The 72089-nt window shown below is 42.8% G+C and overlaps 1 pseudogene; it reads right to left on the bottom strand.

Annotated features, from left to right (window-relative positions):
- Positions 1-44681: 44681 nt before the first annotated feature.
- On the bottom strand, positions 44682-45014 carry LOC143975888 (cytochrome c oxidase subunit 7A2-like, mitochondrial pseudogene; annotated as a pseudogene).
- Between the last annotated feature and the right edge of the window lie 27075 nt (positions 45015-72089).

The raw sequence follows: 72089 nt of genomic DNA, 5'->3' as shown, positions 1-72089 counted from the left end.
AGTTCTTTGGTGTGGGCCTTTTTTGAGATGAGTGCATCAGATTGCACCGCTGCTATTTGCAACATATGTCTCAAGCGTATCTCGCATGGCCAAAACATCAGCCACTTGGGCACCACATGCTTGACCAGACATATGTTGACCTGCCATGCAGCTCGTTGGCAAGCGTACCTCAAAGACCCACACCAAAGAACAAAGCGGACCTCTCCTTGCTCCTCATCAGCTGGGATCTCCAACCCCACTAGACCTTCAGTCCTCTCTGAAACCTGCTCTGAGAGGAATGAAGGTGTAGAATTAGGTGTGTCACAGCCAAGTGCTTCCGGGCACTCTGCTAGCAGTACACCCACATCCGATTATAGCAGGCAAATGTCCCTGCCCCAGCTGCTGGACCGGCGAAAGAAGTTCACTCCCAGCCATCCACATGCCCAGCAGTTGAATGCTAGCTTGGCTAAATTGCTAGCACTTCAACTGCTGCCTTTTCAGTTGGTAGACTCGGCCCCCTTCCGTGAGTTTGTACAATGTGCGGTTCCTCAGTGGCAGGTCCCCAAACGCCACTTTTTCTCACGGAAGGCGATTCCGGCTCTCTACTGGCATGTGGAAGGCAATGTCCATGCATCGGTACAAAAGGTAAACCGCGCTACTCAAACAACAAAAAAAAAAAAAAAAAAAAAAAAAAAAAAAAAAAAAAAAAAAGCAACCTATAAGCAGCAACCCTAATCGTAATACTCCGATATCAAACTAAATAGGTGAACAAAATGAGCTGCGCTAAAAACAATGAAACTAGAAAATAATCAAACACCAAAAAACCTAATCAACCTATACCAATAGACGTAAAAACAATATTAAATTGACAGAAAAATGTGATTAGTGAATAGTATACATGAATACTAACGTATCGTCATAAAGTGAATAAAATGTATACTAGACCTAAAATGACATTAATGTGAATATTACAAAGAAAACCCCCACAATAATTAATGTAGATTGACACAAAAAAAGGGTTATAATGTGTACTAGATTTAAACGAATAGTATTAACTAAAATAATATTCAAATAACCATAAAAAGTTCATATGTGATGAAAAGAATATTTTTATATAGTCCCAAGATTAATATTGGTTCTTCAAACTTGACATAAAGGTGCAAAAATATCCACAAATGCGTGTATATAAAAACAAAAAAATTTTTTCAAAACAATCCTCCACCAGTGAGAAGAGGGGCCGCTTACCAGAGCTTTAGATCCCAGTGTTAGTGAGATCAGTAAGGCAACAGCACAGAGGTTTCTGGGTGAACCGTCACAGGCATCCCACCATCTCCATCTCCAATATGAAGCCTCCAATCAAGAAACGAAGGTGTCGTAGATTGCTGACACCACGCTGTCTCTATCTCCAATACGAAGCCTCCAGTCCGGGAACGAAGGTATCGTGGATCATATAAAAAATCAAAGACACTCGCATAGCGTAAAACCACTTGGTTTAATAAAGTAAAGTTTAAAAGATTTACACTCACATGCGTAAAGAAAAAACGATCATATAAAAACGAGCCGGCCGGACTCGTGTGCCGCCCGCACTTCCTGGTTGGGCGTAGAACGCGGAGACGCTGGCTGGTAAACGCTGTGCCCTGATGTTCCCCAATGTGCCCTGATGTTCCCCAATATGTCCGAATGTGCTCCAATATGCCCTGATGTGCTCCAATATGCCCTGATGTGCCCCAATGTGCCCTGATGTTCCCCAATGTGCCCCAATGTGCCCCAATATGCCCTGATGTGCCCCAATGTGCTCCAATATGCCCTGATGTGCCCCAATGTGCCCTGATGTGCCCTGATGTGCTCCAATATGCCCTGATGTGCCCCAATGTGCCCTGATGTGCCTTAATGTGCCCTGATGTGTCCCCACCATTCTTCTCATTTACACATATGACTGCTAGAACAGATAAAAATACATTTAGGGAAATCTAAATTGGAGCGAACAGAATCTGGAGCAGTTGCCTATGGCAGCCAATCAGCTTCTCTTCAGTTTGTTCCATTAAGGGCACACAGAGGGTCATGGGGCACACAGAAGGGCACTGGACAGACATCAGGACATGGGGCAAACAGCAGGGCATGGGACACCTAATGGGGCACACAGCAGGGCATGGGGCACACAGTAGGGCACACATCAGGGCACAGGGTACATCCCTGGGCACACAGCAGGGCATATGTCACAGACCAGGGCATGGGGCACACAGCAGGGCACAGGGCCCACAATGGGGCATGGGGCACACAGCGGAACATTGGGCACACATCAGGGCATGGGGCACACAACAGGGCATGAGGCACACTTATATAGTGTTGGGCACACAGCAGGGCATGGGGCACACATCAGGGTACAGAGTACAGTGTAGGGCATACATCAGGACACGGGCCACACAGCAGGGCATGGGGCACACAATTGGGCATACAGCAGGAGATGGGGTGCAGGGCACTATGCACACGGCAGGGCATGGGGAAAATAATGGGGCACACAGCAGAGCATGGGGCACACAGTAGGGCACACATCATGACACTGGACACATCATGAGACACGCAGTAAGGCACTGGGCACACCATGGGGCATGTTGCAAGGCATGAGGCACGCAGAAAGGCACTGGGCACACCATGGGACATGCAGCAAGGCATGGGATATGCAGCAAGGCATGAGACACGCAGCAAGGCCCTGGGCACACCATGGAACATGCAGCAACGCACTGGGCACACCATGAGACATGCAGCAAGGCACTGGGCACACCATGGGACACACAATGAGTAGGGATGAGCAGGATGCCTGTGGCCAATTATAGCTCAGGGGGTTTAGTAAACGCCCAACACTATATAAGGCCGCCAGCGCGGCGGCCTGGTGTAGTGTGTTCTGTCGTGCAGGGAGAGAGCAGCATAGGCATGGACAGTGTGTTCTTTTCTTGTGAATCTGCAGCAGTTAAAGTGGGTGTTGTGTGCCTCCAGCACAGTATACACCTGTAGCTACCCTTTATTTCTGGCGTTCTCTAATACAGGCATCTGCAGCATTTACAGTGGGTGTTGTTCTGTTTCTGTAACACAGGCAGGCAGCTGCAGTAATTACAGTCGGTGTACTGTGTCATCTGTTCAGTGTGTACCTAAAGCTACCCAATTGCTGATTTTCCCATCTCCCTGCAGGCCATTACTATGTCTGGAAGGCCAGCAAGGAGAGGGAGACAGTCACAAGCCAATAAAAGAGGGCAAGCAGGCTCTGTGTCTAGAGACAACAGTGCTGGTTGTGGACACGGTGCATCGTCATCAGCACGTGGCCATGGGACAGGCTTGTCCTTATTTTCGGCAGCTGGACATGTTGAGCCGCATCATGCCGAAGACTTGGTAGAGTGGATGACCAAGCCCTCCTCATCCTCCTCATCCTCTCTCACTCAGGGTACTAGCAAAGCAGCTGCCAACACGTCCTCTTCCCTCATCTAAATGTCATCAGTCACTCTTTCCCTAGACCCACCATGTCCTCCTGAGGAGTCCCCCGAACTGTTTGAACACAGTGTTGGGTACATGCTCCAGGAGGATGCCCAACGTTTTGAAGGCTCTGATGATGATACCCAGCCAGAGGAAGGCAGTAGCATGAGCACAGAGAGAGGAGATGCTCAAGAAGGACAGCAATCTGGCAGTCATGTTCCACCAGCTGCAGCATACTGCCAGGTTTGCTCCAGTGATGAAGAGGGAGGGGATGATGAGGTCACTGACTCCACGTGGGTGTCTGATAGAAGAGAGGAGGAGGAGGCACATCTCCAACGAGGCAGGATGCCCTCTGGGGGGCAGCTTAGGGGCAGCACACTGACTGAATCACACCGCAGAGCTCTGCCTTATTCCAAAAGTTCTTTGGTGTGGGCCTTTTTTGAGATGAGTGCATCAGATTGCACCGCTGCTATTTGCAACATATGTCTCAAGCGTATCTCGCATGGCCAAAACATCAGCCACTTGGGCACCACATGCTTGACCAGACATATGTTGACCTGCCATGCAGCTCGTTGGCAAGCGTACCTCAAAGACCCACACCAAAGAACAAAGCGGACCTCTCCTTGCTCCTCATCAGCTGGGATCTCCAACCCCACTAGACCTTCAGTCCTCTCTGAAACCTGCTCTGAGAGGAATGAAGGTGTAGAATTAGGTGTGTCACAGCCAAGTGCTTCCGGGCACTCTGCTAGCAGTACACCCACATCCGATTATAGCAGGCAAATGTCCCTGCCCCAGCTGCTGGACCGGCGAAAGAAGTTCACTCCCAGCCATCCACATGCCCAGCAGTTGAATGCTAGCTTGGCTAAATTGCTAGCACTTCAACTGCTGCCTTTTCAGTTGGTAGACTCGGCCCCCTTCCGTGAGTTTGTACAATGTGCGGTTCCTCAGTGGCAGGTCCCCAAACGCCACTTTTTCTCACGGAAGGCGATTCCGGCTCTCTACTGGCATGTGGAAGGCAATGTCCATGCATCGCTGGACAGGGCGGTCAGTGGCAAGGTGCATATTACTGCTGACTCATGGTCCAGCAGGCATGGACAGGGACGTTACCTATCTTCCACGGCCCATTGAGTCACTCTTCTGGCAACTGGGAAGGATGCAGGACAAGGTGCAATAGTGTTAGAGGTTGTTCCACCACCATGCCTCCAAAATTCTACTACTGGTTGTGACACACCTCTCTCCTCCACCCCTTCTCTTCTTCTTGCTCCATGGCCTCTTCCAGTGCTTTGCCCTCGGAACCAGCGGTGTTCCGTAGGCGTTCAAGGGGCTATGCAAGTACGCAGGCAAAAATATGCAATGCCCCGCTTGCGCTAGTTTGTTTGGGGACAGGAGCCACACTGGGGCAGATATTTTGTCAGCTCTGCAGGGGCAGGCCGAGAGGTGGTTGACGCCATGCCAGCTTAAGCCAGGAATGGTGGTTTGCAACAATGGCACCAACCTCCTCTCTGCCCTCCGACAGGGACAACTGACCCATGTGCCCTGTGTGGCTCACGTCCTTAACCTGGTGGTGCAGCGGTCCTTGTGCAGGTACCCGGGCTTATAGGATGTCCTGAGGCAGGCCAGGAAAGTCTGTGTGCATTTCCACTGATCATTTAATGCCAGTGCTCGGCTGGCTGAGCTCCAAAAGGAGTTGAACATGCCCAAGAACCGCCTTATATGTGACATGCCCACCAGGTGGAACTCAACGTTGGCCATGCTGCAGCGGCTGCACATGCAGCAGAGGGCCATCAATGAGTACCTATGCGACTACGGCACCAGGACAGGGTCAGGGGAGCTTGTTTTTTTTTCACCACGCCAGTGGGGCATGATCAGGGAGGCATGCACTGTCCTATCACCATTTGAGGAGGCCCCGAGAAAAAAGGCAGTTTAAAAAAAAATTAGGCATTGACCCATGTCCCCTGGGGCAGAAGCCGGGTCCCCAAACCCTTTTTAAGACAATATCTTGCATATTAGCCATTAAAATGAGCACTTTTTATTTCGAACGTTCAAGTCCCATAGACTTCAATGGGGTTCCTGCAAAGGGCTGTCATTAGACTTCTCGTGGCACGCTCCTCCCCGCCGGCCCCTCCTTCCATCCAGTCCAATCCAGAAGCACCTTCTGAGGTGGACGGGAGGAAAGGAAAGACCAGCGGGGAGGAGCAGGCCACAAGAGATCTAATGACAGCCGCTTTGCAGGGACCAGATCTACCTGTCAGCTAGCCATGATTGATGGGTGGATTACAGTCATGGGGCCCCCTATTGGCCCCTGGCCATCGGGCACTGCCTGAATGGTCAGTCCACCCCTGGTGCCACCTGATCAGTGCCTACCAGTGCAGCCCATCAGTGTCCACCAGTGCGCCCCCAGCTCTGTTCTGCCCCTTCCCTTGGCCACAGATAAAAGACAGAGCAGCCTGAGCAGCTGCTGTGGCTGTACTCCAAATGGCTGCTCAGGCTGCTCTGTCTGTGGCTGAGTGACAGGCCCAGCCGGGAGATCACCTGGCACTCCTGCAGTCAAATGCGGGAGACTCCTGCAACTATTGGCAGACTTGGGATGTCTGCATTGCAGCTGTGTTCCAGCAGAGAACACAGGGGTTGATTTACTAAAACTGGAGAGTGGAAAATCTGGTGCAGCTCTGCATAGAAACCAATCAGCCTCCAGCTTATTTTGTCAAAGCTCAATTGAACAAGCTAAAGTTAGAAGCTGATTGGCTACCATGCTCTTCTGCACCAGATTTTGCACTCTCCGGTCAAAGACAGGTCAAACACAGACTGTAAACTGCCATATGTACAGATTCATTAAAGTCAATAGGATTTTGCTGACCTATATTTGCATTGTGCATAGGGTTGCCACCTTTTCTTCAAGCCAAACCTGAACACTTTAGCGGCGCATGGCATGGCAGCCCAACCGCATCATGATTTTGCCGATTGTAACAGCGTCACAGGCTATCTGACAGTTCACTGGAGTTTCCCCGTGGCACTCTGTATCATACAGACTTCCTGCAGCGATTCAGTGATCACAGCAGTGTGGATCGGGAGAATGCTGACACTGGACTTAACAGACTGACATGCCTACCCCTCTGACTTGTGTGAGTGGATTGTTTTTAAATATTTCATTTATTAAAAACTACCACACCAGTGGCTACCTAGCTACCTCTCCCTTCCTTCTCTTTTGTCTCCTCTGTAATTGCCCCCCTGTCCGCCCGCCTCTCTGATCCCCCTGCGCGCTAGGGCCCCTACAGCAGGCCCCATGGTACCCCCTGTCGGCGGCCCTGGTGTCCGGGTCTCAGGCAGAGGGAACCCGGGCACACACAGGAAAAAAATTACCATCAACATGAACTCTTAAATATGCTCCATACCTCAATAAAACATTTATGAAAACAAAACTATTTGTTTAGAATTACATTTTATGTTGTGAACCATTGCACTGCTTTATTTTACTTATTCACATATGAAATGTATTGCTTTTATTTTTGCTAGTTTTTCACATGGTTGAGTAGAAATAAGCTTGGCCACTGAATGAGGAACAAGTCTTCATTATTGCACTGCCTTCTAGAGTAGCCAGAGGAGTAAAGTATAGATGGATGCTTTGCTTTAAGTAGAATCATTGCTCTTTAAACATGGTGGTACTTATAGGCACTTATCATATTTACTTCTCATTACTGCTATTATTCCTAGCTTCAAAAATAACATCAGACTGTTGTTGATTGAAGTAATTGAAGAAAATTGACCTTCTCTGTTCTCGGATGGCATGATATGCTTTACTTGTTTCAACAGATATTAAACCAATGTATCTCAATCTGGAGACCAGATACTGAGACTAAAACTTTACAAATGAATGAAACATATGATACCAGCAAATCATTTGTGAGAAGAGATGTTTAGTGTCTAAATAAGAGGCTGACTGAACTTACAAATTGCATTTTCTTGGACAGCGGCTAATATAGTAGAATTGTAATACCCTTTCCCAGCTGAAATCTGTATAACCCACATTGCTTCTCACTCAGTATGATCATTTTACCTAACCATTGGTTGCGTGTTAACATCCCTTACACAGAAGGCAGAGTAGGGCTCAGCAATAAATTATCTGACAATAGCTCTCCATTATAATCAAAATTACAGGGATGCTAGGAAAGCTGGAAGTTGAAACAAGCATTCCTTTATATATTTGTATATATATATACTGTAAAGATGACATGGCAGCGATTTGTGTATGTTTTAAATAAATCTGTTTTCTTTGCTGATATGTTGCTGATGTTGGCTTTTAGTTGTGTTCTGGTGAGTAATGGTGATGACATTAACAGTACTATTGCTACTACTTTTAACATAATACATTAATAGCAAAATCAGTAAACAATCAATTTTTTGGGATCACTTACATTCTATCTGGGTAGTGGATGCTGTGCTCCAAACCTTTAATCAGGTTGGCTACACCAAACCTCAAATCAGGTGTACAGCACACATTGACAGCCAGTGGGCACCTGGCTGTTAGTTCTTAGGCTTCCACTTCCACCAGAAAGCACTCCAAAAGCGGGTTTAGTAGCAAAGCACTGTACCTACAGAGAAAGTTATGTGACATCACAGCATTTCCCATGAATCCGATGGTTAGAGCAGGATTTTGTCCTTTCTTTGTCCTTTCTCCTTCTGCAGCAATCGATCTAGAACATAGTGATTGGTTGCTGGCTAATTACATTACTATTATAAAGAATTTCTTTCAGAATCTTAAAAAAGGCAAACTTGTGAAAATGTTGCCTTCATGCAAATTTTTTCCAATTTAAACCTTACTTGATCTTATCTTAACAGTACAATAATATTTTACATAAACATATATTTTCTCTGTGTGTTGTAATTAGGGATGAGCCGAACACCTCCCGCTTCGGTTCACAGCTGAATATGTGAACAGGCAAAAAATATGTTTGAAAATGCAAACACCGTTAAAGTCTATGGGACACGAATGTGAGAAATCAAAAGTTCTCATTTTAAAGGTTTATATGCAATTTATTGCCAAAAAAGTGCTTGGGGACCCGGGTCCTGCCCCCCGGGACATTTATCAATGCAAAAAAAAAAGATTTCAAAATGGAAGTTTTTTCGGGAGTAGTGATTTTAACCACTTTCAGACCGGACCAATTTGCTGGTCAAAGACCAGACCACTTTTTGCGATTCGGCACTGCGTCGCTTTAACTGACAATTGCGCGGTCGTGCGACGTGGCTCCCAAACAAAATTGACGTCCTTTTTTTCCCACAAATAGAGCTTTCTTTTGGTGGTATTTGATCACCCCTGCGGTTTGAATTTTTTGCGCTATAAACAAAAATAGAGCGACAATTTTGAAAAAAACGCATTATTTTTTACTTTTTGTTATAATAAATATCCCCCAAAAATATATAAAAAAACATTTTTTTCCCTAAGTTTAGGCCGATACATATTCTTCTACATATTTTTGGTAAAAAAAATCGCAATAAGCGATTATTGATTGGTTTGCGCAAAAGTTATAACGTTTACAAAATAGGGATAGTTTTATAGCATTTTTATTAATAATTTTTTTTTTATTTTTTTACTAGTAATGGCGGCGATCAGTGATTTTTATTGTGACTGCGACATTGTGGGGGACCCATCGGACATTTTTGACACATTTTTGGGACCATTGTCATTTATACAGTAACCACTGCTATATAAATGCAGTGATTCCTGTGTAACTGACACTGGCAGTGAAGGGGTTAACCAGTGGGTGGCAGTGTAGGGGTTAAGTGTTCCTATGGGTGTGTTACTAACTGTGGGGGGGTTGGGCTTTCATTTAGTGAACACTGATCTCTGCTCCAATCACATGGAGCAGAGATCAGCGTCACTAGTTGCTAGGCAGAATGGAGAAATGTTGTTTACAACGGCACTTCTCCATTCGGCCGCTCCGTGAGACGATCGCGGGGATGCCCGCGGCGATCGAGTCCGCGGGTCCCGCGACCGGACTCACGGGGGTCCCGATGGCAGGGCAGCAAATTTAAAGGGACGTACATGTACGCCCATTTGCCTGCCCGTGCCATTCTGTCGACGTACATCGTCGTGCGCTGGTCGGCAAGTGGTTAATAATGCTTAAAGTGAAACAATAAAAATGAAATATTCCTTTAAATATCATGCCTGGGGGGTATCCCAATTATGCTTGTAAAATAGTGCATCTTTCCATATTTATAACAGTGCCACAGCAAAATTACATTTCTAAAGGGAAAGTTTTAATTTAAAACTGCTTGCGGCTGTAATGTATTGTTGGATCACGATCACGATATATAGATAAAAATACCAAAAATACCAAAAAATGGCATGGATGTCACCCCCAAAATCCGTACCAGGCACTTCAAGTCCGGTATGGATATTAAGGGAAACTCCCCACCCAAATGTGCATTCAGAAAGCACCCTGGATGCAGGACAGGCCAGTAGCTCAATTGCATATTGAGCAAGTTCTGCCCAGTGGTCCATCCTCAAGACCCAGTAACCCAGTGGATGCTCTGTTGGACAGGTCTCCAAGTCTGCTCTTGCCCCTAGATATTCCTGCAACATGTAATGCAGACACTGGTGATGGGTTGCTTGAACAATCAGACCTTGGCGCTGAGGACTGAAAAATAGTTTAAAGGCATTGGTCAGCCGGCACCCTTCTTCACCACTCTTCCTCTGACTGAACGAAGCCTCAGCAACACGTTGTCCAGCACTAGGAAATTTTAACCTCCCCAGGTCTGTAAATATACTGCACAAACCTTTTCTCAAGGCCTCCTGAAGATTTTTCATCCTCTGCTACCCCTGCGAACGCAGGGTGAGTTCTGCATCCTTACCCTTGTAACGTGGATCAAGAAGGGTTGCCAGCCATTAATGATCCCTCTCCTTGATACCACAAATCCTAGGGTCCTTTCACAGGCTTTGCAGAATCAGGGAGGCCATGCAGTGTAAGTTTGCTGAGGCATTTGATTCTGAGTCCTCTGGGTCACTAAGGATCACATGATCTGTAACTACCTCCTCCCAGCCACATACAACTCTTTGGGTTTCTGGGAACTGAAAACCATCCTTTGAAGACTGCTGCTGAATGGTATCCTCTACATCCAAGCTGACACAATCCTCCTCCTCTTCTTCCTGTGTGTTTGGCGGGCCCACAGGAATGCTATCCGGATAAAGGGGGCCTTAAGAGGTAAGGAAGTCCTCCTCTTCCTCCCGCTGTTCTGTCTCTAGTGCCCTGTCCATGATTCCATGCATGTGCTCCAACAGTACGACTAGAGGGACAGTGTCACTGATGCATGCATTGTCACTGCTCAGTGCATTGCTCATGCATTGTCGCTGCTCAGTGCACGCATCCTTGATCAGTAGCCCCTGGTGTGGCGAAAAGAAAGCCAAGCTCCCCTGACCCTGTCCTGGTGCCATACTCGCACAGGTACTCATTGATGGGCCTCTGCTGTGTGTGCAGCTGCTGCAGTATTGCCACCATTGAGTTCCAACTGGTGGGCATGTCACAAATGAGGCAGTTGGTGGGCAGGTTGCATTCCCTATGAATGTCAGCCAGCCGTGCACTGGCATTGTATGACTGGTGGAAATGACCATTGACTTTTCTGGCCTGCCTCAGGAGATCCTGTAAGCCAGGTACGTGCTCAAGTACTGCTGCACCACCAAATTCAGAAACATGGAACATGGGTCAAGTTTCCCTGTCAGAGGGAGGAGAGAAGGTTGGTGTCATTGTTGCATAAAAACATTCCTGCTTGAAATCAACATGGTGTCAACTCCCTCTGAGCCTACCCCTGTAGAGCTGACAGAATCTCTGCCCCAGTGTGGCTCCTGTCCCCTAGACAGACCAACTAAAACACTGCATGGCATATTTTATCCTGATTGCTTGCGTAGCCCATTTAAGGTTAACAGAGCACCGCTGGTTCAGAGGACAAATCTGCAGAAGAGGCCAAAGAGGAAGAAGAAGAGGAGGGGGTGGAGGAGAGAGCTGTGGCAGAATCACCACTGGCATTTTGGAGGTGTGGTGGTGGAACAAGCTCCAACAACACTGAACCCTGTCCTGCATCCTTCCTAGCTGCCAGCAGAGTTACTCAGTGCTCCGTGAAGGAAAAGTAACGTCCCTGTCCATGCCTGCTGGACCATGAGACCACATGAATCTTACTGCTGGTCACCCTGTCCAACGAGGTCAAAACATTGCCTTCCACATGCAGGTAGAAATCTGGAATGGACTTCCATGAAAAGAAATGGCATTTTGGAACCTGCCACTGAGCTACAGCACATTCCACAAATTTACGAAAGGGGGCAGAGTCTATCAGCTGAAAAGGCAGCAGTTGCAGTGCTAGAAATTTGGCCAAGCTAGCATTTAGACGCTGAGCATGTGGATGGCTGGGATCGAATTCCTTTTTACAGCAACTGGGGTAGGGAAATTTGCCTGCTAAAATCAGATGGTGGTGTACTGCTAGCAGATTGGCTGCAAGTACTTGGGACACCTATTGCTATACGTTCATTTCTCTCAGTGCAGGTTTTTCAGAGGATTGGAGGTATAGTAGGGTTGGATATCTTGAGGAGCAAGGAGAAGTCTGCCTTTTTCTTTTATGTGGATCTTTCAAGTGCTGTTGCCAATGGACTGCATGACAGGTTGTCATATGTCTGGTCAAGAATGTGGTGCCCTTGTGGGCTGCTGTTCTGGCCATGCTTGAACGGCTTCAGACATCGGTTGTAAACAGCAACGTTGTGATCGGCTGCACACGTGTTGAAAAAGGTCCACACCAAGGAACTTTTAAAAGTAAGCGGGGAGTCAGCAGTGCCCTGTACCTGCTGAGCACTGTGGTGTGATGTAATAGGGTGGCTGCCCTTAAGCTACCCCCGAGAGCAGTGGCCATCAACCCTGTCCTCAGGGTCAACTAACAGGCCAGGTTTAAAAGATAACTGAAATTCATCACAGGTGATATCATGCTGCTCAGTGATTGCAGTATTCTAGTCTGCATCTCCCCAAGGTAATACATAAAACCTGACCTGTTAGTGGGCCCTGAGGACAGGGTTGATGACCATTGCCCTAGAGGACATCCTCCCTCCTTGGAGTTGTGCCTCCTCCATCTCCACTCAGGAACCCGAGTATAGTCAGTGACCTCATCATCCCCTCCCTCCTCATCACTGGAGCAAACTTGGCAGTATGATACAGCTGGGGGAACATTACTGTCAGTTTCTTGTCCTTCTTGGGGACCCCTCTCTAGGCTCACGTCACTCCCTTCCTCAACCCGTGAACCAACATCGGAGCCTTCAAATTGCTGTGCATCCTCCGGCAACATGTACCTGACACTGGGGTCGAATAATTGTGGGGACTCCTCTGTGCATGATGATGGTGCTATGGAAAAGAGTGACTGGGGACAAAGAGCCGGTGGAATAGGCCACTTTGGCAGCTGCGTTGGAAGGCAAACTACTCTGAGCCTGGGTGACAGAGGATGAGGAGGATGAGGACGGCTTTGTTATCCACTCCACCAACTCTTCTGCATGTTCTGGCTCAATAGAAGAAGAAAAAAAGCACCAGGATAAGGACAGCCACCTGCAGAGGATGCGCCATGTCCACGACCACTACTGTTGACTGTAGACATAGAGGCTGCTTGCCCTCTATTAGTGGCCTGTGAGTGTCTGCCTTTCCTTGGTGGCCTTCTGAACATGATGTATTTTTTGTTTTGCAACATCACACTACACTGTTGTCAGTAAAGGGTTCTTCCAACACTCTGGATTTGTAGTGGAGGGATTCACCTGTTGGTGGCACTGTTGGGTCCTTTGACTGTAATACCGCTGTCCACCAGCGGGTGTTTCCCGACACTGTGGAGAAGACAGCACCTCTTGCGTTCAGGTGTCACTTGTGGCTAATTACAGACATTCATATAAATACCCAGCTGATGATTGCTCTCATCACCCTGGTATCTTCCTTGTGCCCTGAGCTGTACCTGCGAACCTGATTCTGCAACCTGTAACCTGTGTACCTGATCATGTTACTCTGTGCATCTGATCCTGATCCTGTCCCTCCCGTTACCTTGCATCCCTGCCCTGTAGCCTGATGCCTTTGCACCTTCCCCCATCTGCTGATCCCCTGTGATGGCAATACCCATACTGATTATGCAGTTTATCACCCAGAAGACTACTCTGTATTTAGTCTTTGGATCTTTTTTCCCCAGCTCAAGAAGCCGAGCTCCATGTTTTAGCAAAGCCTGTGAGCTATAAAAAGAGTATATATTTATATAGATAGTCGAGATATAGAGAGCTTTTGGTTCCATTTGAAGGGCCAGAAGTTTGTTTTTACTTTGGCAGGTAAAGCAATCAAGCATGCTAAGTTAATTGGATCGGCTGTTTTCAGCCTTCCAGGTTCTTGCTAGGGTAGCCATACTAACTTTAAAATTTGCATATAAAAGCAGACCAAGGATGCTGCATTTACAGCCCCGGACACTTGCTGGGTCTGTGCAACTCATAGATTCCACCCTAGTTCTGGCCCAGTATAGCTGGGATTAATAATGCAACTTTAAGGACCACAGAACAAGAAGAACAAGTGGTCCACAGGGGACAACTTCTTATGAAACAAGACTTTGGAAAAGGTGATTATTTATGTTTGCCAGTCACTCTTTTCTCTCCAGCTTGACACAGGGACTGTGTCATCAGTCACAAGCAGTTATGGCTGCCTTAGTAAATGAGCATAGGATAGAGCCAGGGTTCACCACAGTTGTTTTTATAACATACCACTTCTTGTTTACCTGTTACCAAAAGGTGTTACCAAAAGCTGAACATCCCTTCCAGAGATAACAAAAAGATATATCCAGATGCCCAAGTCAGGATCTTACGAATATTTATTTTGTTTGTATGGACATGTTTTCTGGAAGTCCAGTGGCAAATGCTACTGCAAAGGCCACAGTAAAATTTTTTATCAGAAGTAGTTTGTAAGTACAGAGAGTAACAGAGGAAATCATTTTTATAGGAGAGTCCTCATTAGAAGTTTTGAGGTTTTATTTTTTACACCCCCTACTGTCTACAATGTAGCAGACAAAGTAGATTAAAAAACTATAAAACTTTTGCCTGAATGTTTTCTTATATTTTATCAAGCCCCTAATGGGATGTTGGACTCTCTCCCTATGGGATTGTGTTTGGGAGTGTGTTATTCACTTGCTTATATTTTGTCTCAGCAGCTAAAGTCCTCCATTTGGATCTCACAGAGAATGTTGCTGATCTTTTAAGGTTTTTGACAAACTCATTTATGTGTTTTCCGATCCCAAAAGTTTGGAAGGATCTAAAACTAAAGCCAGGTGACTTGTGGATTGTTAAGAGACATGTATATATAAGGAAATGTTTGGAGACTCAATACAGCATCTATATCATGTAAAGTTTTGCAAAACGTAAAGGAAAAGTCACCTGGATCCACACAGACACTGCAAAATAAGACTAAATTAAAGAAATTTCTGTGTTTGATTTGTTTCCCGTTTGCGATAACAGTCTAGGGTACTTTATGATTGAACTACTTTAATTGTAAGGGATATATATATTTGAAAAGTAGTTTAGCCATGTTGAATTCATATTTGTCTTTTGTACCTCTTCCATTTTATGTAGAATTGTCTGTGTTTACATAAGCTGATAAGTCAGCATACCAACAATTTAAGCTAGAAGGCCATTCTGGCCACAGGAGTGTACAGCCAGTACTCTGTAAATATGTCTTATCAATCATTTGTTTTTCACAATGAAAAGTAATTTTGTAATGAAAAAGCTGCTCTGCTATTATTTTCTCCACAATTAAGTTTTTGCCTCTTTGGCCAGGACTACCTCCACCTAAGCGTGTGGAGGTTCCAGGTTAAAGGTGATAGCAGGTACGGTTAGTGATCAAAATATTGATCAAAAGAGAGGAGATTGTAATGGGAATTCGTACATTTTGTATATAATTGTATTCTATTTTATATTTATTGCACAATGCCCTCAGTGTGCACACGACACTAATCATGTTTTCAGTACATGTTTTGCATTCTTTCGAGTCCTGATTAGAATTAGCCTGCCTATGTAATGCCCCTTGTTAACATAAACGTACAATTGTAATATTAATGAGATACATACGTAATCATGTGTATAAAAACCTTCAAATGCGTCATTATAAAGGAGAACAGTTATTTGGAAAGATGCTGAGCGTATCTTTTGTGTCTGTTCCTGCAGTAGTTATTATTAATTTGGGACCACTAATCAATATGAGGATTGGAGTAGCCTATCTATAAAATATCTATTTCACTTGCGTATTAGCCTTTAAAATGATCACTTTTGATTTCAAATGTTTGAGTCCCATAGACTTTAACGGGGTTCTAAAGTTTGTGCAAACTTTCGGTCTGTTCGCAGGTTCTGGTGCGAACCGAACCAGGGGGTGTTCGGTTCATCCCTAATGTTATCACTGTGACCAATCACAGAGATCACACAGTAGTAAGCAAGACATCATGAATCACACCGTACTAGTTTCGCTCACAGCGGTCTTGTACTGCGATCAGTAATCCACTGTGTCACAGAGTGCACTGCTGCACACTCTCTAGAGAGCCCGCACAAGCAGCCGATGTGGGAGGACTTACGGTACATCCACCCACATCAGCACTGCTCCCATCAGGCTGTTTATATGCAGTGACCAGATGGGAGGTGGTTAAAAAATTACCACAGTTCCTCTTTAATTTCAGGTGTTTACACTGCTTACATCTGAAAAACACATTTAATGATACATTATCAATTACAGAGCTGCCTTAAAGTGGATGTAAACCCTCTCCTATACCCAGTGACATAAACAGCCTCAAATGATACACAGAAATGAAACAAATCTCCCTACATAAGTTTTACATGCACATTTGCTATCTTCAGCTTTCTACATTCTTTAGAATGTGCACATTGTGTTAGAAATCATTATTCCTGTTTCAGTACTGGATGTGTAGTCTTTGCATACACTGTGTGAGAGCTTATTAGAGGAAAGGCACACATCCCCCTTCCACATAGGCAGAGAAACTAAGAAACTTACAGAGCTGTAGTCTGAATAGACAAGCTATCTGTTTATCTATCTCTAAGTTCCCTCCCTGACACAAATTTCCAGATTCTTTTATCTCGTGTGTCAGGAAGCTTGTCAGGCATTATTATGCTGATAACAGAGGAATAGAGCAGCAGAAACACACAGGACTTAGAGCTTGGAGAGAGATAAGTGAACACTATAGATATATGTGCCCAGGTCAGATTTCATGAATGGTGTTTACAATCACTTTAACCACTTTCCGACCACCCACCGCATATATACTGCAGCAAGGTGGCCCGGCTCTGCGACGCGATGTACTTGTACATCAGCCCGTGCATTTGATACAGCAGATGCGTGATCGCAGTAAGGAGAGGCAGAACAGGGATCTGCCTATATAAACAAGGCAGATCCCGTTCTGACAGGGGAGAAGAAAGAGATCAGGTGTTCCTAGTGATCAGAAACAGCTCTCTCTCTCTACCCCCAGTCAGTCCGTCCCCCGAACAGTTAGAAAGCACCTCCCTAGGGAACACTTAACCCTTTGATCACCCCTAGTGTTAACCCCTTCCCTGTCAGTGCCATTTATACAGTGATCAGTGTATTTTTATACCACTGATCACTGTAACGGTATCACTGGTCATCAAAAAGTGTCACTTAGGGTCAGATTTACCCCCGCGAATGTCGCAGTCTCGCTAAAAATCGCTGATCCCCGCCATTACTAGTAAAAATGTAAAAAATGAAAAACATAATTTAAAAAAAGTCCCTAAATCTTTCCTCTATTTTGTAGACGCTATAACGTAACTGCGCAAACCAATCAATATACGCTTATTGCAATTTTTTTACCAAAAATATTAGATTTGTTATATATTTTTTTGATTGTCAGTCTTTTTTTTTATAGAACAAAAAATAAAAATGATCAAATACCACCAAAAAGCTGTATTTGTGGGAAACAAAAGGACATCAATTTTGTTTGGGTACAACATGGCATGACAGCGCAATTGTCAGTTAAAGTGACGCAGTGCCGTATCGCAAAAAATGGCCTGGTCATTAAGGGGGTAAATCCTTCTGGGGCTGAAGTGGTTAAGTTGTGTAGAGTTGCCTAGATTTCAGCTTTAACTTACTCATACCTTAAGCCCCTATTCTTTGCCAAAGGAACTTTTGTCCAGCATTCCTGCATTAAGAAGAGTCACTTAATAAGTAATGGTGCTATAATCTTAAAATATATTCCAATATGTTTAACGATACCATTGATTGATAAACACAAAATGAGGAAATCACTTCTGAATAAAATAAATGTAAATGTTGTGAGTGTATTAAGTAAATCTATATTTCAGTGGACATACAGAGAATTTTCTAATCCTCTAAGGAATTGTGGGAGCAGCTGTAGCTACTCTTTGAAAACTGTTGAAAGAAACACATTCATGTAGGAGCTGTCCAACATGTGTCATAATTTAGGAATTAGGGCAGTGCTGCTTTTGTACACTATTGACATTTTTGGCTTTTGCAAATACAGTGAGCTGATGCAAAAACTACTCAACAATATGTTACTCTTTACAATTGGATATTCTAATAATAATATAAACCATGGGAATAATAGTTTTTGGTTAAAATAAAGACATTAGCATAAAATGTAGACTTTGTTCATACAAACAATACTTTTATTATTTAGATACACATTTCTTTTCTTTATTTTTTGTAGGACTCATACAACATTTTTGAATTCTTGATTAAAGCTACAGCTACATGCTTCTCTATAACTATTAATAATAAAATGAAAAATTATGTTTTAACCACTTCCCACCCGGCCAATGCATATATACGGCCGGGTGGGAGCCGTCTACTCCTGATAGGCCGTTCAGGAACGTCCTTCAGGAGCAGCGGGATCGCGCGCGCGCGCGCAGCGGCGCGATCCCGATGTGCTCGTGTCACCCGGACACGGCACATCTCAGATCGGCAGGAGGGCTCTGTGATTGGCCCTCCTGATCACATGACGGCCGTGTCCAATCACGGCCGTCATGTGATGTAAACAAACAGCCGGTTGCTAGGCAATCGGCTCTCCTCTCCTCACACGGAAGTCACCGCTGAGGAGAGGAGAGCAGAACGCTGCAGCCGGCTGATGATCAGTGAGTATGGGCTGCTTTTTACAGCTTTTTACTCACTGATCATCAGTGTAGTGTAAACACACAACACACCACACAGTACAAACACAGTCCCCACATATGTCCCCAAAACACACATGTCCCCAAAACATACATGTCCCCAAATAATAAAAACACATGTCCCTAATAATAAAAACATGTTCCCCACATATGTCCCACTAAAATCACATGTCCCAATGATTATCTGCACACATATGTACGTGATCACCTGCACACATATGTACATGATCATTTGCGTACATATGTCCGTGATCACACAAACCAATTATTATACACTTAACGGAATTTTTTTTACCAAAAACATGTAGCAGAATATATTTTGGCTTAAATTTATGACAAAATTTGATTTTATTGGATTTCTTTTCAAATAGAAAAAAGAAAATATTGTTTTTTTCCAAATTTCCGCTATTTTTGCGCTTATATCGCAAAAAAAAAAACGGAGTCGTGAATAAATAACACCAAAATAAAGCTCTATTTGTGCGAACAAAATGATAACAATTTCATTTGGGTACAGTGTAGCATGACCGCGCAATTGTCACTGAAAGCGCTAGAGCGCTGAAAGCTGAAAATTGGGCTGGGAAGAAAGGGGGTGAAAGTGCCCTGTATTGTAGTGGTTAAAAAAAAATGTATACCTTGTATAGCTAGAATTATCTAAACACAATCACAGAACTCTCATATAAGCTTTAAAACGGAGTTCCGGCGTTTTTTTTTTTTTTAAGTCAGCAGTTACAAATACTGCAGCTGCTGACTTTTAAAATATGGACACTTACCTGTCCAGGGCGCCTGCGATATCGGCACCAGAAGCCGATCTATCCCTTGGCTGTCAGGTGCTGCTGCCACCATCCTCGTCAAGGGAATCAGGAAGTGAAGCCTTGTGGCTTAACTCCCTGGTTCCCTACAGCTCGACTCGCACTGCGCTATCCTACTGGTCCCTGCTGTTTTCAGAGACATGTGTGTCTCCCAGAATACAGCGGGGAGGGTGGGGCGAGATGTGGTGTAGATACCCACGGATGGCTCGGGTATCTATGCCCGGAAGTGGGAGCAAAATACCTGTATTAGACAGGTATTTGCTCCCCCTCCCCCCTGAAAGGTGACAAATGTGACAACGGGGGGGGGGGAGAAGCAGAAAAGTGGAAGTTCAATTTTTGGGCGGGACTCCACTTTAATAAAAAGGTAATTACAAAAGTTGTTTTCTTTCATTTTATATGCTCAGCTATCATTAAAATATCTGATGACTCCCAAGCTCTGAAGTTTACACGCATGCAAGAATCTCCCACTGCCTCAGCTCTTATAAAATTCACCCACAGTACCCAGGAGGAGAAGGAGGAGGATGGAGTAGGAGGAGGAGAAGAAGAGGCGGGCCTGCATGCAATCCGTGGCGGTAAAACCAAATCTACACGGGTGCCACGGATTACATGCTTGACAGCCGTCAGAAGGTTCACCCAGTGGGCAGTAAAAGTGATATACCTTCCCTGCCCATGTTTGCTAGACCACGTGTCTGTGGTCAGATGTATCTCAGCACCAACACTGTGTGCCAGAGATACATTCACTTCCCGCTGAACATGGCCATATAGCTCTGGGATGCCCTTCTGTGAAAAATGCTTCCTTCCTGGGACCTTCCATTGTGGTGTTTCAATGGCCACAAATTTTTGAAAGGCCTCCGAGTCAAACAGTTTATATGGCAGTAGTTGGCGGGCTATCAGTTCTGACAAGCCAGCCATCAACCGTTGGGCAAGAGGGTTATCCGGCGTCATCATTTTTTTTACGCTCGAACATTTGGCCCACGGAAGCCTGCCTTTTCCAGAAAAACGTGAGGATAGCATGATGGAAGGTGGAGTGGAGAACAATTGTGAGGAGAGAGTAGAAGGAGACGTAGAAGATGAGGCTGGATGGTGAGAGCCTGGAGTGTGGCTTTGTGGGTTCCGTTGCTCCCACTGGGCTCGGTGATGGCAGCTCATGTGCCTTCTTAAGGCGGTCGTCCCTAGGTGAGTGTTGGGCTTACCACAACTTATGCGTTGACTGCAAAGGCTGCAGATGGCAACACTATTGTCATCAGCGGACACGTTAAAAAAAGCCCACACTGCGGAGCCATGTGCCGGCGTCCTGGGAGCACCAGATGTGACCGTGCATGGTTGATGCCTCGCTCCTGATACATTAGCAGTCTGCTTTGTCCCTCCTGTGCAATCTAAGTTCTGCCTGCTTCTCCTCCCTATCTGCTGGTCCATATCTCCCTCTGAACTCCCCTCCTCTTCCTCTCTTGTGGGCACCTACAACACCACCACCACCATCACTAGACACGTCATCATCAATGTCACCTTCCCCACCGCTATAATTAGAAATCTCAGAGTAGGCAGCAACACCGGGGACCAACCTCCTCCTTGGGCTGATCTGAGTACTGTTGTCAGACTGCTAAGTGGCGTTTGTTGCTACCTCCTCTTCCTGATCCAATGCCAAGAGTGGCTGCACATCGGCAATGTCTTGTGATGGATCGGAAAATAATTCCTGTGACTCAACCGGAAGGTATATAGTGATGGTGGTGTTGGCGGTAGTGTCTTTGGGGGTTCACACAGCAGAGAGTGAATAAGAGGGTGCAGATAGAGAGGAGGAGGATGCAGAAAAGTCTGGTGCGTCCTTTGATGTAATCGCACGCACCTTCTGCAATTTGTCACTTTGGCTCAAGTCTGTTGCTCCTGTCCTACCCCTACCACCCCTGAGGAAGGGGAGGAGGGGCCTGCCTCTTCCTCTGCCTGTCATTTTTTAAATGACCCTGTGACAAAAGTATCTAGAGAAGTGCAGTATGTATGTGGAAGAAGGGATATAACACCCCGCTTCAATCTGTCGTTTTTGGGAGCCACTGGTCTATCACACCAGTTATAATACTTTTTTTGAATTGTGTTTGTCACTTTTTGTAGTATCGCTGCTGAACCGCTCAGCAGTCACAATGCTGCACAGTGGAAATGCACTATACTATGCTTTCTATATGTGCAAGTATTTTATACGTATATTACACCACTATATACTGCACACCAAATAGTACCCCTATACCAGTCCTTAAAAGGACCCTTGTTGACCTAATAGTAGCTAGCTAGAAGCTAGTGAATTGCAGACTGTCCCGGCTCCAAAAACCAAACTGTCCCTCCCTACCCTGAGAAACTACAGCTGAAGAATCGGTCAGCAGCACTGCATGCAGTGCACTATAATATGCTTTCTATATTTGAAAGAAAGTATATTATACTTGTACAACCCTATATACTATACACCTATAAAAGAACCTTTGTGGACCTAGTAGCTAGTGATTTGCAGACTGTCCCTGCTCAGAACACCAAACTGTCCCTCAGTCCCTACACTGATAAAAGACAGCTGCAGAATCAGGCAGCACTCAGCAGCACAGCAGTGCACCATAATATACTTTGTATATTTGAAAGAAAGTATATTATATGTGTACAACCCTATATACTGTACACCTATACCAGTCCTTAAAAGGACCTTTGTGGACCTAATAGCTAGTGATTTGCAGACTGTCCCTGCTCAGAACACCAAACTGTCCCTCAGTCCCTACACTGATAAAAGACATCTGCGAAATCAGGCAGCACTCAGCACCACAGCAGTCAGCAGTGCACCATAATATACTTTGTATATTTGAAAGAAAGTATATTATACGTGTACAACCCTATATACTGTACACCTATAAAAGGACCTTTGTGGACCTAGTAGCTAGTGAATTGCAGACTGTCTCTCCTCAGAACACCAAACTGTCCCTCAGTCCCTACACTGATAAAAGACAGCTGCAGAATTGGGCAGCACTCAGCAGCACAGCAGTCAGCAGTGCACCATAATATACTTTGTATATTTGAAAGAAAGTATATTATATGTGTACAACCCTATATACTGTACACCTATACCAGTCCTTAAAAGGACCTTTGTGGATCTAATAGTAATAGCTAGTGATTAAACTGACTGCCCCTGCTCCACACAGTGTCTGTCCCTACACTGACAAAAGACAGCTGCAGAATCGGTCAGCAGTGCACTCAGCAATCACCAGCACAGCAGTCAGCAGCAGTGCACCAGAACCCTATATACTGTACACCTATACCAGTCCTTAAAAGGACTTTTGTGGACCTAATAGCTAGTGATTTGTGTCACTACAGTCTGTCCCTGCTCCACACAGCAACCTCTCCCTACACTGACAAAAGACAGAATGTAAAATGGCCGCCAGATCAGGTCTATTTATAAGGTAGTTGGGAATGTCCAATTGTCCATGTGCTGAAATGTCTCGATTGTCCTGTACCCCATGACGGATGTGTCATGGGTCAAAGTTCTTCACAATGTAAACAAATATGGCCGCCACGAACAGCGATAGAAGTCCGTTGGTTTGGCGAATCGCGAACGAACAAAATTCGCCGCGAACTGACCGCCGGGCGAACCGCAAGGCCATCTCTAGTTACTCATTTATCTAAGGACTAGGGATGAGCAAGAACATTTGTAAAACTTAAAGTGCATGTAAACCCTTTCTTATACCTGGTGAAGTGAACAGCCTCAGATGATACACAGAGATGAAATACATCTCCCTACATAAGTTTTACTTGTATATCTGCTGTCTTCAGCTTCAATTATTCTTTAGAAACTGCACATGGTGTTAGAGATTCTCTCTTTCAGTTCAGCACTGGGAGTGGATTCTTGGCATACAGCCAAGACAGCTGATTGGGGGAAAAGCACCCCCCCCCCCCACACACACACACATAGGCAGATACTTGCAGAGCTTTGCTGTGACAAGTCAAGCTCTCTGCTAATCTATTTATAGATTTATAAAAACCTCCCTCTACACCAATTTCAGGCTGGTTTTATCTTGGTTGACAGAGAACTTGTCAGAAGTTATCATGCTGATAATAGAGCAACAGAACAGCAGAAGCACATGGGACTAAGGGCTTTGGACAGAGCTATAAAAACACTAGAGCTATATGTGCTTAGGTCAAATTTCATGAATCAGGTTTACGTCAACTTTACGTTAGTTGTGAAAGAGTGATTTAAAGCTTTCCGTGGTAAGCATTTAAAAGGAACCCTGATCCCTTTGTGCACGCAATTTACTATTAAGGTAAGTGCAGTCAATGACCGTGGAAATATAAGAGAAAGGTTTCTTACCCCCTGCCAGCCTTTCTCCATTGAATGGCTTTGTTTGATGCCCATTTACTTCATTAGTCTGGAACAATACTCACTTGTTTCCTTGAGGAACCTAGGATGTCCATAGTTATTATTAGAATGGTGATTGATTGGAGACCAAGAAACATATCAATGATATGCTTAAAGTGAAAGGAAATGCAGGTGCACTGCTACTTTCAACAGAATCCCATATATGACCCAAAAATATACAAAATAATAAAAAATTATAGAGATAAAAATAAATGCATAAAACCAAAGATCACAGTATATTTTGAAACCACATTTAATTTTAAAAAAATCACTTGATAAAATAAGACTATTGCATTTGAAAAGATAAGTAAATCTCGGGAAAAAAATATAGAAGCAAATAGAGTTGCAGCAAAGATTAAGAGTCACTTTAAACAAACAGAACATAAGATGTGTACATTAATTACACTGCACTAAAGTGGAAACAGCAGCTGTACACTGTCCTGGGAACTTTGTCATGTTTTCTAAGGACATGCATTGATAATGGTGTCTACATTGAAGAGTTTACAAACCATTTCTGGATCACATTAGCATACGGCTGTGGTTTGCAAGTAGAAATAAACATTTACGAAGTGTAATATAACCAGATTTGTTTGAGAATTCTCAGTCCAAAATATTCTGCATGTTCAAATATGCACATAAGTTTGTTTCTTGTGTGAAATCTATACCTCTGCAACTACTAGTGAGTGTTATTTTGGATGTGAATACATGGCAAATGTTCAGGTTTTTTCCTGAATGGTGGCTGATTTATAGAGGTAGCTGAATTTGTGTGTTTATGCTAGTTTGCTTGGAAAATAAAACTGCTACTACTGTTTCTACTGCAATTATATCTACTATTGCTACTATAATAATTCATTACTTTATATTGACCAGAGAATATAGCATTTTTACAACTCAAAAAATACATGCTTTTAGCTAAGTGTTTTGAAATCATGTGTATACTCAACTCCAACAATATATGTTTATTTTATTTAATGTTATCAATCTTATTCAAATGTTGACTCTCCAATTATCTCTTTTTTTTGTAGTCTCATCTAAAGGACAACTTTCACACCACCCTTTAAAGCAACTCTCTTCTTTTTTCAAATGTTGTACCTTGCTGTCTTCAAAGCGGTGTCTCTTGTACATTAAGGGTAGGTAGACTGCAGAATCTTGACCCTTCTTATGTTGGGCAAAGGATTTATTTATCAATCGTTTTGTCTCTCAAAGATATACTATGGGTTGGTGCACTCTTCATGACCTTGGATTGTGCATACCACATTGCTTTGCTTATCCTTGGTTTTGAGCCTTTTAAGTGTATATTTCTAACTTAAGCTGGTCATATATAGGTAGAATGCCAAATGAAAATTCTTAGGAAAAGAATGTTCTAAGAAAGTGTGTTTGTTTTTTCTAATCATTAGTGGAATTGTTGCTCATTTTTACTACGGTGTAGAAAAAAACTGAAGGAGCAGGATGGAAATTTTCTCTCAAATAGTGTATGTGTTTTTCATTTGGTAAAGTTCAATCATTCCAAAATCAAATGTTAAAAGCAAACAAAATCTTTCAAATTACATTTGAATGTTCTGAAACTGTTCTGAGAATTTCGCACAGACTTTTCCTAAGTCTTTTCATTTGAAATGCTATCCATCTATGGTCAACTTTAATGTGTTGCTAAGTTGGGAACACACAGAGATGTAAGGTTGAAGACCTTTTCACACTCCAACCAGATATGGGATGACTGTATGATTGTTGATGTTCTCCAACTCCTTCATGCCTATATGTCTGGTGGCAATGCTTAACATTGCTGCCATTTTAACAAAAGTGCAGTCTGATTAGCCGGGTGGTGGAGGGAGAGAGCTCTATATTCAAGGTGTGTGTGTTTGTGTGGGTGTGTGGGGGCGGTGTACACATGCCTATGTGTTCTCCTGTGCTGTGTGCATTACAAACTTCTGAAACCTGCATATCAGAAATTCTTGGGTCCTGCACTTTGTGTGATAAGCAATTCCAAACCCTGCACATTGTGCAATATGCACTCCTGATTCCTGAGCACCATGCAATATTTATGTCTGATCGCTATGGGAAAGGCATTTCTGGGACCTCTATCTTGGGCAATATGCACTCCCAAGTCCTGTTGCCTGTGTTAATTGCACTCCTGAGCACTGCATCCTGTGTGACACACCCTGCTGAGCCCTGAACCATGCATTATGGTCTCCTGAGTGCTACACTATATACACTTACACTTTATGGTACGGTTTATAGAAACCCCAACTAGAAATGATGCTCTGCTGTACATGTTAATCTCAAACCATGCAGAGGTTATTACTATTGCTCATATAAAAGAACATATTGATAGCAGTGACCATTATTTGGAAAGATACTGGAACGATAAAAACACTTCATTTTAGGAGAACACATTTCCAAGACTGAGAGATACTCTCCAAAACTAAGACTGAGCGGGATTATAGTCATTGAAGAATAAATAAAAATAATTGAATGTTTCAAATCAACTGTATGCAAATACTATGCAAAATATATTACCAATAAGATTAAAAAGCTAAAACTAAAACCTATGCAGCTCACATTAAAAATGAAAAAGCTATAAAGAATAAGAAAAAGGCATTTAAAAAGTATAAAAATTAAGTAATGCTATTATCATTTGAAAGTTACAAAAAATATAGCAGAATGTGTAAAAAGGAAATCAGGGCTGAAAAAAAATCAAAATACACAACAGGTTGAATAGGAAAGTAGAACAAATCCCCCAAAATGTTCAGATATTAACATTAAAAGTCAATTCTGAGCATGTAGACCCTTCGCTAGATAAATCAGTTTGTCACTGCGGACAAAGAGAAGGCACATTTATTATATACCTTCTTCAGCTTCATGGATCCAAAGGAAAAAGGGGGAGCTCAAGTCCATAATGTAGGTAGTATTAACATAGTCCCAAAAGAACTCAAAGAGCTCAAAACTGATATGCTATAGAAACATTTGCACAAAATAAAGGTAGATAATGCACCTGGACAACATGGCTTACACCCTTGTGTCCTCAGAGTTGAGCTCTGTTATTTTACAGCCATTATTACTAATTGTAATAAACCCTTTAATGACTGGCTTATGCCGCTAGATTGGTGCAAGGCTGATGTGGTGCCTATAAATAAAAAGGGATCAAAGTCTCTGTTTAGTAACTACAAACCGCAAAAGCATTTGACACAGTTCCCCTCACAAGTGTGTAAGTTAAGATCTATAGGCTTAGAAAATGTTGTTTGTAAAAGGATAGAAAATGGGCTAAAAGGCTATTTTCAGAGAAAAGTGAATAAAGTGGTTGTAAATGTATTCCATGCATTAAGGTATTCTATGCATTTTTTGTGCACTCTATACACTAGGCAATATATTACATGTAACCTGACCACTACACACTGTATGCTATATTTTACATTACATACTTCATATCAAAGTGTTTTACGATCTCAATAGTTGCTGATTGCTAAGTATCACAATATTTTATGAAGTTCTTCTGTAAAGACCAACTCCAACACCAAGAAAGATGAGTTAATTGGGGTTGGTCGATGGGCATAGAAGATAATAGATTTTTTTCTAGAGTTGGGTTTATGGTTGGCTGAAACAAGTGTAGCAGAAGAGTTTTATTCTGTAAAAAATGGTTGTGCTGAGGGTTTTACAAGTCTGTTTTCACTTGATGCACAGTAATTAAAGCATATTGTGTGAGTACAAGGATTGTGGCATATATGTGCCATGTAAACAGTAAGTAAACTCAGGGTTTCTTTAACCACTTCCCGACCAGCGCATGACGATGTACGTCGACAGAATGGCACAGGCAGGCATATTGGCGTACATGTACGTCCAATATTCGTTGCCGCCGTGCCATCGGGAGCGCGCCGCCGGTGGCGCGCTCCCGCGCTGGTCGGGACCCCCGTGAGTCCGGTCGCGGGACCCGCGGACTCGATCGCCGCGGGCATCCCCGCGATCGTCTCACGGAGCGGCCGAATGGAGGAAATGCTGTATAAACAACATTTTCCCATTCTGCCTAGCAACTAGTGACACTGATCTCTGCTCCATGTGATTGGAGCAGAGATCAGTGTACACTAAATGAAAGCCCAACCCCCCCACAGTTAGTAACACACCCCTAGGAACACTTAACCCCTACACTGCCACCCACAGGTTAACCCTTTCACTGCCAGTGTCATTTACACAGGAATCACTGCATTTATATAGCAGTGATTACTGTATAAATGACAATGGTCCCAAAAATGTGTCAAAAATGTCCGATGGGTCCCCGACAATGTCGCAGTCACAATAAAAATCGCAGATCGCCGCCATTACTAGTAAAAAAAAAAAAAAAAAAAATTATTAATAAAAATGCTATAAAACTATCCCTATTTTGTAAACGCTATAACTTTTGCGCAAACCAATCAATAATCGCTTATTGTGATTTTTTTTACCAAAAATATGTAGAAGAATACGTATCGGCCTAAATTGAGGGAAAAAAATGTTTTTTTATATATTTTTGGGGGATATTTATTATAACAAAAAGTAAAAAATAATGCGTTTTTTTCAAAATTGTCGCTCTATTTTTGTTTATAGCGCAAAAAATAAAAACCGCAGGGGTGATCAAATACCACCAAAAGAAAGCTCTATTTGTGGGAAAAAAAGGACGTCAATTTTGTTTGGGAGCCACGTCGCACGACCGCGCAATTGTCAGTTAAAGCGACGCAGTGCCGAATCGCAAAAAGTGGTCTGGTCTTTGACCAGCAAATTGGTCCGGTCTGAAAGTGGTTAAAGGCGAAGTATAGCCAAAGCTTGTTCAGTTTGTTCTGCACTCCTGTGACCTGTTTTCAGCAGACAGCGGGCTGAAGCCCGCTTTCAGCTGACATCACAGAGCTGATCCAGGCTAGAGCAAGATGGCCACAATGAAGTCAGGATCTGCTCACAACCCTGGACTGGCACCAGGCTCAGCCTTTCAGCAAACTGCTGAGAGGCTGAGCCAGCCGATCCCGCCCCCTCCACAGCCCAGCGCTCCAGTGAGCACGGGGGGGGGGAGCAGACAGCGGTGACTGACTCTCACCAGCTCGCTGCTCATGGAGCTCTGAGAATCAAGTGATCAGAGGTGTTTGGAACTCGGTTCTCAGTCTTAGAGTCGACGGGGGACAAATAAAGCAATGGCTGCATCCACCTAGGTAAGTATGATTCTTAAAAAAAATACTCAACTTCTATCTTAACTATGGCACTTTAAGCCCTTCTCACTGTTACCACAATTTAGTCCAATGTACCACTCACCACAATGCTCTATGCAAGCCTTTTTACTGTATACAACTTGGTTCCCAAGAGTATCCCAGGTTCTTCACAATTCCACCAATGCCACATTTATTGTAACAAATTAGTCCTGGCCCAGGATGTAAATGCCTCCCTGAGACTACAGTTCTTCTTCAGGTTTTTCTGTATGACAACCAGGTAAGTAACCTTTACATAAAAATAGGATCTTCCCCATGATGAGTCTGTTCTTATGTAAATAGATCCATTTACGGTAACATTTTATGAGCCTATACCTTTATTTGGCAGATTTCAGCAACAGAATAAATACATTTCAGAGGAATTTATGATCGTACTGGATAGTGACATCCCCATTCATGATGGGAGAATCTGCATGGGAAATATTTATTAAATCTCCTTTAAAATGCAAGCACCTGAACTCAAAGCAACAATTCCAATGAAGTCTATTGGGGAATATTAGACATGTGCACTGCCAAAAGAATTGTTTGTTTTCAACAAAACTGACCACAAATCAGCCATCAAAAAACCCTTAAAAGCAACCAAATCCTGTATCTCTTTACTCTGGAGGGAGACACATCCTCTATTCCTCTCCATGTGGTTCTTCTCCCCAGCACCTTGTCCCTATGTTGATGGGGAGGGGCAGACTGTCCGGGCAGTCGATGCGGCCATGGCCTGAGGGCCTGGCCATGGAAGGGGGCCCACCAGTACTGCCTGCTGGAACTGATGGACTGATGGCTGCAGGGCTGAGCTGTGTCTCTCTCACATACAGCTCAGCCTCAAAGCTAGCCTTGACACCCCTCCTCTCTCTGCATGAATTCGAGAGGAGAGAGAGCTCATCTTCTGCTGGGTCTGCCCCACCCACACTCCCCAGGGATGTGTGGCATGGAAGCCAGAAGAGAAAAGCTGCAGACAGCCTGTGCCTGAGCCTCCACCCTGGGGTGAGTAAGCTCACCCGCTCTCCTGCCTTGCACTGTATAAAACACATTTAAGGGGTGTTTCTCCTTAGAGTCCACAGAGCTCCCCCTTTCAATGTAAGTGGATAATCTTTAGACTTTAAGGGGGGGCTCTGTGCAGATGCTGATGTAAGGAGGGCTCTGTGCAAACTCTGATGTAAGGGGGGCTCTGTGCGGAATCTGATGTAAGGAAGGCTCTGTGTGGACTCTGATGTAAGGGGGACTCTGTGCAGACTCTAATGTAAGGGGGCTCTGTGCAAACTCTGATATAAGGAGGGCTCTGTGTGGACTCTGATGTAAGAGGACCCTGTGCGCATTCTGATGTAAGGGGGCTCTTGGCGGACTCTGATGTAAGGGGGGCTCTGTGCATATTCTGGCGTAAGGAGGGCTTTGTGCGGACTCTGATGTAAGGGTGGCTCTGTGTGGACTCTGTGGGCTTGGCTGCGCAAACCGTCATACCTATACATCAGTCCGTGAATGAGATAGTGTTTTTTTACCAAAAATATGTAGCAGAATACATATTGGCCTAAACTAATGAGGAAATTGTTTATAGTGCAAAAAAAAGCAGCGGTGATCAAATAGCACCAAAATAAAGCTCTATTTGTGGGGAAAAAGGACATCAATTTTATTTGGGTACAATGTCACACAACCACACAATTGTCAGTTAAAGCGTCGCAGTAGAGTATCACAAAAAATGTCCTGGTCATTAAGGGGGTAAATCCTTCCGGGCTGACGTTTTCGTTTTTATTGTTGCACTTTAAGCATGATTAAAATCTCTGCTCCTGAAATAAATGATCTGCATTGATACATGTGGGACCCAGACCCTCATACCACTTTTATGGCCAATTACTTACATATAAGCCTTCAAAATGGGCACTTTTGATTTTTCATGTTCGGCTCCCATTGAGGGGTTTCGCCATTCGTGTTAGAACTTTTACCCTGTTCAGTAGTTCTGCTGTGAACAGAACGCTGGGTGTTCGGCGAATCTATTCTAGTATCTCATTTGAATCTCTTTAACCCTTCATTTCAGCTTCCCCATAGACTCCAATACGTTTGATCAAAATGGTAAAAATTTGCTCATAACAAATGTTTTTTGTCCAAAATTTTAGAAAAGTGTCATCCCTAGTGTTGAGCCACTCTTATGCCGTGTACACACGAGCGGAATTTCTGACAGAAAAAGTCAGATGGGAGCTTTTTGTCTTATATTCCGATCGTGTGTATGCCCCATTGGACTTTGTACGTCAAATATTCTGACGGACCTGGAAAGAGAACATGTTCTAAATTTTTCTGAAAGAAAAATTTCTATCGGGAAAACCGCTCGTCTATGCTGTTTCGACATACCAAAAACGACTCACGCTCTGAAGCAAGTACGAGACGGAAGCTATTGGCTACTGGCTATTGAACTTCCTTTTTCTAGTCCCATCGTATGCGTTGTATGTCACCGTGTTCTTGATGGTCGCACTTTGGTGTGATATTGTGTACGCAAGACAGCTTGAGCGGAATTCCATCGAAATTCCATCGGAGAAACCTTCAGAGTTTATTCTGAAGGAAAAACCGCTCCTGTGTACACGGCATTATACTTTTAATAGTTTCATGCTTTTCACAGTACAGTTCTTAAATTAAGTGTGAATATGCTGTTTAGATGTTACATTCCTATAAAATATTTTCATTTTTTTTTTCTTTTTTAACATTGGCTCATTTCAATGAAGAGCTGCTGAAAAGACACAGCAGAATTATCATATTTTTTTTACTACAGTCCTTAATCATTTCATCTTTGTTGGTGTTCCACATAAAAAATGTTGCCTTTGCATAACTTTTAGTAGAGGGTTTACTAGACTGAGTGTTTCAATAACATCTGTGGTACGGAGCTGACCTTCTTTCCATTGGGAATCGTATACTGCAATAAACTTTTCAATATAGCCTTACTGTCTTACTGCACAGTCAGAGCATTCTTGGTATTCATAATCTAGTGGTGGTCTCTTCACACATCGATTACTTTTGTAGCCTCTAGCTGAGCAAGTAAAGGAGTGTGTACAGTGAACAAAGAAGCTGCTTCCTAGAGAGAACACACATTTGGGCATATAATCCCGAACTTTTGCAATGCCAATCATACTTCAGTGATAAAAGAAACAAGCTTCTTAGGCAGCAGCTATGGCAACAAAATAGTAATAAAAGGAAAATTCCAAAAGTTTTACGTATGTTTTTTCTTGCAATAACCTCTATACGTTTTGTTTATGATGCTCAATATATCATTGTTAAATTGATATTGATATTATTCCAATGGATCGTTGACCATAATTACTATGTCTCTGTAGATGATCCAGGTTCCAAGTTGCACTTACATAAAGTTTGAGCATAGCTTGTAAGATGGAATGTTTCAATAAACTTTGTGTCATACAGTTGACCTGTATACCTTTGAGAAATGTTTTCTGTCATAAGATTTTCAGTGCAGTCATACTGGCAGGTAAAATAGTTGCAATGAAAGGATATAAAACCAGAGTTTGAAAGGTCATATCTTTTAGACATAAAAGCCACTGATGATTTATGGCAGAAAATATATAAAGGATAATAAAAATTTCACAAGCCTGACAGTCTGGCATAGGGAAACTATAACTGTGTTTTTGAAAAATAAAAACCCTGCTATCTTCTGATTCTTAACTACAGCGTGCACCATTTTTAATAGTGATGAACAGCGTATGTAAATATACTGTAAGGTCAGGCTATCCTAGCTTAGGCAAAGACATGTCAGTCTTTTATATGTTTTGCAAAATATGGGGCCATCACAACTTACACTGATATTTTGGTTATGGGTCATTGCTATTAGGTTACATGTTAACCCAAGCTATTGATCTATCTATGAACTATCTGCCTTACATAATATTATTTAACTACTTCAGCCCCGGAAGCTTTGGCTGCTCAATGACCAGGAATTTTTTATGCGATTCGGCACTGCGCCGATTTAATTGACAATTGCGCGGTCGTGCAACACTGTGCCCGAACAAAGTTGCCATCCTTTTTTTCCCCACAAATATAGATTTCTTTTGGTGGTATTTAATCACCTCTGCGGTTTTTATTTTTGCATTATAAACAAAAAAGAGTGACAATTTTGAAAAAAAAAACACAATATTTTGTACTTTTTGCTATAATAAATATTCCCATTTAAAATAAAAATGTTTCCTCAGTTTACGCCGATATGTATTCTTCTAAATATTTTGGTAATAAAAATCGCAATAAGTGTATATTGATTTGTTTGTGCAAAAGTTATAGTGTCTACAAAATAGGGGATATATTTATGGCATTTTTATTATTATTTATTTTTCTTACTAGTAATAGCGGCGATCTGAGATTTTTATCAGGACTGCAACATTATGGCAGACACATCAGACACTTTTGACACATTTTTTAAACCATTGACAATTATACAGTGATCAGTGCTAAAAAAATGCACACATTACTGCATAAATGTCACTGGCAGGGGTGGGGTTAACACTAGGGGGCAATCAAGGGGCTAACTGTGTTCCCCGACTGTGTGTTCTAACAGTAGGGGAAGAGGACTGACTATAGGAGATGACAGATCATGGTTCCTAGCTATTAGGAACTCACAATCTGCCTTTCCTCTTCTCACAGAACAAGGATTTGTGTGTTTATACACAAGCGTCCCTGTTCTGCCTCTCGTGCCTGTGATCACACATGGCTGGCGGTCATCACGACTGCTGGCCACGAGCATCAGCACTCGCGCAATGCAGCGGGTGCCTGCTATCCCGCTTAAAGGAGCCGAAGTACAGCTACGACAGTTTGCGGGATTGTGCCATCCTGCCGCTGTATAATAACGGCGGCTGGCCATCAAGTGGTTAAAGGAGTTGTAAAGGTAGAAAGTTTATTTATCTTAATACATTCTATGCATTAAGATAAAAAAACTTTTGTGTGTAGCAGCCCCCCCAGAGCCCCCTAATTACTTACCTGAGCCCCATCTTTCTCCGGTGATGTCCACAAATGTCTTAGCTGTCTGGGACACTCTTCTTGATTGGCTGAGACACAGCAGTATTGCCACTGATTCCCGTAGCTGTCAATAAAAGTCAGTCAGCCAATCAGGGGAGAGAGGGGGTGGGGTCAGGTCAGGACTCCATCTTTGAAGGGACACGCGGAGCTGTGACTCGGCTCCAGTGCCCCCATAGGAAGCTGCTGACTGTAGGGATACTTGATAGGAGAGAGGGGCCAGGCGCAGCAAAGAGGGACATGAGAAGAGGAGGATCTGGGCTGCTCTGGGAAGAACCAACTGCACATAGGAGGTAAGTATAACATATTTATTATTTGAAAAAAAACAAAAAAACAAGACTTTACAATCACTTTAAATATCCAACAGGGATAGTGAAATTATTCTGTAGTATATCAGGTGAATAAAGCTGTGATCATTGGCACCAAAATGTATCTGCCGTTAGCCCCAATTATAATATACGAAGTTGTTGAGCAATCCAACCGGACATCATTTATCCCAAATAGGATATCAATTGTATTGATAGGAAAGGCACTAGCAGTGAAACAATATAGTTCAGTATAGTTACATAGTTGGTAGGTGATGTTGAAAAAAAGACACAAGTCCATCAAGTCCAACCTATGTGTGTGATTATATCTCAGTATTACATTGTATATCCCTGTATGTTTCGGTCATTCAGATGCTTATCTAATTGTTTTTTAATGAACCCCCTCTAAGACCACCGCCTGTGGAAGGGAATTCCACATCCTTGCCACTCTTACGGTAAAGAATCCTCTAAGTAGTTTAAAGTTAAAACTCTTTTTTTTTAAATTTTAATGAGTGGCCCCGTGTCTTGTTGAAACTCCCTTCCGCAAAAAAGTTCTATCCCTATTGTGGGGTCACCAGTATGGTATTTGTAAATTGAAATCATATCCCCTCTCAAGCATCTCTTCTCCAGGGAGAATAAGTTCAGTGCTTGCAACCTTTCTTCATAACTGATGTCCTCCAGACACTTTATTAGCTTTGTTGACCTTCTTCGTACTTGCTCCATTTCCAGTACATCCTTCCTGAGGACTGGTGCCCGGAACTGGATAGCATACTCCAGGTGCGGCCGGACCAGGGTCTTGTAGAGTGGGAGAATTAGTACTTTATCTCTGGAGTTAATCCCTTTTTTAATGCATGCCAATATTCTGTTTGCTTTGTTAGCAGCAGCTTGGCATTGCATGCCATTGCTGAGCCTATCATCTACTAGGACCTCCAGGTCCTTGTCCATCCTAGATTCCCCCAGAGTTTCTCCTCCTAGTGTATAGATTGCATTCATATTTTTGCCACCCAAATGCATTATTTTACATTTTTCTACATTAAACCTCATTTACCTTGTAGTTGCCCACTACATTAATTTGTGCAGATCTTCTCGCAAATACAGAGATTGAACTGTTTACCCCATCCTCCAGGTCGTTTATGAACAAATTAAATAGGATTTGTCCCAGCACAGAACCCTGTGGGACCCCACTACCCACCCCTGACCATTCCGAGTATTCCCCATTTATCACCACCCTCTGAACTCACCCTTTTAGCCTGTTTTCAATCCATGTACTCACCCTATGGTACATGCCAACAGACGTTATTTTGTAAATTTTGAAAATAAGGAGTTATAATATGTCTCCAGTGCTCAGGATCAGTGCTGCTTTGTTTTCAGCCCTCTATGTTCTGAGAACCTGCGATCCTGTATTCTGTTTACAGTTACTGACCTGGCTCATATGACTACTCACTGAACTCTGCCTGTACAGACATCAGCTTGCCTCCTGACCACCGCTTCTGTCTGCTCCATGTGCTACTGTTCCACTGATCAGCTTCTGATCTGGCTTTTACCTTGGCCACGCTCCTGCCTTTGCCCCTGTACCTGATCTATCTTGCCAGTGTATGACCCAGATCGCCTAACTCTGCTATTCCTCCTGCTGTTGCCAGGATCTCCCTGTCTACTTGCTATGCCTGCTTACCCACTTTCTGCTGCCTTGCCTGAGAAGTGAGCAGGCATTGCATTAGGTGGTGGATAATTTCTCCCAGAGAGGATTGAAGACATAGAGCACTGGGTTTAGGACTGAATACAGAGATCCAATTTTGGATTAGAGCACTTGATGGACTTTTAAGTTGATACATTGTTATTTTTGGATTATTTTTCGTTTATTTGTTTATATTTGTGTTGCGCTTCACTTTTATAACAGAGATATATCACCAGATGCAGCTTGTCACTTGCCACCCGATGCAAATTGTCACTTGACAAGTCGCCTGCCACCAGATGCGGGTTGTCACTTGCCACGTCGCCTGCCACCAAATGTGGATTGTCACTTGCCACATCACCCACCACCAGATGCAGCTTGTCACTTGCCATGTTACTTGCCATGTTGCTTGCCACCAGATGCGGATTATCGCTTGCCACGTCACCTGCCACCAGACCACGTCACTTTCCTGACACCAGCTGAAGCTTCCCACTGTTGCCTGCCACCAAAAAATACCAGATGCAGCTTGTCAATTTTTAAATGCAAAGGCAATTTGGTGGCAGGCAACAATCACAACAGAGGAATAGCCTTCTGGCAGTCTCTCCCCAGCTTTTCAGCACATGCGCATTTGCTGGGTCCCAGAGTGAGGGCAGGCAGTGAGAGATGATGTAATCTTTCTGCTGCTCACAGCTGCACAGTTAAGGCGGATCTGCGGTGATGAGGGGTGGGTGATGACGTCATCTCTTTGCTCGCTCCCTTTGCAGCCTGCCAGCTCGCTCGCTTGCTCGCACGCCCCCTGGAAGCCTGCCACACTTGCGGCCCAGCTGCAGAGGGGCCCTGGCTTGGTAACGGGCAATGGCCTGGTGGGTGGGGACCCGTGCCTTAAAGTGAATAACTACATTTCAAGAATTTTATTAGGATTAAAAAAAAAAAATCCAAGTTTACAGCAAAAATGTTGATATGGTAAATATTTCAAAGTCTCAATTTTTTTAAATTAGGAGAACAGACTTATTGCAAATATTCAACCGTGTCAAGATAATTGATTATTGTCATATCAAATAAAATTGAACAAACAAAATGTTGTGTACATCAAACATAGCTAGACATCATGTTCTATCTGTCCTGCACACATGGTATTAAAATTATACGTATGTGTCTGACTTTGTACTTCGATGTCAGCTGGTCACAAGGTAAACTTGTTGTTCTAAGGAAATGCCATATCATTTCTTATTATAGGATGGAGAGAGGAAAGGGGGAAGCTTGATTGTCAAGTTCCAACAATCTTGGGTTGCGTAAAAGAAGAGGGAGGGAAGAAAAAAAAGGGGAGGGGGGTTGGGAAAGGGGAGTATCAGAAAGAAAGAATCCAGCACTGTTTCCGTCTCTGGGTAGCATGTTTCAGACGCTCTGTTTGGTGTCTGATGCTGGTTTGTGAGCAGAATGTGAGTTATCAACACATATTGACTCTTTAAATTCAAGCCAGCATGTCCACGTGCATTTAAATTTAGAGGGATTCTCATGCACCACACTGATCAACTCCTCCATCTCCGCTGTCTTACAAATTAGGTTGTAACATTCTTCATGTTTTGGGGGGTTTTTGGAATTACAATGTGCAGAAATGAATTGTCTGGCAGCATTTACAAGATGTAGAGCTAGTGATTTGTGGTACACAGACTTTGGTAGAGAATAATGGTGTAGTAGGTACTGGACAGGGGTAAAATCAAGATTATAGGTGGTTATCTTAGTTATGTCTGCATGTACCGCAGACCAAAATGGTTGTAATTCTGTGCATGACCACCATAAGTGTAGCAATGAGCCAGGTTCAGGTTCACAGCTCCAGCATAGGGGAGATGTGTATTGTATAGCATGGCTAGCATATGTCGTGGAATGGATCTGGAACAAATAGCCTTGAATGAGGAGAGTGACCAGTCAGGGGAAGTTCCCGGATAGTTGAATGTAAATCCAAAAGAGAAAAGCTGATGTGAGCATCTTAGATTTTAAGGTTTCGTAGGAAAGAAAATTACCTCTGTGAAAAAAGTGTTCTGCTTGTATTCTTTTATAGGGCCAGACATCTTGTGGCAGGCTCGAAGACCTTGTTGGATATTAATTAGTAGAGGAATATATTTAAGATTTTAGAGGTCATATAGGGAAGATGGGAGCTGGATTCTGAGGTAGAGGATGGATCGCTTTTGCCATAAAAAGGGGAACCTAGATTTGCATGCTTTCACCTCAGACTTCGGCAAAGTCATGTTTAGGGCAAACGATTTAGAAAAGTTAATTTGCAGGTTAGATATGGTTGTCTCGTTCTCACGTACCTTGTAAATGAGCCTCATCATACGTATCTGACTCGCGGCCCCCTGATAGAGCAGACAGGGAGCCCGAGAGTTCAGAATGGTATGAGTGCCTGGCAGGTTAGTTGTCAAAAGAGCTGCTTTGGAGTTTTTGATGCCACGGGGAAGATGACCAGCAAGATGACAAGTCAGGGCAGTGGGCAGGCTGAAAACTGGATCAGCTGATATCAGGATACCACACACCTGGATATTAAGGATGTCACATAGCAGATCGGCCCAAGGGAAATGGTGCACAGACAGGTACAGGCAAACTGGGTCATACACAGGCAGGATATATCAAAACAAATGCAGAAGCCAAGGTAAGTTGGTAACAGGTGGGCAGCGTGGTAAACAAAGGAGCAGGCAGGATCAAGGTTAAGGACAAGCTGAGGTTGGGTGCAGGCAGAAGGCATAATCCTGGGTACTCACATTTAGTAAAAAATACCATGGATAAAAACAAACACATATCGAACGAGCGCCGCGCTCGTACTCCGGACGTCACTTCCGGTGTCCTCCTATCTCTATTGCGTTCCTGTATAAATGTGAGTACCCAGGATTATGCCCTTTTTATAATAAAGTGGAAATATTAGTACATACTTCACTATCGGTGCTCCTTTTTTCTTCTATGGTAATTACCTATGGTTTATGACTGAGCATCTAGAGGGAAATATCTGCAGTACCTACACCAGCTGGCAGCAACATTTAACCCTTTGGAATTAATAAATGCTGTTTACCTTACAGCAGTGAGGTAAGGTAGCCACTGCACCTAGTATGTGAACACTTTTTGAGGATTCACAAGATCACCTGTGGAATCACTTCTCCGCTCACGGAGTTTCTCCTTTCATGGCACTGTGTGGACTCACAGATTGCATGATTTAATACAGATGGTTTGGTGTTGTGGATTGAGACACATCGAATCTTTATTGGACTTTATTTATTTACACTGATGCACTTTACGTTTTATATGCTGTGATTATATATTTTATTAAATAATTTACACTGCACTTTATTGAATATCGTTTTAGGCACTGATGCACTTTAGAAGGTGTACATTTTGAAGCAGCTAGTTGATAGTATAAATACAAAATATCTGCTATTTTAAGTTTTGTGCACAGGCACATTTTTTGGTATTTGTTTACTCTATTTAGTAGAAGTATTAATTTGGAGCGCAACACCACTTATTGATTCTTTACTGTACACATTTGGGGAGGGTTTGCACCCCTGCCGGTGATTTGCTGCAACCATAGTTTTACTTTTGTTTTAGTTTTACATTTATTGTGGCGCGAGAATATCTTATAATTATTACAATAAAGAACATGCTCATGTCCCTACAAACATCTTTGATGACAGACCTCTCATCCCTCTTCCATAAAATCAACACTGATATGATGAATGCAATGGGAAAGAGGGTCACTACTATAGAAAGGGGAATGGCGGAATGCACAACTACTGTGAACGACCTGATTGACACATATGAAGAAGTTAAAGATGAACAAGAATGTGTCCGGGCCAAGCTGGCTGATTTAGAAGACCGCTCCAGGCGTAATAACTTGAAGCTGAGGGGGATACCTGAAACTATACCACTGACAGATCTGAAAAAATATGCCAGAGATCTTATACACACTATTATACCAGATGCTTCACCAAGAGACATTGTTGTAGACAGAATCCATAGAATTGCAAAACCCTCCCGTCTAGCAATATCAGTACCACGTGATGTTCTCATGCGAATACACTTCTTTCACATAAAAGAAAGATTGCTGTATGAAGCAATAAATAAATTGCCTTTGCCCCGCCCATTTGATGGAGTTCAGACATTCCCAGATCTCTCCAAGTACACGTTCCAGCTTAGAAGAGATCTGAATCCTATCACCAAAGGCCTCCACAACCATAAAATCCTGTACAAGTGGCGGTATCCCACGACCCACCTCATCACAAAGAATGGCACCACCCACACTGTCAGCGATCTGCAGAAAGGATTGCATCTCTTGCATGACTGGGGTATCATATTAGAACCCCCAGAAAATACCGCCTCTCCCCTACCACAGCGTAAAATACCACATCCTCGCCGCAACCAAGGAACCAAAGGATATCAACCTCAAATCAATGCCTGACCAAGACAGGCTGGCATCAACAATGCAAAATCTCCCTCACTGTTCACTGTTCACAGGTGAACACTCAGTTCTTCCAATTCACTAACTGTTTCCCCCTACAGCGGCCTAGCTTATTTCAGCTTGAATATAAGTCTGTTCAAGCTGCACCTACTCCTGCATTGACCAACCTACACCTAACAGGAAAGTTCAACGGTTTTTCTTTTCTTTTTTTTTACAGTTATTCTGACTTGTTGCTTTCTCCACAGCTCCAACTCTAAGCTTACAGTGATGCAGATCTTCCCATACAGTGGGTTCACCAGTTCTGGTTAAGTGAACTCTATCTTTAGCTTGCCTACCACCACCTAACTGTAAGTGTTTATCATTTAATTTCCCACCCACGCATCACCAGAACCCAACAATGCCAATCAACATTCTATCACTGAACGCCAAGGGACTTAATCACCCTGCTAAAAGACATTCCCTATGACTCACTGCGGAAAAACTCCATAATGATATCATCTGTATTCAAGTGACACCTCTACTGCCCCAATCGACAAACCTGTGTTCTAACACTAAATACTCCCATATTTACCATTCTACTTACACATAAAAAAAAAGAGTCCTCATAGCTATTAAAAACAACATAGACTTCCACCGGATACAAAATATTTCTGATTCCCATGGCAGATTCTTAATTCTAATCTGCACAATCAATAACGTCAAGTATACATTACTAAATGTGTATGCCCCCAACACCCAACAGATGACTTTTCTTCGGAAGGCCATAAGAATAGCACAAGAAGCCAAACAAGGCCACCTACTGATCTGCGGTGACTTTAATTTGGTAAATGACATACATATGGATACTACTTCTGCAGCAAAAAGGAGAGAATCCCCCCTGAGGCAACTCCTCACATCACAAGATCTATTTGATGTCTGGAGGTGCCATCATGGGTCAGAAAAGGACTATACATATTTCTCTCCGCACCATAAATCATATTCAAGAATAGACATGTTTCTAACTGACAAGTGGTTACTACAAAAAAATCAGTGCATCTGTAATCCACACCATGACGTGGTCAGCCCAAGCACCAATAACAATCTCTATCTCTGACAATAAACGCATGAAAAAAACATTCCTTTGGAGAGCTAACAACTACATACTGCAAAACCCAATTCATTCTCAAGAAATCACAGAACATCTAAAAGAGTACTTTGACCTAAACAGTGGTTTGGTGGGGGAACCCACCATGGTGTGGAATGCACATAAAGCTGTCATTAGAGGTATCATAATGAAATTAAGCCATTTATGTAAAAAGAAGAGGACGCAGCATATCGACAACTTGACATCCCTAATCTCCAAGAAGAGACTCTACATAAAAATTATCCAAACCCACATAGACTAGCCCAACTGATGTCACTACGATAGGAATTGAGGACATTACTCCTCAACTCCTTTGAACAAATATAACGAAAATCAGAGCCACATCCTACTCTACCTCCAACAAGGCGGGAAAAAATTGGCACAACGACTGAAAGGGAAAAGGGCCAAGACTAAGATAACTCATCTAACTCACCCCCACACTAAACAGAAACTAACCAATCCTCAGGACATAGCCAATGCATTTAGTGACTACTATGGTGATCTCTATAACATAAACAGAGACTCATCCACGCCACAACCCTCCCATACAGATATTGACTCATTCTTACAGCAAATTACTCTCCTAAAATTGTCCGAAGCACTAACCCTTCTGAATGAACCCTTCACCGAACAAGAAATTCTAGAAATGATAAAATTGCTTCCACCTGGGAAAGCCCAAGGACCGGATGGTCTAACAGGGGAATATTACCAACAATATACTAGTCAACTACTCCCATACCTAACGCAATTCTGCAACAATGCTGCCTCCTCTTCCACGCTTGCTAAAGAATCATTAAATGCTATTATTGTAACACTCCCAAAATCAGGAAAAGATCCAACCTCCCCTCAAAACTTTCGCCCCATATCACTATTAAATTTAAATGTGAAGATTTATGCCAAAACTATAGCTAGACGCCTACTTGACATAATGCCAGATCTCATCCATTTAGATCAGTCAGGATTCACCAAAGGAAGACAGGCCCCTGATGCCACAAGATGTATAATCAACCTAGTACACCATGCTGAATCTAGCGGAATGCCTTCTCTGCTGCTCTCCCTAGATGCAGAGAAGGCATCCGATAGGGTTCACTGGTTGTATCTCCAAAAAGTACTCCTCAAATTTGGATTCAAGGACCATATCTTTAGAGCTATTATGGTGCTTTACACCAGCCCATCTGCGCAAGTATACTCTGCAGACATGCTATCCCAACCGTTCAACATAACCAATGATACACACCAAGGCTGCCCCTTGTCACCACTGATTTTTAACTTAATGATGGAACCTCTGGCTGAACACGTACGCTTGAATCCCCTAATTACCGGTCTGACGGCAAAACCTCACACAAAATAAACCTCTTTGATCCTGTCTAATCCAACAACCTCTTTTGCAGAAGCACACAAATTATTAGAATGGTTCAGAAGAGTCTCCTATTATAAATGAAATGCATCCAAATCACACATACTAGATCTCAAACTAAATGCCACAACGAAAAATTTGTTACAAATCCAATACCCGTTCTCCTGGCCGGATAAAAGCATCCCCTATCTAGGGATCCATCTTACTAGATCAATCAAACACCTTTTCTCAGAAAACTACAAACCTCTCCTGACCATACTACATTCAGACATTCAATCAATAATCAAACAAGAATTGTCATGGTCTGGGAGACTTGCAGCATTTAAAATGTTCCATTTAACACAAATCCTCTACTTATTTAGGACCCTCCCTATCTTCATACCCAAATATTTCTTTAACTCTCTCCAAACCTTATTCAATAAATGTATATGGAAAGGGTCCAAACCCAGATGTGCACACTCCAAACTACTGAAACATAGAACAGCTGGGGGGTCAGGTACTATAGACTTTGAGGACTATTACACAGCTTCACTATTAGATCAACTCGCTGAATAGTTCCGTCAACGCCCTACTAAACTATAGAGTAACATTGAAATTTCTTTGACAGTGTTTTAACTCAGTTGACTAAGTCATGATATAGCAACAAGTTAGACTTCAGATGTTCACATACTGTTTATTATGGACTATCTATCATTAAGTCATAGTATTTCCCCCAGGCAACAAAAAAGATCCAACTTGGGGTGCCTGGGGGACAGTCACAATATGGTTATGTTTATATGAAAAACCCATATCTACTGCATCAATTTTCATATTAGAATTCCCTGTTAGTAGATTCATAAATATGTTTATGTTCATTAAGCAACCTGCAACTCTAAACGAACAAGCACAATGTGTACATTGTCTGTATATGTATCTAATGTAAAACAATAAAAACGTATTGATGATAAAAAGTCAAGCCGGGTCAAGACACAGGGACAGATTTCTGAAGCAGGCTACAGGTAGCAGGGGTCATGGGAAAGCTGCAGATCAGACAGCAATGATCCTGTTTACAAGTCCTGTTTAAATAGCTTGTTTGATGCCAAAAATCGTACGCTTACATGCAACGGCGCTCGCAAATGTGCACCAGCCCGGCCAGCAACAGTATTTCCTCTGAAGTGCACTTCCTGAAATTGCCCCCTCCTAATGGGAGGCCTCCAGATGCCCAACTGGGCCAATTTCACAGTATGGGTTTGCATGAATTTTTTGGCATGGATATTACTTTCAGGCTCCCATGAGTTATCTTCTGGCCCGTAACCCTTCCACTTGATTAAATATTGAATTTGATTGTACCTTTTCCTGCAGTCCAGAATTATTTTGACCTCAAACTCCTTCTCTCTGTTGATTACAGGTTCCGGTGGACCAGCACTTTGTTCGGGAAAAATATTGGGAACAACAGGGTTTAACAAGGTCATATGAAAAACAGGGTGGATTTTGAATAAATCAGGTGCATCTGCATCATATCCTGGTCAGAAAGATCACTTAAATCTGCATAAGAGTGTATTCATAGGAATGAAAGAGGAGTTACCAATAAATACAGCAGGCTTTGTAATCATTCCTTAATTTGAATAGTACTCACAGCCTATTTGATTGAGGAAATGGCCGGAACACCTTTCTGTCGTCCCTCCACTCTAAAGTAAAACTATTGTTTTTGGAACTCAATAGTAACATGTAAAACGCTCAGTAAGATAGACAAAAATAACATTTGACATGTTTGACATTTGCTCTGATCAGTCCCAGAATTTTTTATTTTTTTTGGGCTGTGAGGCCATAAAGATCACTATGAGGAAATAGATGGTCCCTCCAAGTGCTAATGCCATAGTGGTTTGGTACAGAAGTCTGTCGGAATATCCTCCTTTCAAGTGGACAGGTATGCCATCAGGTTTCTGGAAGAGTTTCTGTAGCTCTGGCACTCTGTTTTTGATCAAGGCGTCAAGGAAGTTTTGTTGGTGTTGCAAAAATGGGTGCTGGAGCCTCAGGCTTAGGAACCCCTGCGGGCTGTAAACCTCCACCGGCACCACCCCGACCAGCTTCTGAGTGAAGCCGCTGAACTTATAATACATGGTGGTGAGCTCAGGCTCCGTCAGGACACCGGGCTACTCCAACAGGAAGCCTTCTTGCTCATTTTTGATGGCTTTCGTCAGACCCACCAGGTGTTGGCAAAGTTTATCCATGGGGAGGATCCTCGCTTAGGCACAGACATGGCTGTCTGATACTGTCACATTCTCAAGTACCTTGTAGATTAGCCCGATAATGCAGAGGAAGGCCTCCCATGTATCTGACTCGTGGCCCCTGATAGAGCAGACAGGTGCCTGAGAGTGCAGAATGGTTTGAGTCCCTGGCAGGTTAGTTGCCAGAAGGTCTAGGTCGCCATTCCTGATGCCATGGGGATGATGACCAGCAAGATGAGAAGTCAGGACAGCGGGCAGGCTGGAAACTGGATCAGCTGATATCAGGACACCACACACCTGGATTCTGAAGTTGACACACAGCAGAAGAGCCCTGAGGGATATGGAGCACAGACAGGTACAGGAAAACTGGGTCATACACAGGCAGGAGATATTGGAACAGATGTAGAAGCCAAGGCAGGCTGGGGTACAGGCCAGATCGTTAACAGGCGGGCAGCATGCTAATCAAAGAAGCAGGCAAGATCAATGTCAAAGACAAGCTGAGGTCAGGTGCAGGCAGAAGGCAGGAAGAGTCAAAGGCAAGCCAGGTCAAGAAACAGGAACAGATCTCTGAACCAGGTTAATGGTAGCAGGGGCCACGGGAAAGCTGCAGATCAGACAGCACTGATCATGTTTACAAGCCCAGTTTAAATAGCTTGTTTGGAGCCGAGAATCGCACACGCACATGGACTGGAGCTCACAAGCATGCACCAGCCCAGCCAGCAGCAGGATTTCCTCTGAAGTGCACTTCCTGACAATGGTGTTATATTGTGCAAAGTCATTAAGTAGGTTAGGGATTGTAAATTGTGGATTAGAAAGAAAAAGTAGAATATCATGGGCAAATTCCACAACTTTATACATGTGCTCCTTAACCTCAATCCCCTTGATTTTATGATTGTTCCTGATTAGATTCAATAGAAGGTCCAGGGGGGAGAACAAATAGTAGTGGTGACAGAGGGCAGTCTTGCCTGGTGCCATTAGACACAGAGAAGGCTGTTTACCCTAACTTTCTTATAATCCCAGGCCACCCAGTCGGCTTAGAATTAAGTGTCAGGATAAAATTCAGCATATTATACTAAATGCCAACAAGTGTTAGTACTGCTCTCATATAATCCCAGGCCACCCTGTCGAATGTCTTATACACATCCAAGGACAGTAAAAATCCACTATTTTTGGTTTTAGAGAGCCAGTATTGCAAGTTTAATGCTTTCAGGGTATTATCCCTGGCTTCTGTACCAACCTGGTCATCATTTATGAGAAGTGACATAAGGGAGGATAGATGATTTGCTAGGATTTTTGAGTAACGTTTTTAGAACGACATTGATCAAAGAGATCGGTCTATAATTAGCTCCTTGCAATATGTGCCTCCAGGAGGCCTTGGAGGCCTGATAGATCTGAGGCTAAGGAGTTGAAGGCAGATAGGAAGGAAAGGGAGATGGTATCAGCAAAAGTTTTGTAATATGATGCATATGGGCTGGGGCTCTTCCCTATTTTGAGTTGTTTAAAAGCTGTTGTTAACTCCTCGGTCTGGTGCTGTTTTGGGTAAGCAAGTCAGTGATGAGTTGTCTGTTGGCTCGGTCTTGTTGGATTTGAGTGTTTGGTTTCAAGTTGTATTAGTCCAAATAGATTTGGACAAATTGCTTGGCTATCTCGTCTGTAGATATGAGAAGTTTATCTTCTAAGGATTTGATGTGTTGGATGGTAATCGCAGATTTTTTCGACTGAAGAGCTCAAGCAAACAATTTCCTGCTCTTGTTTCCATACTCGTTGGTTAGTAAATATTTACGTCTAACTATGTGTTCTAGTTCTTGTAGGAGTTCCTTCCTGACTGAGATCAGCTCCAGTAATGTTTGTGTTGTTCGTGTTTGTTTGTGTGTTGTTTCAAGTGTCTGTATTCGCTTCATGAGATCTTCTACATGGGCCTGTTTTTCTTTCCGTCTACGGGCAGCTAAAGCTATAAGTTCTCCCCTAATAACACATTTGTGTGCTTCCCAGAGAGAAAGTTCGGGGATATAGCCGGGTATATTTTGAGAGCAAATGGAGGTCTGTTTGGGAAAAAAAGAGTAATCCAGTCTGGAATAAAGTAAATAACTCAACATCAAGTTTACTGTATGGGCCTCTTATGTATTTGTACATGTTGATCATATCTGCCCTTAATCTCCTCTTCTCAAGAGAGAATAAATTCAGTCTCTTTAATCTTTCCTCATGGCTGAGCTCCTCCATGTCTTTTATCAGTTTGGTTGCCCTCTGCACGTTCTCCAGTTCCCCGATATCCTTTTTGGGAACTGGTTCCCAAAACTGAACTGCATATTCCAGATGAGGGCTTACTAATCATTTGTACAGGGCAAAATGATATCTGTCTCTCTGGAGTTCATACCTCTCTTAATACAAGAAAGGACTTTGCTAGCTTTGGAAACCACAGCTTGGCATTGCATGCTATTATTAAGCTTATGATCTACCAAAACCCTCCGATCCTTCTCCTCTTTGGATTCCCCCAGTTGTACTCCCCCTAATATGTATGATGCATGCATATTCTTACACCTCTTAAACCTCATTTGCCACATTGTTTCCTGATTAAACAGTGCATTGAGGTCGGCTCGTAAGTTGTAGACATCTGTCATCTGCAAACACTGAAATGGTACTTTTAATCCCAGACCCTATATGATTTATATAGATATTAAAAAGTAAGGGTCCCAGCACTGAACCTTGGGGTACACCACTAATATCCTTAGACCATTCAGAGTAAGGATCATTGACCACTACTCTCTGAATTCTTTCTTTTAGCCAGTTTTCTATTTATTTATAAACTGATATTTCCAAGCTGGTAGACTTTACCTTACACATTAGCTGTGTGTGGGGAACTATTTCAAATGCTTTTTCAAACTCCAAGTTTACCATGTCCACAGCCACTTCTTTTTCCAAGGTTTTATTTATCTCCTCATAAAAATAAATCAGGTTTGTTTGACAACTTCTGTCTTTCGAAAGCTTTAAAAAGTTGAGCCTTTAGATACAAGTAAAGTTTTCAAAAGTGAGATGGGTTACTGGTGATAACTAACTGTGTCTCCTACTGCACTCCCAATACACTTCAATTTTAGGTAGACTTATTGAACGGATTTTATAGTGCACAAGCATAGCACCATCATAATGGCAAAACACAAGTGGCTGCATAGTACTCAAATCCCAAAAAAAAAAAAAAAATCCTAATATGCTTAGCAATTGGATTTTGGAATATATATATATATATATACACACATTAATTACAATAAAATGTATCGCTAAACCTCCCAATGAACTTGCCTAAATAGGATTTCAATCAAAAGAAATAAAAAACAGTTTGTATACAAGTTTGATCTTCTATGTTGCATTAAACGTATATTAAAATATTGCAATTTCCCATCAACCTATATTATATACAGTTTTTGCATCTCAAGTCAACTATAGACATATGCTTTTAGTTTATGGCACCTTATGCCTTTTTTTGCTATATTGTTCTCAAAACCAGAATTTTGTATTAAATGAATCACCAAGATGGAAGAGAGAAGCTATTGAAATGCTGTGAAATTTATTGGGTTATTTTATTGCTAATCTGCCACTGCATTACCGAGACAAAGGAAACATTTTTCTTGGGTTCTGGCTTAAGTGCAATTAGGTTACTTGGAGGGAAGAGGCAATAAATGTGTGGTGTCAGTATTATGCCAGTTTCCAGCTCATCTAACATCCAAACCATTTTCCAGTATAAAAATACATAGTTCCATATGGATATTGTTCCCAAAACAACAAAAAATGAGATGCTGTGACATCCAGCTAATCGGTACTTCTAAGTGAGGTCAGACATTGTAAATAGATAAAGAATTTTTCAAAACAAAATTAAGGCATTTTAGAGGCATAGTCATTTCTTTATTCAATATCAGTAGAGAACATTGTATGATGTCTTTGTAGCTTGTTCTCACTGATACAGTGAATAGTGAGCAATCACATCCAGGAAGATAGCCAGAATTTTAATTAGTGTACCTCTTGGAATTTGTAAGCATGTTGGAAGTGATCATGCATATTACATATGTTTCATTACATCTCAGGTAAATTTAAAGTGTTGGCAAAGGTTAAAGGTTTTTTATCTTCATTCATTCTTTGCATGAAGGTAAAAAGCCTTCAGTGTGCAGCTTCCCCCTCAGCGCCCCCTAAAACTTACTTAAGCCCAATCTCGATTCAGCGATGTTCTTGAGGCCATTGGCTACCACTGTTATTAATCACAGCTATTGAGCCAACAAGGAGAGAGTGGAGGCAGGCTGAGCCCTGTTCTGTATAGAGTGCATGAAGGTAAAAAAACCTTGAACCTTTACAACCACTTTAACCACTACAGCCCTGGAAGATTTTACCCCCTTCCTGAGCACTTTTTACAATTTGGCACTGAGATGCTTTAACTGACAATTATGCAGTCATGTAATGATGTACCCAAACTAAATTTGCGCCCCTTTTTTTCCCACACATATAGCTTTCTTTGGTGGTATTTTATCACCTCTACGTTTTTTATTTTTTGCGCTATAAACAAAAAAAAGGGCGACAATTTTTTTTAAAAACAATATTTTTTACTTTTTTTTTACTTTTTGCTATATTTAAAAAAACAAAAACAAATTTCCTCATCAGTTTAGGCCAATATATATTCTTCCACATATTTTTGGTAAAAAAAAATGCAATAAGCGTATATTGATTATTTTGTGCAAAAGTTAATGCATCTACAAACAAAGATTTATGGCATTTTTATTATTTTTTTGTAATGGCAGTGATCTGAGATTTTTAGCGATACTGTGACATTATGACAGACAGATTGGACACTTTTGACACTTTTTTGGGACCATTGACAATTATACAGCGATCAGTGTTATAAAAATGCAATGATTACTGTGTAAATGTCACTGGCAGAGAAGGGGTTAACACTATGGTGCGATCAAGGGGTTAACTGTGTGTTCCCTCAGTGTGTTCTAACTGTGTGGGGATGGGAGTGACTAGGAGAGGAGACATATAGTTTTTCCTACTTAGTATGTTTCCTCTTATCTGATGGTACAGGGATTTGTGCCTCCTTAGCAAGCCACTTGCTATGTGCGTGCTCCCTCCTGAGCCCTGCTCTCTGTGTTCATTGATATGTTTTGTACAAGGGCGTGATTAAACATGTCAGGGCAGTGTGTATGATGTCATTCCATCTACCTGGAAGTGCTGAGGGATTTCTAGAAATAGGTGATGCTGAGGTTTATTCTTAAGGAGACATTGTACCCAGATATTGTAGAAAGTGATTAAAATTGTGCACTACTGCCTGAATGCACCTTGTGAGTGTACATATTTTAATCTTTTTTGATAAAGGGATTTTGTGTTATAATGGTAAAGTACTATGCTATTTTTTTTTTTTTAAGCGGTGGAGCAAAGGGAAGGCTGCATATTGGTGATGATTCATACAGAAGCCAGTGGAGAGATCCCCAGGAGGGGGAGAGAGTGGTGAAGCCCTGGGACTAGACACCTTAAACGGGAAGGCACGTTTGACCTATTGCCCACACTAACAGGTCCGCAAGTTCTGGTGAGAGCACATGATGAGCACATGATGAATGCTGGGACCCACTTGTGGCAAACATTTAAAGTGGTGCACTGCTATCTGAGTCACCTATCTTGTGATTGTACATATTTTAAGCTTTTAAATAAAGGGATTTTGTGTTCTAACAATAAAGTACTATACTGTTTCTTCTTTTTTGAGCGGAGGTGCAAGTATGGGCTGCATATTGGTGGTGATTCACACAGGCGACAGCAAAGAGATTTCCGAGAGGGAGAGAGTGGTGAAGCATTGGACAAAACACTGGGGACAAAAAGGATGTGAAATAATTTCATACAGTAATGTAATCTGTAAGATTACACTGTACTGTATGTATAATCATTTTTACCGCCAGGCTCCACCCTCGTGCAACGTGACGCTCACAGGGAACGGAGCCCAGCACAGAGAAGCATCAAGCGGAGGACAGAGCCCAAGGATTCAGCGGGGGGACATTACAGAATCCTGAGGACAAGGTAAGTATACCGCACCAGGATCCTGGGAGTAAGGTAAGTATGCCGCACCAGGATCCTGCAACCTAATCCCGAGTGTGGCTTGGGGGTTACCGGTAATGGTACTGCAATTTAACCCAGAGCCACACTCAGGAAAACCACCAGGGAGGTTAATAAAGAAATGTTTTATTATAATGGTAAAGTACTATGCTATTCTTTATTTTTTGAGTGGAGGAGCAAGTGGGGGCTGCATATTGGTGGTGCCTCGTACAGGAGCCAATGGAGAGTTCCCCGGAGGGAGAAAATAGTGAACCCTGGGAGCAGACAGCCTAAGGGGGAAGGCACATTTGACCTATTGCTTAAACGAATAGGTCCACAAGTTCAGGTGAGGGCATGTGATGAATCGTGGTGAGACTCATTTGTGTTGTTGATGTATGTGAAGGATTAAAGAAAAACATTTTTTCATCACTTTGAAGAAGACACAATTGTAGGGACTTATGTGATGGACATGTTAATGTGATGTGTATTATTTTGTCACTTTAGGATAATAATAAAGGATAATAAGTGGTATTGTTCACAAGAAAAGCACCATCTCTAAATCCTCTAACGATGCATGTAACATCTTTACGCTGCTAGTCCTATACATGGGGCTTATTTGTCATAGAATAGGTGCTGATGCTTACTTCTCCCCACCCCTTAGGATACTCTTGCCTCCATCTCTCAGCACCCACAGTTTTCAAAAATATGGAACCAAGTATCATTTTGCGGTGATAGAGAAAGAGAATAGAGAGAGACAGAAACAGTGAGAGGCTGCTGCACTCACATCATCCCCCTAGTGGGCAGTGGCTACTACTTTTGAGCCTGCAACTAGTGATAGGGGACTACACTGCACTAGGGGTATGCTGCAACACAATTTCTACGACCAGCCCAACACAGAAACATAGCAAATGTCTGTAAAAACCCTTACTGTATAAAGAAAATAGCCTGAACTTTATACAGACCAACAAATGCAGGATAATACCTGAGTGGATCACCTCTTCACAGTACAGATATCTTAGCTCATTTTGTCCAGCTGTGTCTGTGTCCCAAGAGGTAACTACAGGACGTCTGTCACAGCATTGTGTAAGTCCTATCCATGCAAGCAACCCCTGCTGGGCCCAGGCACCCTGGAAATGCAATAGCGTACAGTAAAGTACAGGATGAATGTCTGTATCACCAGAAGATACATATGATCCCCTATTGAAAACTCACCACACGTAGAAGACTCTTCCATTCCCCAAATTGACTTAACTTAAAGTAGCAGATCCCCCACATTGAATTCTCACTCTTCAGGCAGCAGATCCCCTTCACCCCCTCTGTAGAATACTCTATGTATTTGATCCCCTTAAATCTTTTAAAGGTACTGGAGAGACTCCACTATTTTGAGTGATTTGTTTGTCTCATCGTGAACTATATAACGGAAGTACTTTATAAACCAACAGTCATATAATAATAATAATAATAATAATAATTGATCAATACAATAATCATTGTAAACAATGATGTCCACCTCTTTGTTCCCATCTATACCATATTGCTTTGACAAGGAAAACCAGCAAAACTGAACTTCACATTTGTCGAGTTTCATCTGATTTCCTGACGGTCTTAGCTTAAATTATATCTTTTGTGTTTTAAGTTATTTCCACTAAGCACAAAAAGCATTACTAGGTTTCTGTATATCTACTAGGATCACTGTATATATAGGCTTGAACTGTCAACCACCTTGCCCAATAGTACATGTCTAAACAACCCTTACCAGTACCTTTAAATAGCATAAACTGTGAAAACAAGCAAGCCGATTTGTTCTGTTGTTGATCTCAGCCTGTGTGGCCTATGCAATATATAAAAGACTTTCTATCATTAAAGAGTTAAGAAGCTCCATACAAATTTACTGTAAAAACCAAGAGCTGTACTGTACCTCATTATGTCAATAAAAAGTGTACTTAAGAGCTTAAGACATATGGTCGTGCCGTCCATGGAAAATGTAGAATAACTGCTCTGCAAAAATATATTTCCCTTGATATTGGCAAAAATCGTCTTACCCTTAGGCTTTCTTGTAATACGATAAGCCACTTGAAAGTCTTATGAGAACAACCCATAATCCTAATACGGAATGAGGAATATATTCTTCCAAGATAAACTATAGCGCGGATCTGCTTTATTACCTCATCTGGAAAACAACAATAAATGCATATATAATAAAGGGGGATCAAAGGTAACTATTAACTGATGAATTCTTACATAGTTAACATGGAACATGTTTTTCTATACTTACGTCACACAAGAGGACAATCTTCAGCATCCATGCAATGCCAATGTCAAACCTGAGACTAATAATTTGGTTCGTTGAAGTAGATCAATAGTCCTCATCCCATCAACCATGGAAATTAATAGGCCATATATTTGCTTGTTTGTTTGGTGTTTACCTTAGACCTGAATAAATTAGAACGGAGGCCTGAGATATTTCTACTATATATTCATAGTAGCCATGTTACTAAAGAAACAATTGACTGCATTTATCAAGCAGCATTTAATTTTTCAATGCACTCATTTATAGGCATAAACATCATACTTATAAGATGAATGTGTACATGGGATTTACAGTATGTATCTCTCTTTTATGACTAAATGAAGCCGTTGCAGAAAATACATAAAATAGACAGTTAGTGATATAAAATCTTCCAAAAGAGACACAGAAAACACCCCATCCTATCCAATACTACAAAAAAATTGTTGAAGTTTGACTTTTTAAAGGAAGCATAAGCAAAAAAGGGCAGCCCATGCTGACAGCTATAAGCAGAAACAAACATTTTAAATATTAATACATTTTGATCTGTTTATTTATATTGAACTAAATAAATTCATACATATATGCATAGAAGTTTTGAAAAAAAAAACAATTGATTCTCTTAGAAAAACATAAAAAACAGAATGAGATTGTTAAATTATATGACTTAATGTAGTATATTTTATACTACAAGCTTTCTGTGATAATATGCTCCATGGTTTGGTGATATAAAGAAAATCCTAATATATCAACAGATCAGAGGTTAAAGCTGAACTCTGGAATTGTTACAATCCCGAACTGCACTGGAACCCTTATGCACTGCAAGGTCTAAATACTGACTTGATCTTGGAGGAGCTGAACAGGCATTCTTACTTGACTTGTTACTGGCTGGCTCCAGTGCTCTCCAATTCATCCTGAACCTCTGGTGTCAGCATCATCATGGCAATGCAGGGCTATTAACCCTGTGTTGTATGTGGTAGAGGCAAGTATGCACTGCTGCTTGAAATACATTAAAAAGGAGGCTGAGGTAGACCAGTCACATTGATCAAAGAGCCTGCTAGAGGCAGCGGTAAGGTAGGAATTTCTCCTTATCTATGCAGCCCTAGACATAGCATTTGACCCTCACAGTGTGAGGTGGCCACACGGCAAGAATTGTTTTTACTACATTCCCAGAGTTCAATTCTAACCAGTGCACCACATTACAGGCTACTACTAGGGATGAGCCGAACACCCCCCATTTCGGTTCGCATCAGAACATAAATTTGTTTGCACCCAAACAACCTATACCGCAACCAGCCAACAAGGAGCGGGCCGCAAGGCCAGTTTAACCACTGGATTACCAGTTCTTGGCTCCACATGACTCATATAAAAGAAAAAGGGAAAATAAATAAATAATAATAAGAAAAAAAAAATGAAAAGAAAAGTGAAAGATAGGGGTCACGTGTCTACACATAGTCGGAATCTGAGTGGACTCACCCATTCTTTCCTAACCCTGAGGACTCGTGTAGGTAGGAGGAATTCTCCCCTGAAGATTCGTGGAAGCATTAATAGATACATTATTGCACAGTATCCACTATTACCATTTACTGACTCATGCTAGCGGTTACCGCATCTTCCTTTTGCGAGGGAATGCAGATAGAGCCCAACTTATCCAGTTGTTTCTATTCATTCTTTCTGTACCACATGTGACCTCCATATAAATGGTTGTTCTTGTTTCTTTATATTGTGTTACAAGGTGTTGTTATTTTTATTTTTATGTTTATACGCCAATGTTCTACTGTTAAAACTTGTTTATATAAACAGATATTCGGTTGCACCGCTCTGATCCCCGGTCGTGTCAGACTGTTCCCTCCCTCTCGCCTGGGCTGGATTAGCGGCCACCTCACCCCACAGGGGAATCCCTATTCGATCCTCCTGGAGGTTGGTCCCACACACCGGAGATCCACTTTAGACGAGCCCACAAGCTACAGCAGGATATGAACGGTGACTAGCAACCGCTTAACTAATAAAACACTGTATTTCCTAAAGACGAGACTTCTCCTGCTCAGTGATAGACATGCCCTTTACGAATACAATAAACTATCCCCCACCCAGTTAACCCGCTCCGAACCCCCACAAACAACTGTCTAATGTTCGCTGTGGCAACCTCGCACCTGCACACTACCGAACCCCCCCTCGGTTGACCCATAGTCTCTACTTGCCATGCTATACCTCATTGGCTCTCTTACTTATCTTAGATACTCACATACCTCTGAAGACCGGATGACTCTACATTCCATCCCACCCTTAGAGTCCGCCACCTCCCATTTCCCCACACAACGGGAACACGAGTTTCCCGTTGACCCTCACCGGACTGAATAATTCCGTGTAAGGAAGGTCCTTAGACTCTCTCTTCCCTCCGGTCCATCACCTCTCTTGTCTCCTTTTCCCCTTTCCCCTTTTCTTTCCCTCCTCCCCCCCACTCCTCTCTCAAGCACACTCCACACACCTCCCCCCCCCGAACTCCCTCCCCCAACCTTTCCCCCTTTATCTCCTCAGTCTCCGCCATACTTAACCGTCTCCCCAAAGCCCATTTAAACCCACACACGGTGCCACTGGCCACATATAGCTGCGCTCCAAAACAAGACTCCAAACCTTCTTACTTAGATGGAGCCACATCCCCGAAACACTATGTCCAACTCTAACAATACCATTGTTCCCACCACGCTAAAAGTGACATCCCTAAATGCGAAAAGCCTTAATGTCCCGGAGAAACGCAGTCAAGTCCTCTCTCAGATGCAAAAATTAAAAAGCAATATAGTTTTCCTTCAGGAAACCCACTTCCGTTCAGACAAAATACCTAAACTCACGAATTATTGGTTCCCGTACTCCTACCACTCCTCCAACCCGCTCGCCAAAACGAAAGGAGTATCGATTCTGATCTCCAAACACTTACAATGGGAACTCACAGACTCGCTTATTGACAAGGAAGGCAGATACATCTTTCTGAAAGGCCGAATCCAAGGCCGACCGGTAACCTTAGCTAATATCTACAGCCCGAACTCTGCACAACTTAGCTTCTTTAGACAGATTTCCCAACTCCTGACAGGCTTCTCCGCGGGGATAACCATATTCGGAGGGGACTTTAATGTTGCCCTACACCCACTCTTGGACACCTCATCAGGGACCACAGTCCTACCTTACAAAACCTTAGGACAAATAAAATTACAACTCTAAGATCTGCTCCTTCACGACTCATGGCGTACTCTACACCCAAATGAAAAGGACTACACATTCTTTTCAGCCCCTCACAACAAATACTCCAGAATAGATTACCTCTTTCTTTCCCAGACAGACCTCCCCCTCCTTTCTCATGCGACGATAGAACCAATGCTCCTATCCGACCACCACCCAATCACAATGACATTGACCCTCCCTGATCACCAGAACATATCAAAGACATGGCGCCAAGATTCTACTCTTCTAACCTCAGAAGAAGATACCCTCAACATTAAACAAGCTATTCATGACTTCTTTCTAGATAACGACAATGGGGAAACACCCCCGTTGACACAATGGGAGGCCAACAAATGCGTCCTAAGGGGGAGATTCATTGCCCTGAAGACCGCGCGTAAGAAAGCCCATCAAGCTAAAATCACAACTCTGATCCAGAAGATCAAAAATCTAGAGCTAGCTCACAAACAGACTCAAGCCCAACAGACGTACCAGGACCTCACCCAAACTAGGGACCTCCTACTCGCAGAATTAGCCCTAAAAACAAAATGTAAATTTGTGCTACAACAAAAAATATTCTATGAATTCGGTAACAAAAGCAGTAAGTACCTAGCTAGAGCTAGAGCCATCCAAAATAACAGAGCTCGCACCACCATCCACACCATTAAAGACTCCCAAGGCAGATCTAAAGTCTCTGCCCCTCCCAATTTGTAACATACTATTCCAACCTGTACAATCTCCACACGAACCCAGATGATCCCAACGCAAAAAACACGAGACCCTCCCTTATCAAGGAATTTTTGAAAGAACATTGCCCTAAGCCCATAGACAGGGAAGAGGCTCGCAAACTAGAAAATCCCATATCAGCAGACGAACTAAAAATAAAAAGTGCGATCAAACAGATGAAAACAGGAAAGAGCCCTGGCCCAGACGGCTTTACAGCTGCCTACTTCAAAACATTTACAGAAGACATTACTGAGCCCTTTCTCAAAGCCTTTAACTCCTTATCTTCCTCGGCAAACCCCTTTCATAGGCTATTAGAAGCCTACATCACAGTTATCCCAAAAGAAGGGAAGGACACCACATCAGTTACTAATTACAGACCGATTTCCTTACTAAATGTCGATATAAAACTGTTTGCCAAAATCCTTGCCAACCGTTTGCTTCCCCTTTTAGCCTCTTTAATAAAAAACGATCAAGTTGGCTTTATCCCGGGGAGAGAGGCAAGAGATAATACGATCAAAGCCATAAACCTCCACCACTGGATGACATCTCATAAATACAAAGGCTTCTTCCTGTCGTTGGACGCAGAGAAGGCGTTCGACAGACTGGCCTGGGACTACATGGGAGCAGTACTGAAACACATAGGGCTGCAAAACCATATGTTCAACTCCATCATGTCCCTGTACACGTCTCCGTCTGCGAGAGTCCGCATGAATGGCCATCTGTCGGATGCCTTCTCCATAACCAATGGAACAAGGCAAGGATGTCCTCTCTCCCCCATTCCCTTTGTACTAACACTGGAGCCGTTCTTAAACTGCATTAGATCTAATGACAGCATTAAAGGCATTCCGATAGGAGACCACACTTATAAACTAGCAGCCTTTGCTGATGATATTTTACTTTCCCTCAGCGAGCCACATATCTCCATACCAAATTTGTTAAATGAGTTCAAACATTTTCAGCACCTCTCTAATTTTAAGATCAATTTTACGAAATCCCATGCCCTCAATGTCACCATTCCACGGGAAACGGTCACACAGTGCGAGGAAAACTTTCCTTTCCTGTGGAGGCATGATGCCATCAAATATCTAGGTATCTACCTCACGGCGAACCTTTCTGATCTCTTTGCCAAAAACTATCTCCCCATCCTTAAGATCATATCCGACGACCTTAGAAACTGGAATAAACCACAATTCTCATGGTTTGGCCACGCAGCAATTATCAAGATGAATATCCTACCGCGCATCCTATACCTCTTACAGACTGTTCCCATTAAACTACCCACGTCCTTCTTCTTGTCCTATAGGAGGTTATGTACAAGTTTCTTATGGAAACTGAAACGTCCAAGAATCGCATATGATCTACTCACACGACTGAAGACGAAAGGGGGCATTGGTCTACCAGACCTTCAAAAATATTACTGGGCCTGTCAACTCACCAGAATTGTTGATTGGACATTACACGGTCAACGCAAAGATTGGGTTAGGCTAGAAAACTCAATGTCTGCATTGCCGTTGCGAGCGACACCCTGGTTGTCGCCACAACACGTCCCTACCACGATTAGACAGCACCCCCTTATTGCTCCGACACTCCATTGTTTCAGAGAAACCTGTCAAAAGACACAGGTCTCATCTGTTCCGGGTCCCCTAACTCCTATCAAATATAACCCCGCCTTCCCCCCTGGAATGTCTGCCCAATTCTTATCGCACCAAGGGCTACATTCGGACTTATTAGCACACCAATTTTTCAGGGACGGCTCTCTCCTCGATCGCCTGGCACTAACGCCCACCCTCACAAACATCCCTATCCCTATTTGGATCTACTTTCAAATCCGCCACTTTTTAAAGACGATTAATCGTGACTCTTTTATCACATGACCACTCACTCCTTTTGAAAACCTGTGCTCCCAATCCGACCCCCAACAACACCTAATCTCATACATATACACCATGCTTTTCACGGAGATCTCCCCTAAAGAAAGGAAAGCCTTCACGAATTGGGAAAGAGAGACGGGATCAGAATTCTCTAATGACCAATGGAAACGCATCTTTACGGTTGCCCACAAAGGATCTCTGAATGTATCCATTCAGGAGAATAACTACAAAACCCTAGTACGCTGGTACAGAACCCCGGCTATTCTACACAGGCTCAACCCTGCATATCCCAACAAATGTTGGAGATGTAATGAAGAACCGGGCTCGCTATTCCACATTTTATGGTCCTGCCCGTCAATCCAACCATTTTGGACGCAAATACGAGAACTCACTGAAATAATCTCCACCTACACACTGGACCACACCCCAGCCCAGTGTCTCTTTCACCACTCAGCCCTCTCAGCCCCATACTATCGTAAGACATTAATCTTACTCCTGCTCAACGCGGCAAAATTGTGCATCCCGAGACACTGGGGCTCCCCTCAGATACCAACCATCCCAGAATGGTTCAGGCAAATTAACAAAATAGCTGAATCGGAGGAACTTATCCACATCTCCCGGGACTCTCCTGCCAAATTCTCGAAAACATGGGCATGTTGGACGCACTTCCGTACAACCGATAGGTATCTCACGCTGATGACCCCTTCCTGACTTCTACACTCACGCTGATCTCAAGAGATCGACGCCACATTCTCTTCTCCAACGTTTTCCCCCCCTCTTTCTTCTTCCCTCCCCCACCTCTAAGGACATGGATCTCCCAACCCTGACCAGGGGCAGTGCTAGGGAGACCACATGTCATTGATATAGCTGCGTCTCTCCCGGACATTCAATGCCACCCGCACCTAATCCGATCCACCCTAACACATTCCCACACCACACTCACATGACTCTCAGCGGAGACTGAGGAGATAAACATCTTCCCCTGATTCAACTCATACTCACCCCCTCAATCCCCCCCTTCTTCCACCCCTGTATAACCCCCGCTCCTCACCCCCCCTTTTTTATTTTTATTTTCTACTCTTTTTTTTCAGTACCTATTAAGGACCCACCTGCAAACCGTTTACTGCTGGAGGGGCACAGTCAGTAGCATCTGACCCCGTAATTACTGACTTCCCATGCAAACACACCACAACATTTACCTACCACCTGGGACTCCCTTTTCAACAACAGCTCCACGAGCCAGATCAGGAGCATACTTATCAACATTGAGCTTCATAAACAGACACTTTAAAGTTCAAGTTTTATTCTCTTCTTCACCTGATGGAGCAATGAGATACCTTGTGCGCACTGTTCCGTTTACACTTGCGACGTTTTGTAAATCCCTAACCTTTGATATACTGGTATGGTCGCTGGTATGCACTGACTGTTCCATGATTTTTGAATGTTTGTATGATGGAAACTAATATTTGTAATTTTGCACTATTATATTTTCAATAAAATTTGTTTGAAGAAAAAAAAAAAATTTCGTTTGAACATCCGAACACCGTTAAAGTCTATGGATACTATGGGAACATGAAAAAATCTAAAGTGTTAATTGTAAAGGCTTATATGCAAGTTATTGTCATAAAAAGTGTTTGGGGACCTGGGTCCTGCCCCAGGGGACATGTATCAATGCAAAAAAAGTTCTAAAAATGTCAGTTTTTTCGGGAGCAGTGATTTTAATAATGCTTGAAGTCAAACAATAAAAGTGTAGTATTCCTTTACATTTTATACCTAGGGGGTGTGTATAGTATGCCTGCAAAGGGGCGAATGTTTCCCGTGCTTAGAACTTTCCCTGCACAAAGTGTAATTTCTGAAGAAAAAAAGTAATTTAAAAGCACTCGTGGCTATAATGAATTGTCGGCTCCTGGTAATACAGAGAACAGTCATTGAAAGTCTTAATAAAATAAAAATGTGTGGGGTTCCCCCCAAATTCAATTACCAGGCCCTTCAGGTCTGATATGGATATTAAGGGGAACCCCACGTCAAATTAAAAAAAAATTACGTGGGGTTCCCTCCAAATATCCATACTAGACCTCTGGAATCTGGAAGCCCCCTTTAACAAGGAGACCCCCAGATCCCGCCCCCCCCCGTTTTGAAATGGTAACAGGTACATTGTACCCCTACCATTTCACAAAGAAAGTGTAAAAAAATTTAAAAAAACACACAGACACCATTGGGATAAGTCCTTTATGAAAAATAAAAAAAATAAGTGTCCTGCCATTTTATGCACAACATTAGAAGCTTATGTTACACATCACTCACTCTTCTAACCATTTGAAGACAAAGCCCATTCTGACACTTTTTGTTTACATGAAAAAAAAAATAATTTTGCAAGAAAATTACGTTTGAACCCCCAAACATTATATATTTTTCAAAGCAAAGGCCCGACAGATTAAAATGGTGGGTGTTGCAATTTTTTTTTTCAAACAGTATTTGCGCAGCAATTTTCCAAATACAATTTTTTTGAAAAAAGCACTTTTTTAATTTTAATGCACTAAAACACATTAGATTGGCCAAATGTTTGATAAAATAAAAAAGATGATCTTATGCCAAGTACATGGATAACAAACATGACATGATTTAAAATTGCGCGACAAACTACATACATTTTTAAAAGCCTTTAAAATCCTTAACAGGTTACCACTTTAGATTTACAGAGGAGGTCTACTGCTAAAATTCCTGCCCTCGATCTAATCTTCGCGGTGATACCTCACATGCATGGTGCAATTGCTGTTTACATATGACACCAGACCGACGCTTGCGCTTGCATTTGCATGTGCACACGGGGGGACAGGAGAGCTTTTTTTGATTATTATTTAATATTTGCTTTTTTTATTTTATTTTTCAACTGTTCCTTCCATTTTTTATTTTTATAATTTTTATTGTTATCTCAGGGAATTTAAATATCCCCTATGATAGCAATAGGTAGTGACAGGTACTCTTTTGGGGGCCTATTAGACCCTAGATCTCTCCTCTACCCTCAAAGCATCTGACCACACCAAGATAGGTGTGATAAAATGCTTTCCCAAATTCCCAATGGAGCTGTTTATATCTGGTGAAACCTAAGTCATGAAATGCTTGTAGCTTCCGTTTTCTTAGGCCATAGAGATAGTTGGAGCCATTCTGGTCTCCGATAAGCTCTACGGTCAGCTGGCTGAACAACCAGCTGCATTCTCGGGTTCCCTGTTGGGACAAGAGAGCCCGAGAAAATCATGGAAGACGGTTTGGGGGCATTCCCTCCCACTGTTTGTAAAAGCAGTCTGGAGGCTAATTAGCTGCTAGGATTGCTTTTAAATGAAAGCCGACCGCTGGCTGAAAAAAATGATACCAAGATGATACCTAAACCTGCATCATTCTGGTATAACCACTCAAAGTCCAGCAACATACCAGTACATTGCTGGTCCCTGTGGGCTGAATGAAAAAAAGATATCGATTGGTGGGAATGCTCACCATTAGAATACATGCACCATTTTTTTTAACTGTGGTGGTGAAATCACCTCCTACAGCACTGGAGTAGCAGATTTACGTATCGTGAGAGCAAACACTGTTGCTGTCTAGACAAATGCTGCAGTTGAATGGCATGCCTGCTAAGCAAAATGATTGTTAACAATAAAACAAGGTAACATTACAGTATAACAGTAAGACATACCATGCCTGCAAAGCAAATACAATGAAACAAAGTAAAAATAAAACATTTTTTAACGCAATCTGTGCCTAAAAAATATATGCCGAAGCATAGGGGCAATCCACCCCTAATGTTAGGCGCAAATCGCTCCTCCACCCCTGCTCCCATATTTCAGCATATATGCTCTTTTTTTAACTGTGGTGGTGAAAGGAGGTGTCCTACAGTGCTGGAGTCGCGGCTTTATGTGTCGTGGGAGCAAACGCTATTGCTGTCAGAATAAATAAAACTGTGCTGCAGCTGAATGGCGTACCTGCTAAGCAAATGATGGTTAACAATAAAACAATGTAACATTACAGTATAACAGTAAGATATACAATACCTGCAAAGCAAATACAATAAAACATAGTAAAAATAAAACATTACAGTTCTAATGTACAGGAACTATAGAGAGAGAACAATAGATATAGAACAATAGATCAGACAATAGAGAGCGAACATAAGAGCGAGAACAATAGAGAGAGAAGAAAAATAAAACCCCAACTATTTTTGGCTTTTTGATTTTTACATTTTTGTGTTTTTGTGTTTTTTTGCACTTTTATATAAACTGTAAACATTCCAGATTAGGGTCTCTCCAAATGTGATGGCCATCTCATCTTTCAAGACCCTGTGTAAGTGAGCCCTAGGAGTGTGTAGTCCTGTACCCTATGCTAGTACTCCACTTGTGTGTGGTAGCGTTTGAAACAGTCACAGATGCAGAGACCAGGTTGGTCAGGATAGGAGAGACAATAAAAGTGGGTGTCCCGCCTAAATCCGTGTTTTCTGCAGACACAACATCTTCTTTGGGGTGTTCTGAGGGCAGGGGTACCAGGGAGGACATACGGAAAATGCATCTCATGCAGCTGGCTCACTGCATTTGCATTGGGAAGGTGGGCCATAGCACCGTTTGGAAACAGGAGGGCTGTGACAATCTCTTCCTGGAATTTTAGGAAGGATCCAGTTCATCCTGAAGCTTTGTATCGCACAAAAGCATTCAGCATTCAGAGCCAATTGGAATAAATATACAGACACATTTTTATACAAATGTCTGGCCTTACAGGCAATTAGGTATGGTGCCAACAACTGGTCATTGAGATCTTCCCCTCCCATATTAAGGTTGTATTTGTGGAGTTTTTCCACAACAACAGTCGCCGTAGGAATTTGGACTGTTGTATCTGCGTGAAGGGAGGACAGAACAAAAACATTCCTATTATCCCTCCACTTCACAGAGAGAAAATTATTACATTTCAAGCAGGCTCTCTCCCCGTCTAAGTCGGGACTCTACAAGCCACTGGGGGAAGCTACGGTGATTAGACCTCATGGTGCCACATGCACCAATTCCACAATCAAAATGGTGACTAAAAAGTGGCACTTGTGCAATAATTGTCCACGTGCAAGTGGTACCACTTTCAGAATAAGGGTGACACCAAGTCCCACACAATCTTACCAGCGCTCCCTATGTAGTCTGGGCAGTTCTCGAGGTCCAAGTGACTATCTCTTCCCTCGTAAACCATAAAACTATATGTATAGTCTGTTGCCCTGTCACAGAGCTTATACAGCTTGACCCCATATCTGGCACGCTTGCTGGGAAGAGACTGTTTCATAGACAAGCGGCCATAAAATGTAATCAGGGATTCATCCAGGCAGACAACTTGATCAGGAGTAAACAAAGTTGCAAACTGTTGGTTGAAGTGGTTACGAGGGGCCAAATTTTGTGGAGCCAATCATATCCAGGGTCACCCTGAGGATGACAGAGAGCATTGTCATTGGAATGCATGAACAGCAAGATCTGCTCATATCGTGTCCTAGTCATGGAGGCAGAGAACACGGGCATATGGTGAATTGGGTCAGTGGACCAATATGACCGCAACTCACTTTTTTTAGTTATGCCCATGAGGAGGTCTTAAATTTGGAAACCGTAATAAGTTTCCAATCTCTGGCAAGGGTCAACTGGGGATTAGCGGAGAGTAATTGACCAGCATACAAATTGCTTTGGTCCACAATAGATCTATAGAGATCTTTCATGAAAAACAGCAAATAAAAATCAAGTGATGTAAAATCAACTATTTCCACCTGAATTCCGGTTTGGCCAATGAATGGGGGAAGTACAGGTGCTGCATAAGTGGTGGGCTCCCAATTCGGATTGGCAAATGCAGCAGGAAGGGCACTATGGGCTTGATGGGCCTGTGTTTGTCTTCTTCTCGGTGGCTGCGGGATGCTAGTTGTGCTAGCCACCTCACCAGCTTGAACTGCACTTATGGGACTGGCCATGTCAACAAGTGTTATTGCAGTGCTGGATGTATGACCAGGATGTACTAGGCCGCTGGTGCTTGTCAGTTCACCAGAAGGATGAGCGGCACTAGTACTGGCTCTCTGCTCCATACGAGAGCCATACAGTTCTTGCACCTTGGTATGCCTGACCTTGGCAGGGACCACTGCGCCATCGTCAGAGCTATCTGTCAGGGTGCCGCTGCTGTCTAGTAGATGGACAGATGGATTACTTCCTCTTCATTCTCATCTGTCAGGCTCAGAAACTTGTAGGCCTCTTCACTCGAGTACCTTCGATTGGACATTACGGCCTCTAAATTTACTGGTACACTAGTGAGACTCAAAGGAAAAAAGAGCACCCGACTGTCAGCGACTACTTTAAACCCAACCAAAAAAACTGTCAGCATTCGCTCAGTAATTGCAATTTAGTTTTAGTCATAGTCTTTTGACTAAAATTGCATTTTAGTTTTAGTCTCATTTTACTCTTTTGACTAAAATGGCATTTTAGTTTTAACCAAAAAAACTGTCAGCATTCGCTCAGTAATTGCAATTTAGTTTTAGTCATAGTCTTTTGACTAAAATGACATTTTAGTTTTAGTCTCATTTTAGTCTTTTGACTAAAATGGCATTTTAGTTTTAGTATCATTTTAGTCTTTTGACTAAAATGGCTTTTAGTTTTAGTCGTATTTTAGTCATCTCAATTGTTTTAGTTTTAGTCGTATTTTAGTCGACTAAATAGTATTTAATTAACACTGCCACTAACGCTGCATTTTTGGAACCCTAAAGTACTGGGGACGCTAGTATAGATCTGATCAGATATTGATCCGTTCAGACACTATACTACTAAGGGAAGTGTATGGTGCGTGCATGGGTGTTAGCGCTACTGGCCCTAATCTGACACTGCCTGGGGCGACGCAGACCCAACTGATGCTAAAACCTAACTGATATCACCCGCTGGGTGATCAGGGGGTTAAACCTTTATTTAGGTAATATATGGCGGGTAAATTATATAATAAAATCCCTTGCGCTGTCAAAGTGACTAAATGATGAATTATCTGAAAAATTTGCAGCTAGATCTATAGTGTATACAATTCACTTAATGGGTATGAAATTAGAAAAGTGATCAGCACACTTTTAAAATAATCTAAATGTAAAATAACTAAGTGCAAGTATATGCTGTGCAAATTAGTGCAAAAAAAGAAAGATATTATGTGCAAAATATGCTATATAATCACATGCAACCACTAAATATAATCCTTTGCAAAATATCTGTAGCAGCGGCTCCTGAAGAGGACACGCTATGCGTTTTTCTAAACTTAAAAGTTGCCTAAACTGCAGGTTGGGTGCAATTATCTAAATTTGACTTCGGCATCAGTCTGACTGGACTGTGAGATGTTCAGCCTGGCCACAGGGGGCACTGTCTCCTCTGGCAGGCATGGAACTATAGTCTGGTCAGGTGCTTAAGTTGCTCTCTCTTGGATCTCGCCCAGTGGGAGTGGCGCTCTCGCTGTGCTTTCTGGAAGAGGGTATTTAAGATGCGGACGTTACGTGGTTTGGGGTTCCGGTCCAGAATGATGTGCTGACTTCATGGTCCTGGTCTTCCTGACCATCCCCCAGGAAGGCTATGGCCTGGGGTGTGGATCCATCTGACTTTAATGTCTCGGGGCTGGCTAGCCCAAGGCAAGAAAACTAAAGGAAGGATTCTGAGGTGGTTGGGTGCTGTCCCCGGTTCGGGAGAGACCCAGTGTACTTCAAGCATTCCAGGGGAGGACTCTTCAGAAGAACACCACGTGTGGGTTGGTTTTCTTAGCAAGAGCCTGGAAGGGCTGAAGTATCCGAGAGAATCCGGTCTTGTGGATATCGCCAAGCAGGCTGAGAGATCCAGGTATCCCACAAGTGTTCTCAAGCTAGTTTTCCTACGGGTTCTACAACAACGTCTGTGGCAGAGACATTATCTTGTATGTTTCTAAATCAATGTCTGTGGCAGAGACTTTTTCCTGAGTAAGCACCATGTTGGCTGCTAGGCCTTGTAAGAGAGGGACTGTCCAACCTGAGTAATCATCCATTTGCGAATGGCTATTCTCTGGATGCAGTCAAAGCAAGCAAGTTCTTCAACGTTTTTATGACTTTAACACTAAGAGTACCTGAACTTGCTTTCCAACCCTCTGATCCCAAGTTGAAAGACTGTTCAATTGTCTGAGTTTTGCAAATAAAATCCATTCAAGTGGATCTATTGTCAGTCTCAAGTTACTGGGCCATCTACCACGAGAAATCCCCTAGACGTGCAACAAGGAGAACGGAAGGTAACGGTAAGCCCCAAAATAACCAGTGGCTCCTTCGGGGGTTAGTACTACATATCCAATGTGCAAAATACCAAAATAGTGCAAATATGCAATCCTCTATTATGTTCATACGAAACACCTAATTAATGAATGCACTCCTGAGGATCATCAATCCATGAACAAATAACAGTCCAAAAAATATATAAGTATCAGTGAAGTAGTCCAACTGTTCCACTTCCGGTGTCTCTTGGTCTCCGGTCACTCCCTATACATTACGTCACAACACGTGACTTCAACCCCTGATGAAGTCACGTGTCGTGACGTAATGCATAGGGAGTGACCAGAGACCAAGAGACACCGGGAAGTGGAACAGCAGGTTCTGAAACGAATCCAATCGTCGTGGCCGACATACAGCTATGACGATTCGCCCAGCCGAGCCAACCTGCCGCATGATCCGGAACTGGTTAAATAAAGACGTAACAAGAGATCAGCTTGATTTAATACTTTTATTGCTATGTATTGCTATATGTTAATGTTTAAAAATAATATAAAAATGTAAAGTAAAAATAATAATATATTACAATTATATACAGTATATATGAATGTAGAAGGAAGCAGCCATATTTGCTCATGTAAATTATGTTCCCTGTCTTGCAGTGCTATGCAATAATTGCACTTTAGTCCACAGTTCAGATAAAAAATGTTTTTCCTTTGTGCGTTTGATATCTAATCTCAAATTGATTTATGAAAGATTAAAAGTCCCCATATATAGCTTTAATTTCTACTACTTCTTGCTGTGTTAGCCAAAATCCAAGCTGTGGGTGACCCTGCAAGCACTACTTGGCTTGGTAGAAAGTCAGTTTAACAATCGAATTGAGTGTAAATTATCAGTCAAACAGTGACCCCATCCTTTTAGATGCAGTCATTGACTGTTTGACAGTCATGTGGATAGAAATGTGACAGGTTCCTGCTGAACCGGTTGAATTTCGATCAATGTATAACCAACTTTAGAGTGGATGAACTGAATGAGGGAAAACCCAGCCCTGTATGGTGGTCTAAAGTAATAGCACTGAGATTTCCTTTGAGCAGATAATCCACAAATTTCTAGAGTTAATATAATACAGCATATAAAAAGCATTGTACTAATAGTAGAGCATTATTAAAAGCATTTAAAAGTTATTTTAAAATAAAAGCAGCTATAACAACTCAAAATATTTCCTAATACAAATACACAATACTTTCCTTTCATAAACAAGACTGCCAAGTAACAACATCAGCATTTATATTCTTTTTCTCATCGTTTTAATTAGATTATTCTTATGTTTCATACAATTATTAAATTCTATTTTTTTTCTTGTGTTTTTTAAATCAGCACCTACATTAAATGATAAATGTCCCTTGTGTTAGTGCATGCTGTTTTGTTACAGTGACGTGAGGGTTAATACAGCCACTGGACCTGTCATAGGCACAAAGAGTGCTGACTATGCCTGCCCTTCCCATCTCCCCCTCCATTTTTAGAAACTATACTAAAGCTTCTTGTAATGAAAAGTGCTCTATGAATAGAGGATGCTGTCCCCCAGTCAGAATGCTAGGAATGGAGGAGAGTGAGAAAAATGGAAAATTTATATCAAATACTTACCATAATTTTCCTTTCCTGATGGACTCCATGGCAGCCTACGTATGGGTTAATCCCCGCCTCTCATACCTCATAGGACCCCACTCCCATAAATCTTTGCTTCTAGCCAGAGACTGTGTTCCGTAATTTAGCCTACTCCAGCAAACGGGAGGGAACTCCTGCTGCCATGGAGTCCATCAGGAAAGGAAAATTACGGTAAGTATTTGATATAAATTTTCCATTTTCCTGACAGACTCCATGGCAGCCTACGTATGGGAAATAATTAGCCATACACACCCGGCTGGGCAATTGCTGGACAAAGAAAACAAGGTTTAATTGGCACCGTCAACAGATAAGACATGCAAACCAAAATTAACCGAAGACAAGGGCGCTGGTTCTACACAATAGTGCGTCATAAATGTATTGATTGACGACCATGAAGCCGCTTTACAAATCACTTCTGGAGAAACGTTACGGGCAGCCGCCCAGGATGTAGAAACGCTCCTAGTAGAATGAGCTGTCACCGCTTCTGGAGGAGCCAAGACCCTAGCCTTATAAGCCCATTGGATGGCCTGAACGATCCAAGCTGCAATAGTTCGGGAAGAAGCACGTAAACCCTTATTCTTTCCGTAGAAAAGGATGAGCAGATGATCAGATTTCCGGAAAGGAGCTGTGGCTTTCAAATATTGTTTCAAAGCGTCCCCAACGTCCAAAGGATGAATACCAGAATCTTCAGAGGCCTGAAAGATTGGAAGCACAATCTCCTGATTTGCATGAAAAACGGATGACACCTTCGGATTTGACCCTAACATAGGAATCAAAACTGCTCGATCAGGGAAGAAAGTGAGAAACGGCTCCTTGCAGCCCAGAGAACTGATCTCCGAAACCCTCTTGGCTGACGTAATGGCTACTAAGAAGGCAGTTTTACAAGAAAGATCTTTAATAGATACTTGATCCCCATGATGTAAATCTTTCTCTGAAAAGTAATCCAGGACAAAGGGGAGATCCCACTTAGAAAACCTTGGTTTCCTCTGAGGTCTGAGCCTCATTGCTCCCTTGAAGAACTGTTTTGTGAGAGGGTGCTTGGCCCAGGAGACACCTGAAAAGGCAGATATTGCGGAAACTTGGACCCGCAAGGAGCTCACCGATAAGGACAAGTCCAGGCCTGTCTGAAGAAAGCCAATAACATCCCTTATCTTCGGGTCTTTACACGAACCGTTGGTTGTGGACACATAGTCTGCAAATTTTGACCAAATTCTCTGATAGACCCTGTTGGTACCTGGTCTTCTAGCACTCAGTAAAGTAGCGATTGCCGTGTCGGGACAACCTAACGCTTCCAGCCTTTCCCTCTCAAAAACCATGCCATCAGATGGAGCTGGGATGGACATGGGTGAAGAGTAGTTCCCTGTGACAAGAGATCCGGTCTGGAGGGCAGAGGAACTGGGTCCTGGAAACTGAGCTGCCACAAGAGTGGGAACCACGGCCTGTTGGGCCAATACAGAAGAACCGCTATTACTTCGACCTCTTCCCACCTGAGCTTCGCCAGAAATCGGAGAATGCTCGGAGTCGGGGGAAAGGCATAAGCCTTGTGGAATCTCCACTGGTCCGTCAGGGCATCCACCCCAAAGGCCTGAGGGCAACGACACCTCGTGTAATATTTCTCCAGTTTGAAATTGCACGGGGAGGCAAACAGGTCCACTTCCGGTAGGAACCCCAGAGACAGAATCCAATCGAATACCTCGCTGTGGAGAGACCATTCGTTGTTGTCCAGGGAGAATCTTGAAAGAAAATCTGCCTGGACATTTTGAACTCCTGGGAGATAAACCGCCGTCAGATCTCTCAGATTGGACTGGACCCAGGACATAATCGGGCTTACTTCCCTCAGTAAAGAGAGACTGCGAGTACCCCCCTGTCTTTTGACGTAGGATACAGCTGTTGTATTGTCCATTCGAAGGAGAACTGAAGCTCCTGACGTCAGGTGAAGAAAAGCTTGCAGTGCTTGGAAGGCGGCTCGTAGTTCCAGCACGTTCGACACCACGCTCTGGGCAGGGAAATCCCAACTGCCTTGGGCTACTTCCGAGAAACAGAGAGCACCCCAACCTCTGCTGCTGGCATCCGTTGTCACTGTGACCCAGGAAATAGGTGCTATGGAATGACAATGAAGAAGATTTTTCCGCTGTAGCCACCAAGGGAGACTCTCCCGCATGGAAGGGGTTATCCGGACGAGATGATCTCGAGCCCTTGGATCCCACTGTTGGAGGAACCCTTTCTGAAAGGGACGCATCTTCCATTGTGCCCACTTTACCATAGGGGCTGTGGCTACCATAGTGCCGATTATCTTTTGACATTGAGAGACCCTGAGGAGAGAAGATGACATTGCAAGCCGAATCCTGTTTCGGATCACCGGAATTTTCTCCAGGGGTAAGGAGATGGTGCTCATTACTGTTTTGAACTGGGCTCCGAGAAAGATTAGAGACTGTGTTGGCTCTAGATGGCTCTTCTCCTTGTTCAGGAGCCAGCCGAACTCCGTTAGAGTAGAAATAACCTGTTCCCGATGAGACAACAGTTGCTCTTTGTCTTGAGAAAGTAGGAGCAGATCGTCCAGGTAGTGATGTAACCGGATGCGTCTGATCCTGATTAAAGCCACGACCGCCAGTAAGAGTTTTGAAAATACTCGAGGCGAAGTGGAGAGCCCGAACGGGAGACATGTAAACTGAAGATGCACCTGATCTACTGCAAACCTGAGGTACTTCTGGTAATCTTCTGCAATCGGTACGTGGAAATAGGCATCCTTGAGGTCTATTGAGATAAGCCAGTCGCCTGGTTGAATAGCCTGGCGTATTGTCAGTAGAGACTCCATTTTGAATTTTTCCTTTTTTATGAAGGAGTTTAGATGTGTCAGATTGATGACCGGTCTCCAGGAGCCATTCTTCTTGAGGACC

This window comes from Lithobates pipiens, unplaced genomic scaffold (assembly GCF_037356315.1).
Source record: "Lithobates pipiens isolate NorthernLeopardFrog02 unplaced genomic scaffold, aLitPip1_a1.2 Scaffold_13, whole genome shotgun sequence".
NCBI classification, from domain to species: domain Eukaryota; kingdom Metazoa; phylum Chordata; class Amphibia; order Anura; family Ranidae; genus Lithobates; species Lithobates pipiens.
The sequence above is the reverse complement of the archived record's forward strand: the minus strand, read 5'-3'. Positions and strand labels throughout refer to the sequence as shown.